This window comes from Spinacia oleracea, chromosome 3 (genome assembly GCF_020520425.1).
Source record: "Spinacia oleracea cultivar Varoflay chromosome 3, BTI_SOV_V1, whole genome shotgun sequence".
NCBI lineage: Eukaryota > Viridiplantae > Streptophyta > Magnoliopsida > Caryophyllales > Amaranthaceae > Spinacia > Spinacia oleracea.
Window position 1 is genome coordinate 138,376,270 of NC_079489.1, and position 60,948 is coordinate 138,437,217.

Genomic DNA, 60,948 nt, shown 5'->3' on the forward strand with positions numbered 1-60,948 from the left:
TCGTTGAGTTTCACCAAAACTAACATGTACTCACAATTATTTGTGTACCTTGCCCCTTTAGGACCAATAAGTAACACCTCGCTGAGCGAAAACTATTACTAGATTGATGTAAAGGATATCCAAGCAAGTGTATATTTTGGCATGGCACCTTTTAACTCAATTTTTTTAAGTTTGGAACTTAAGGCTCTTACTATGTTGGTTAGATTTTAAGTGAACTAAAATCCTTAATCATGCAACATAATCAAGCTTTTGATCTCATGCATTTTAAGACATATTTAAAACAATAAATAACTTAAAACATGCATAAGATATTTGTGATCTAGTATGGTCCGACTTCATCTTGAAGCTTTGACTTCAAAGTCCGTCTTGAAAATCTCCGTGGGAGGCACCATTTTCTTCAAATAGGATAAGCTATAACTAATTACAACTATTTGATGGTTCGCAGACCATATTTGAATTGAAAAATAACTTTGGTACTTTAGACCAATTACATTCAAATTAATGGTACGCAGACCATATTTTCTATCCTATTTGGGCCATACTAGTCACTTCATAACCTGCAAAACAGTACATATACAATATATACCATTCACCCATTCATTATCATGAATGGCCCACATAGCTGGTTAGTAAAACACATTATGCATCACGTAAACATTTGCAGCAATTAATCAAGGGCACCAATAATCTACCAATTATTCAGTCCTTATTAATTCTAATCAAGTTGTTTTAACCTTAAGGATTTGTAGACCTAATCAAGAGTTTATGACTAAAAAGCGCTCCCACTTAAACCAATAAATTCATATGCTTTACCAATTTTAAACATAAAAATGTATTTCTAGTCTAACCGGAAACATAAAAATTTAATTAAAATTTAAAGCTCATATAAATTTATAATTGAATCCAAAAAGTTTAATTTAATTTCAGTCGCATTTAAATTAATTCATGATTTTAATTTTAGTAAAATAATTAGAATAAATAACATTTATTATAATTATAATATTCAAAATTAAAATCCAAGAAAATAATTTAAATTATTAATTTTAAAATTAATTAAAATTACGTGAACTGAAATTTTCAAATTAAACATTCAAAACGATCTAATCGTAACGCAAACACCCTACGCGTTGCACGCCCATGGGCCGCACGCACACAGCCATTGCAGGCCATGCGCGCGCAGCCCATGCGCTCGTCGCATAGCTGCTGCATCCCTATCGCAAGCCTCCGCACGCATTGGTGCTCGCTGCGCGCGCCAGCGCTCATCGCACGCGAGCTATCGCTCGCAGTGCGCGCGCGACATCGCTCGCTGGGCGCGCGACATCGCTCGCTGGGCGCGCGACATCGCTCGCTGGGCGCGCGACATCGCTCGCTGGGCGCGCGAGCCATCGCTCGCTGGGCGCGCGACATCGCTCGCTGGGCGGGCGACATCGCTCGCTGTGCGCGCGAGCAATGCTAGGCGCAGCGCTCGTGGCACGCGAGCTTGCGCTCGCTGCGCGCGTTGTGGCGCAGCTCGCTTGCTGCCCACACGCGACTGCCTTGGCTCGCCCTACGCCCATGCCCATTCGTCCATTGGTCGTGGCACACGACACAAGGCAGGGCTGCTGCCTTGTGCTCGTGCACTACGCCCTTGCTCATTGCATTCGTGCCGCACGGGCGACGAGCTCCCTTGCTCGTCGTCGCATGCCCGCATTATACAACACCCCTTAAGGGTAACACGAAGCGTCCATTGCTTCGTGCGTGCAAGTTATATGAACGAATCGCATAAAAATTTAAAATTTATATTTAAAATTAATGACAAATTAATAAATAATATTAATTTCATAATTTTAGGGCGAAAAAATCGAAAATTTATTATCCAATTGATTTCCGATTGTTATGGATTCAAGTCTAGGTCATAAAAATTTAAAATTTATCGTAAATTTACAATTTTTATGGTGGTTTTTAATCATAGGTTTCTAATTAAATTACAATTAATTATGAAAATCAAATTAATTCTAAATTATTCTAATTTTCAACAAATTAATCATAATTACAAATTAGATTGCATAATTAACAAGACTAGGCATTCAAACTTGTTAAACATATGCAGTAGGTCAATCAAAAATTCAAGATTTATCAACAAGAATCGCAAATATTTAATTTAACATCTTAAATTTACGAAATTTTGCATTCGAAAAACTAAAACCTTCGAAAAGTCATAGTTAGGCTTCGAATTTGAGAATTCTGGGTTCGACAGAAAAAAAGTATTTTTGTCAAAATTTTAGAATGCCTTTTACATGCGGAATTGACACAAAAATCACTCAATTCGGATGAGTAACGAAGAAACTGCCGAAAAACTGCGTACGTATAATTAAATAAACGCAATTTGCAATTAATTAACAATTACGAAAATTAATCACCCCTTTTAATTCTTGCAAATTTGTAATATTTAACCATGTTCATGCAATTTAGATTATGAAAATAATAAGGGGCTCGTGATACCACTGTTAGGTTATGATACATATGACAATTCATAAATCATGCGGAAAAACCATAAACCCAGGAAAACATATTATTTACACATAATCATTTAGCATAGATTAGATGCATACTCTTTGTTGCGTGCCTTCCCTAGCTGCGCCCGAACCGAACAAGAACAAGTCTTTAGGACTCCAAGTGTCGTCCCTCCGTAGATAGTCCACAGCACGTCCGGATCCGCCTTAAGATTGACCAACTAGAATCGCCCTTAAGGTACTATTATTTTCGGCACTTTATAGGCAAATGTGTGACTGAATTTTTCTCTCAAAAACTCACTTTGAATACTTTGAAACTTGTGTTATAAATTGTGAGCCCTAGCCTCATATTTATAGCGGTATGGAAAGGGAATCGAAATCCTATTCAGATACAAATTAATTAAACCTAGAATCCTACAAGAACTCTAATTTAATTAATTTATCAAATAGAATTAGGAATTTAATCATTAACCGAACTCTGCATGTTTTAGGAAACGTGCACGAACACAAACACTTGCACACACACGCACGGCAGCCACGATGGGCTCCATGCGTGCGCGCGAGCAGCAGCCCACTCAGCGCCCGCGTGCGCTGCGCGCTGCGCGTGCTGTGCGCGCTGTGCGCGCTGCGCGCTGCGCGTGCTGTGCGCGCTGTGCGCGCTGCGCGCTGCGCGTGCTGTGCGCGCTGTGCGCGCTGCGCGCTGCGCGCAGCCTGCTGGGCCTGGCCTTGCGCTGGGCCTGGCGTTGCTGTTTGTGCGGCGCGCTTGGCTTGCTGGGCGATGGCCTGGCTTCGTGCTGGGCCTCGTCCGGCAGGCCTCGTCCGATGCTTATTCGTACGATGCGCTTCCGATTAAATTTTCCGATTCCGGAATTCATTTCCGATACGAACAATATTTAATATTTCCGATTCCGGAATTAATTTCGGTTTCGAACAAATATTTAATATTTCCGTTTCCGGAATTATTTTCCGATTCCGGTAATATTTCCGATTCTGACAATATTTCCGTTTCCGGCAATATTTCCGATTTTCTGGCAATATTTCCATTTCCGATAATATTTTCCGACATGTACCATGTTTCCGTTTCCGGCAACATCTACGACTTGGATAATATTTATATTTCCGATACGATCCATATTTCCGTTTCCGGCAATATCATCGTTTCCGGAGTATTCATTCCTTGCCTGTGACGATCTTAGCTCCCACTGAAACCAAGATCCGTCGGTTCCGAATATTCATAGATGGAGTATTTAATGCTATTAAATACTTGATCCGTTTACGTACTATTTGTGTGACCCTACGGGTTCAGTCAAGAGTAAGCTGTGGATTAATATCATTAATTCCACTTGAACTGAAGCGGCCTCTAGCTAGGCATTCAGCTCACTTGATCTCACTGAATTATTAACTTGTTAATTAATACTGAACCGCATTTATTAGACTTAACATAGAATGCATACTTGGACCAAGGGCATTATTTCCTTCATGCATTACATCATGTTTTTGTAAGAAAATATTATATGTCAACGTGAGTTTGACTTGGTGCCATGTCACTTGATATCTAATGGTGGAGGCATATGGCGGGATGGCATGAAATGTCATTGAGTTTTAATAATAGTATAGATACGCAAATCAATTCCAAGAATATGCCTCAACCAAATAAGGGTAGAATTAGGGGTGGCTTGCGGGGACATAACCTCTCCAATGATATGGTTAAAAATTATATATGCATATAAATACATATGTCTACTATACTTCATGTGGTAATTGTGCCTAGGAAGTTCGATTCCTATAGGAAATATAAAGTTCAAATCTTATTAAACATGGTTCTTTTAACTTCATTTTTCTTTGGCAAATTTGTCAAAAATGACGTTTTATAACCTAAAATTTGAGAGAAATGACTTTGTATAACTTTTTTTTTGAAAACACACCTTAATAACCTGTTTTGCGAAAGACACAACCTAAGGGAAATTTTTAGCGTTGAATGAGCTTTTGCGGCCATTGACTTGTACGTGAGCAGCACGTGTGACTTCATTTTGCTACGTTTTCAATAAAACGTAGCATGTAAAATGAAGTCACACGTGTTGCTCACGTGCAATTCAATGGCGGGAAAAGCTCAACCAATGCCGAAAACTTCCATTTGTTTGGCTTTCTCATTAAAGATTACATTAAAGTGTGATTTAAAAAAAATATACTCACTTCTCACAAAATTTGAACTATAAAAGGTCATTTTGACAAATCTGCCTTTTTGTTTGACATTTAAAATTATACGTTATGCTTTAATTTGAACTATAAAAGGTCCTTTTGACAAATCTGCCTTTTTGTTTGACATTTAAAATTATACGTTATGCTTTTTATGAATAATGACTGTGAAGCTTTCTATGAAGATAAGGCTTAGTTCCCTCTTCCTATTCTCTACCGCGAAAAATCACCGATCTACAACGGCTGCAACACCAAAAGGTCGTTGTGGCTGGAGCAGGCTCATCACCCACCTTAGTGAGGGTCACCACTCACCAGCGAACCTGTAAAGCGGAGACAGAGGAAGGGTATAGGTTGGAAGAGCTTTTTGAGAGGGAGAGTAGCTGTCTGGCACGATAAGAAGATTATTAAAATTTAAAAGCTTCATTTGAAGTCCATAGTTCTGTAAATAACACAAACATACAAGAGAGTAGCTCTGCATATTACAGTGGGCAATGTCCATTATACTGAGTATAGCACAACAAACAAGAAGCTTCAGCACCCACCTATAAAACATGGGTTGCTGTTTCAACATCAAAATTCACGAGGAATCGGAACAAGAAGCTTCAACCATTTCGATATAAAAAACATATATTACAAACCTGAAAGAACAGAGGAAATCAACACTAAGTTGGAGGGCACAATGCCATAATCGCCTATTAACCCCAGCAGTACCTCACCCTCTACTACCCTCTCTATGGCTACATGTATCAACTACAACAACAGAAGAGAGGAGCTGAAACATTTCAATCATGATTGAAAAGCAAAATAATAGCTTTAGAGTAGTAATGAGAATAATGCTAGAACCTCCATCAAACAGGAACCTAACACTTGGACAATCACATTGCATAAACTATCTCTCCACTACTATCAATATCAATCTCAGAATCTGAAAAGTCATCAATATCTTCATCCATATCGAGTGTGTCTGAGAGAAAATTGAGCGCTGATGATCCAGCAGCAGGGATAGTGGCCTCTGAGATGATTTGCATGATTGCATCAATGCTTTGCATGGGTTGCTCCAGTTCTTGAAATTGGTTGCTCACTGAGTTCTCATCCGTAAGATCAGTGGGTAAGTTTTTGATAAACCAATCATGTCTCTTGATCTCAGGAATTGTGATCCTCTGTGATGCACACTAACGAGTGTAAGCTAAATCTAACTAACAACGATAATGAACCAGCTAAGTAAGAAAATCACTCTTCCCAACATACAAACAAGGAAAATATGCCATCCAATAATCATTTGACAATAACAACAAAAAAGCTAATTATGTCAAAACGAATTGCTTACCGACTCAGGTTCTTGAACAAAGATCCTGGAGATAAGGTGGCGGCACTCTGGTGATATAAATATACCGTCAGGAATTGCATACTGAACACTCAATATTCTCTGCAGAAAAATGAAACACAGGTTAAAAATACAAAAATGTGATTGTCAATCAAAAATTTGTCAAGCCACTGTCACTTATGATCAAAATTAAAGTACATACTTGAATCATCTTCCTGAAGTCCTTTGGTTCCTCAGGATCCTCGAAAGGATATCTACCCACCAACATTACATACAAAGTCACCCCACATGACCACACATCTGCTATCTGCGATGCCCAACATACATCCATGTCAGTAACAACAGCATACAAGTCTGATATGGACACACGTTGCAGCGTGGGTCTTAGATGTGCAAATACAGAGCAAATTATACTCCTAGAAAGAAAACAATACGCAAAATACCGGCAAAATTACCAGGTATAGTATTTGAACTTTAATTATCTTTATCGAGTATTCAAGCTCAAATTCTAAGATGGTTAACAACGTAAATCAGGAAGTGGTAGAGCGGTGCATTTTCCATATTTTTATCATCTCTGGGTTTTGAATTTAACTCTTTTCTGTAGGATGTAATATACAAACAAGACATATAAAAGCCTTACTGTGCCCACAGATGCAGCCTCGCAAATGTAAGAAAAGACTGATTTTCCTTCCTTGTTTTGTACGAAGTAATTGTTATTGCATGAGTGATCTTCACCCTACTGATAGCTACCAAGAAACATAATCTGATGCACATGAACGTGAAACTAGGTGGACATTCTTACAGAAATATTCTGCATTTCGGAACACCCAAAAAAGGGAAGTGAGTTTCCCTTTCTGACGCCCCACCCCCTCCTTTCTGCGATTCAACCTTGACCCCATATCAAGACCAAGGGACCATCTCTAGCCACCACCAAATTGCTAACAATTCCACGATGAATCTGTCTATAAATTGATGGTGACCAGATAAATATTGTGTTATTCAAGTTCAGTATCGGTGAGTTTTACCATTAGAAAGAAGTTAAGACTGCAAAATATCGCTTGTAGAGACCAAGAAAAAACAGAAGGAATATGTTATTCTGAAATGCTCAGTTGTCTTGGAATGCACAATAGGCAACAGCAGACAGTTGTGCTTCATGAAGTCTCTTTGAGCCCAGCTGTTGCGGTTGTGCAGCTAGTTGCTTTATGGGATGAGAAAGGGCACTACAACCGAACAAAAGAAATGAAGGTTCGTCAATACTAAATTCCTATCCACCTACAAAGAGAGGAATATAATCATTTCTTCTACTACCATTTTAGCAAGCCTTTACTTAAAATCAAAGTCCAAAAATCTTCTCCTGAGGCTCCTTTGTCTTTCAGATCCAAATCATGCAGAGCATCACGACTTTGAATATCCCTTTCCAGTATGTATTTAGACTTTAGAGCAAACTTTACTTGAATGTCAAGTATTAGCCATGATCAGAGAAACACAAGGGAATTCAGTTACATGCTTAAGTCTTAACATCGAGGACCCCAAACCATGTGAGCGAAGGCCAACTAACTAAACGAAATCCCACTGATTCAAGTTTAAGACAATTCTTGATTTCTCTTGCTCGACATCAATTTCCAAGTTATATGGAGAAGCTTCCAAATCCAATGTAATGGACGGATATTCTGGGTCCTTGAAAAGGATTGTACAATATCTTAGAAGTGAACAAATATAAGAAAATAAGATACATGGAGTGCGGGCCAGAGACAATTAGAGAGGGGATACTATTAAAAACCACTTCAATAAGCAACAATTACTTCTAGTCGCAGGATGTAAAGAAGCAGTTGATAATTCCTGATCATCAACATAAGCATTACGGATTTACGGGTTGGCACTTGGCAGTAGCAGGTCTTTCTAAAAGCTGAGTCAAAAACTTCTCCATAAGTTGTTCAGGTACAAGGTCACCAATCAAAGCTATATGCAGGCAATATAATGCATGGGTAACTGGATTCCACAAGAAAGTTCTAAGAGTTCTCTTAAACACAAGTTACATATCAATGACAAACTGGTTCTAAAGTACATTCATGCGAGAGTGCGCCACAAACAGGAAAGAGAAAATGGATACCTTTCCATCATATTCTTTCCTCAGTAAGACTTCAGGAGCAATGTAAGCAGGGGTCCCCACCGTGGATTTGGGCTGTGAATGATACACAGAAGACTGGAAGAAAGAAGCACACGACATATCATTAACAGTACGTGATAATCTAAAAGGGGCCTCATATAAATAAGTAAAAGTGTCTTCTAGGACAACTAGCTCAAACTAATACATGAAAAGAATATGATCTGAATCCTCCATAACACAGGTGAAAAAAATACAAAAGCAGAAAATCTATTCAATTGTGAAAACATGAATCTCTATGAATTGAAATGTGAAAAAATGACGCGGGCCAAATGTAGAGTCAGTGTAGTACCTTCGAGTATCCGAAATCGCATATCTTCAGTCGAGGAGCAGGACTTCCATCCAATAAAGTGTTCTCCAACTTTAGGTCTCGATGACACACTTGCTTCATAACAAATAAGATATATAAGACAATCAAATTATCCTGTTTGAGACTACACGGAATTTTTTTTTATTGACGTGAGTATCTATATATGAAGTTAAAAGATAGTTACAGAGAAATTGCATTACAGACCATTGCATGACAATAGCTAACTCCCGAAATAAGTTGTTGGAAAAAGAAGCGAGCCTGCAGCCAAGCCAGCATCAGTAGAAATTAAATAAACAATAGAAAACCAGCAAAGAAAACAGCTGAATCAAGAACCTCGTCCTCACTAAACCGGCCCGCATTACATATTCTCTCAAAGAGCTCTCCTCCAGATGCATACTCCATCACAATTGCCAGATGAGTAGGTGTTAAAATGACCTATTCAGTATTCAGATAAATGGAAACTGCAATAAGAATCTCTATGTGCAAAATTTAAGTTAGAGAAAAAAAAGGTTCTGAACAAACCTCTTTAAATCTAACAATATTTGGGTGCCTCAGTGACCTGTGGTTGATGATCTCTCTTTGAACATTCTCATCTATCTGCAATAAAATATAGCCAAAAGAAAGACTGAAAACCCTTGTCAGGTTTTTTAAAAAAAGGAGAAAAAAAAACTACCTATAAATCAGTTCATGTTCGAAATACTTGTCAGTTGTCAATTGCTCCTTCAAAGTTCAAACCATACGATACCAGCATAGTTCCAACTGTTTCCTAACGAAGGGATATAAAAATACTAACACTAAACCATAAATATCTAGATCCATAATACCGAAGTAAATGAATTTAATATACCTCTTAGCTATATCTACTATCCTAACTTTAAATGGTTTTGTATCTCTTCATGACCATCTCAAAGGTGTTATTCCAAATCCATTTCCAATAGAACGGAAAGATTCACTTGGAATTATGTAATTTCAGATGGCTCATTAAACTGTTTATATGCTCTGATTCAGGAATTTAACGAGAACAACCTCTGTCTGTTATAATATTCATTCATCTAGGTTAAGGCCGCATAAATCCAACTCATCCGGGATCCATGTCAGCCTAAATCAGTCAACAGGACCAACTTCTGAACCCTTTGCATGTGTGCCTTCTCCTAAACTTAAGACAACCAGGTGAATAATACACTTACAAGTTACATCATTCCCAGCATACCACTTACTAAATCCCTGTATTAATGTGCAATTTGCTGGAGTCGAACCAGGTAGTTTCTAAGTAACAAGCCCCTACAGTCCTACACCATATCACCAGACATGGACTCGTGAATCAAGGGGAAAGACAACCATAAAGGCAATATATATCAACTTTTAGTGAAGGGTTTAGACCAAATTCCTATCACTAGCATTTCACACATTAACCTGAAAGAATCTTAAATTTGTGTGTCCCCGCCACTCCAAAATGTTTGCCTACAAGTCTACAACTATATGTCCTTACCTACCCCTAGGGAAAAAATAACAATCTTCCACGTTCAATAAAGTATATCAGTAAAATCTAATATCCCATAAAAAACGAATCCCTCATGAGATTCATATCGTGTATGCTTACTACACTAAGCACTCAAATATACCTCAAACCCGTCATCATGTTCAAAATTCAAACAAACATATAAGTGTTCAAAATGCTCAAGACAATCTCCACCGTCAGCATTCAGCACTCAAATAACACCTCAAACCTATCACGTCATGTTCAAAATTGAAACAAACATATAAATACATATCACCTCCATTAATAAAACCCGAAAACCACCTACAACGGTACAGCCCCCTATTAATGCATCCCTAAAAGTTTATCAAATATAACCCCAAAACCTGTTTATTTAATACTCCGTACATACTTCTAGGGGAAATCCCCTTTCTCCTTAAAATAGCTTTCTAATTTTAACAGCTCCCAATGTCAAACAAATCAGAGCAAATCATTACAAATACACAACAAAATTCATACACGGGTAACAAAAAGAAAAAGAGCATTTAACATCACAAAAGAAGAAAAATTGCGTGAAGGAACCAAAGACTCTGGTCAAATTTGTTCCCAACAAAAAATATACGAAGTATTCGAAAAGGATAAACATCACGGGAATTAGAGGATAAAGATAAACTCCTAAATTTCAAAACCCACTAAAAACACTATTCACGTGAGTTCCCCAGAAAAGAAAGGAAATTAAAAAATCCTAATCAGCTCCAACAAATATAGTCCGTCTGCCATTTTTTTCCCGAATTAGGAACTCCTCCAAATTTAGAAAAACGCCACAAAAAATAACAACAATAAATAACACAACAACAACTGATGTGAATTCAAAAGTACTCCAAAAACTAAATCGCAGAAAAATAATTAAACCTTATCGCCTCGTTCGATATACTTGACAGCAACAAGCTCTTTAGTATGCTTATCCCTCATCAAACGAGCAACGCCGAAGTTTCCAGAACCAATATCTCGGACAAAATCATACCGGTCACTATCGTGCATAATCGGCATATCCATGGCAGGGTTTACCGACGCCTGAGATCGACTAATGCCGTCCATTTTGATTCCAATACCGCCTCAATCGAAGGTCACAACTTCTTCTTCAATCTAACACCGTGAGATCTTCCGATCATCCGATGACATTTACAGCAGAAAACCAAAAACGGTGACGTATTTTCGATTACGGTAGAGCTAATTCGAAACCCTGGATCGTCGATCAAACTCCGATTAATCGGTCAAAGTTTCCGATGAGTGGGAAAAAGGAGAGAGAGATATAGGTAAGAGAAGAGAGTGATGTATGAGCAGAGAGAAAGGAGAAAGGGGAGGATTTTTGTTGAAGGTAAAAAGGAAAAGGACAAATGAGTGAGGTGATGAATGAAACGGCGTCGTTTATGATACGGTTGCGTTACTGGGGACAATTATTTTGGTATTTTCCGTATATAAAAAGTAAAATATTACAATAAGGTTTACGTTGTTTATTGGATTTAATTTAATTAACCGAGTAAACTTGTTTGGTAAAGTGATGCAGAAGATATTTTGGGATATAAAAATAATAAAAATGACGGGTGTCGGAAGGTGTTTGGATAAAGTTATGGGTAAACCCATGTGAAACTGTGGAGAATCTGCAGTTGGGCGGTAAAGCCGTAAAGTCGGTTACCCAGATTGTTCAACAAGGCCCAATTATTTGCGCTCTTGGATGCATGTTACGGAGTACTCCACCACTTACCGGTTACCGACTTACCACTATATTCTAAAAATATTGAAATATTGGTTTATACATTCAGATGCACAACATTTATCGATTTATTGTACGTCCCATTATTAAATCAATATCCCTTCCGTACAACTTTAAATGCTTTGTAACATATACTCCCTCTTAGGGGTGTCAATCAAACAAACGGATCTGATTTGGGCTGGTTCATCGATTCGATTGAAACAGATTCATTTGAATAACAGATCGGATCGGGTCGAGTTGAAAAATTAACGGGTCGGTTCGGTTAGAGTTGGTAGATATGGGTTAATATCGAGTCGGGTTCATAAGTATCGACTAATATTGTGCATTGTTCACAAGCCCTAAAGGATTCTAAAAGAAGCATTGTTTGGACGTTCGTTTATTAAATGTTTTATTTGATTGTGTGCTGAGCCGACTTTTCATAAAATATAAATAAACGTAAAGTGAAACCGAATAAGCTTCAAAACTCTTAAAACGTATGCACCTTGAGTATGACCAGTGGGGGAAGTACGAGACCGTAGGGCAGTTACTTCTAATTGGTGATACAAGACAATTGCTTCTTTAAGCGCAGGAAATCCCGTCACAGAGGTGACACGGGGTTACTATTACTTCTTTTAGTGTTTGTTGGGCTCCCAACACTCGTCCACTGGACATTTCTTCTTCAGGAACCCGTTCGATGCTTATTCTAATTAATTTATAAAGTCAAGATTCTTGTCTTGAGTCGAGTCTTGTCTTTATGATTAAATGTTTATTAGATATTTTTTGCATGTGGTTTTAATTAGCGAATTGTGGAAATTTAGCATGTTAGTTATAGGCTTTGTTTTAGCTTGTAGTACTCAGCTTTTGTTGATTGCGTGCTTTATGTCTTTTAGTCATGGCATAATGACCCTGAAGGAAATGTGTCCTTCACCCAAGGTTCATATTAATTAGGAATAATTAATTCAGTAAGATCAAGTGATCGGAACAACTAGTTGGAGCAGTGTTTCCGATCAGTGAGTTCTAATAGGCTCACAACTTACTCTTGACTGAACCTACAAGGTCACACCAATGACATAAAACAGATCGTCGGATTAAATGAATCGGAAATTCATTTAATGGCTATTCGGGAATTTAGTTCGGAAAACGTAAATATACGATAAGACGTTGGATCGTAATCGTATATCGTATTGCGTATTGCGTATATTCGTAAGCTAGGAAAGATAAATAATCGTATTGTACGACATTGGATCGTCAAGTACTATACGATAAATAATGTTTGTAAGGCATTAGACGCAAACACGAGGAGGGACAAGCAACGCTGCGGCCCACGAGCCAAGCGAGCATGCGCGCAAGGCCCGCTGGCGCACAACGCTGCAAATGCGCGAGCTACTGGCCATGGGCTGGGCGCACACAAAGAAAATAGCAGCAGCCGCATAGTGCGCGACCTAAGGCCCAACGCTTGTGAGCTTGTCCATTGTTATGTGCATGCGGCGAGATGAGGGAAGCAGCAGCAGGCGAGCACGTGGGCAAGCGTTTGGACGCGCGGGCATGTTTCCTTGCCATGTGCTGAATGATGTGAGTGTGTGTAGTGTGGTGCGTTGGGTTGGGCGAATCCGTGTAGGCGAGCACGCGTAGCACTGCTGTTAGGTTATGATTCATATGACAAAACATAAATCATGCGGAAAAACCATAAAGCCAGGAAAGCATATTATTTACACATAATCATTTAGCATAGTTTAGATGCATACACTTTGTTGCGTGCCCTCTCTAGCTGCGCCCGAACCGAACAAGAACAAGTCTTTAGGACTCCAAGTATCGTCCCTCCGTAGATAGTCCACAGCACGTCCGGATCCGCCTTAAGCTTGACCAACCAGAATCCCCTTAAGGTACTTAGAATTTTCGGCTATTGTAGGCAATTATATGACTGAATTTTTGCTCTCAAAAATCACTTTGAATACTTGAATACTCGATATAAATTATGAGCCCTTCACTCATATTTATAGACCATGGAATAAGTAATCGAATCCTACTAGGATATGAATTAATTAAATTAGAATCCTAGTAAAATTCTTATTTATTTAATTTATCTTTTAGGATTAGGAATTTTAATCATTAAACAAATCCTATACTCTTTAGGTTTCGTATGTGAACACAAACTCTACACGAGCATGACCCGCAAGCGTGCAGGCCATGCCCGCGCACAGCCCACACGGCCGCTCGGCCCACGCGAGCTACAAGCCCACGCGAGCTGCAGCAATGCTCGCAGCCCACTGCTCGCAGCTGCGCGCGCTGCCACGGCCAGCTGGGCCTGGCCTTGCGCTGGGTCTGGCGTGGCCTTGGCTGTTCGTGTGGCGCGCTTGGCTTGCTGGGCGATGGCCCGGCTTCGTGCTGGGCCTTCGTCTGCCAGGCCTCGTCCGATGCTAATTCGTACGATACGCTTCCGATTAAACTCCCGATTCCGGAATTTATTTCCGATACGAACAATATTTAATATTTTCGATTCCGGAATTAATATCCGTTTCGAACAAATATTTAATATTTCCGTTTCCGGAATTATTTTCCGATTCCGATAATATTTCCGATTCTGACAATATTTCCATTTCCGGCAATATTTTCGATTCCGGCAATATTTCCATTTCCGATAATATTTTCCGATACGTACCATGTTTCCGTTTCCGGCAACATCTACGACTTGGATAATATTTATATTTCCGATACGATCCATATTTCCGTTTCCGGCAATATCATCGTTTCCGGAGTATTCATTTCTTGCCTGTGATGATCTCAGCTCCCACTGAAACCAAGATCCGTCGATTCCGAATATCCATAGATGGAGTATTTAATGCCATTAAATACTTGATCCGTTTACGTACTATTTGTGTGACCCTACGGGTTCAGTGAAGAGTAAGCTGTGGATTAATATAGTTAATTCCACTTGAACTGAAGCGGCCTCTAGTCAGGCATTCAGCTCACTTGATCTCACTGAATTATTAACTTGTTAATTAATACTGAACCGCATTTATTAGACTTAACATAGAATGCATACTTGGACCAAGGGCATTATTTCCTTCAGTCTCCCACTTGTCCTTAGGGACAAGTGTGCATTTTGTTAGGTTATGATACATATGACAATTCATAAATCATGCAGAAAAACCATAAAGCCAGGAAAGCATATTATTTACACATAATCATTTAGCATAGTTTAAATGCATACACTTTGTTGCGTGCCTTCCCTAGCTACGCCCGAACCGAACAAGAACAAGTCTTTAGGACTCCAAGTGTCGTCCCTCCGTAGATAGTCCACAGCACGTCCGGATCCGCCTTAAGCTTGACCAACTAGGATCGCCCTTAAGGTACTTAGAATTTTCGGCACATATAGGCAATTGTATGACTGAATTTTTGCTCTCAAAAATCACTTTGAATACTTGAATACTCGATGTAAATTGTGAGCATTGATCACCTATTTATAGGGCATGGGTATCGGATATTAGAATCCTACAAGGAAACGATTTAGTGAATCTGAATTAATCTAAAATTCAATCACTTAATTTATCTAGTAGACTTAGGAAATCAATCTTATACGAATCCTAACCGATCAAGGTTTCGTACGCAAGCACAAACACACACGCAGGCGCAGCAGCCCACGAGGGGCGCCATGCGCGCGCGCGCTGAGCCCAGGCCCAGCAAGTGCTCGCAGCCCACGAGGGGCGCGCGCCTGCTGGCCTTGCTCTCGCATTTGGGCTTTGCTTGCTTTGGTCGCGCGTGGGCTTTGCTAGGCGTTGGGCCTAGCTTCGTGCTAGGCCTTGCGTCTAGCAAGCTCGTCCGATGTTTATTCGTACGATACGCTTCGATTAAATTCCCGGTTCCGGAATTCATTTCCGATACGAACAATATTTAATATTTCCGATTCCGGAATCAATTTCCGTTTCGAACAAATATTTAATATTTCCGTTTCCGAAATTATTTTCCGATTCCGATAATATTTCCGAATCTGACAATATTTCCGTTTCCGGCAATATTTCCGATTCCGGCAATATTTCCATTTCCGATAATATTTTCCGATACGTACCATGTTTCCGTTTCCAGCAACATCTACGACTTGGATAATATTTATATTTCCGATACGATCCATATTTCCGTTTCCGGCAATATCATCGTTTCCGGAGTATTCATTTCTTGCCTGTGAGGATCTCAGCTCCCACTGAAACCAAGATCCGTCGATTCCGAATATCCATAGATGGAGTATTTAATGCCATTAAATACTTGATCCGTTTACGTACTATTTGTGTGACCCTATGGGTTCAGTCAAGAGTAAGTTGTGGATTAATATAATTAATTCCACTTGAACAGAAGCGGCCTCTAGTCAGGCATTCAGCTCACTTGATCTCACTGAATTATTAACTTGTTAATTAATACTGAACCGCATTTATTAGACTTAACATTGAATGCATACTTGGACCAAGGGCATTATTTCCTTCAGTCTCCCACTTGTCCTTAGGGACAAGTGTGCATTTCCTAATTCCTTTGTCGCTCAATGCTTGCTCTTGAACATAAGGTAAGAGTTGTCATCCTTATTATGTCCAGAGTTGTTCCTCGGTTTCAGAGTTCAACTGATCAAATAAATAGATAATCATAGCCTATGATTTATCCGAGCACGGCCATGCATTTCACAGTTTCTAGCTCTCCGAGTGGCCTTGTACAACTTTTAAGCATCTCATCCCGATTTATGGGAGGACAATCCCAATCTTGCGATCTTGAGATTAGACTTCGTTTGATAGGTGATTGCCTGAGCGTTGCCTTTATAGCCTCCTTTTACGGTGCGACGGTTGGTCAACGTCAAAGCAACCAGTTCTCAAACAAGTAATCTCAAATCACTCAGGTATTGAGGATTTAGTGTCTAATAATTTTAATGAAATTTACTTATGACAGATTTTCATCTCTTACAGTAAAGTTTCATAGGTCTTGTCCGATACTAGTCTTCCCAAAGTAAGTATCTATGCAAATGATTATGACATTGCCATGTCCACATAGTTCAAGAAACAGAACTACTAGTCATCTTGCATTCTAATCGTCTAACGTTTTCTATGCGTCCAATTTTATAGAAAACTCCGACTAGGGACCATTTTCAACCTTTGACATTCAAGTTCACTTGATAGACATTTCTTAGTCACAGGACTGGTCCTGACAGTCTATCTTGAATACATCGTCAAATTGAAGGGACTCATCATTTAATAAACCACAAATTAAATGGAAAAAATGAATTCTTTTCATTTATTGTGAATGATTAACCAATAATGTTTTACAAAGATTTAAACTCTAAAACTTTAAAACATTAAACAGGGATATCAAAGCCATTCTCCAATATGCTTGATTCCCATAGCTGCAGTGTGCGAGTTGTGCTTCGCCTGCGGCAGAGGTTTAGTCAATGGATCTGATATGTTGTCATCAGTTCCAATCTTGTTTATCTCGACTTCTTTTTTTCAACGAACTCTCGTAGAAGGTGAAATCTACGAAGTACATGCTTGACTCTCTGGTGGTGTCTAGGCTCCTTTGCCTGTGCAATAGCTCCGTTATTATCACAATACAGGGCTATTGGTCCTTTAATGGAGGGGACTACACCAAGTTCACCTATGAACTTCCTTAGCCATATAGCTTCCTTTGCTGCTTCATGTGCAGCAATGTACTCCGCTTCAGTTGTAGAATCCGCAATGGTGCTTTGCTTAGCACTTTTCCAGCTTACTGCACCCCCGTTGAGGCAAAAGACAAACCCAGACTGTGATCTGAAATCATCTTTGTCGGTTTGGAAACTTGCGTCCGTATAGCCTTTAACAATTAATTCATCATCTCCACCATAGACCAGGAAGTCATCTTTGTGCCTTTTCAGGTACTTCAGAATATTCTTGGCAGCAGTCCAATGCGCCTCTCCTGGGTCTGACTGGTATCTGCTCGTAGCACTGAGTGCGTACGCAACATCCGGGCGTGTACATATCATAGCATACATTATTGAACCAATCAATGATGCATATGGAATCCCATTCATTCGTCTACGCTCATCAAGTGTTTTTGAGCACTGAGTCTTGCTTAGAGTTATTCCATGAGACATGGGTAGGTAGCCTCGCTTGGAGTCCGCCATCTTGAACCTATCAAGCACCTTATTGATATAAGTGCTTTGACTAAGTCCAATCATCTTTTTAGATCTATCTCTGTAAATCTTGATGCTCAATATGTACTGTGCTTCTCCTAGATCTTTCATCGAAAAACATTTCCCAAGCCAAATCTTGACAGAGTTCAACATAGGAATGTCATTTCCGATAAGTAATATGTCGTCGACATATAATACTAGGAAAACAATTTTTCTCCCACTGACCTTCTTGTATACACAAGATTCGTCTGCGTTTTTGATGAAACCAAAGTCACTTACTGCTTCATCAAAACGTATATTCCAGCTCCTGGATGCCTGCTTCAATCCGTAGATTGACTTCTTTAGCTTGCATACCTTTTTAGCATTCTTTGGATCCTTAAAACCTTCAGGCTGTGTCATAAACACAGTTTCTGTTAAAACGCCGTTTAAGAAAGCAGTTTTGACATCCATCTGCCATATTTCGTAATCGTAATATGCAGCGATTGCTAACATTATCCGAATAGAATTTAGCATTGCAACTGGTGAAAAGGTTTCATCGTAATCCACACCGTGGACTTGCCTGTAACCTTTTGCAACCAATCTAGCTTTGAAAACTTCAAGTTTCCCATCCTTGTCTTTCTTCAGTTTGAAAACCCATTTGCTTCCAATGGCTTGGTAGCCATCTGGCAAATCGACCAAATCCCATACTTGGTTTTCAGACATGGAGTCTAATTCAGATTGCATGGCTTCTTGCCATTGCTTGGAGCTAGGGCTCGTCATAGCTTGTTTGTAAGTCGCAGGTTCATCACTTTCAAGTAATAGAACGTCATAGCTCTCGTTCGTCAAAATACCTAAGTACCTTTCCGGTTGAGATCTATATCTTTGCGATCTACGCGGGGTAACATTTCTAGATTGACCATGATTCTCACCAGATTCTTCTAAAGATCTCTGAGTTTCATCCTGAATGTCATCTTGAGCATTCTCTAGAGTTTGTTGTTCGACTTGAATTTCTTCGAGGTCTACTTTTCTCCCCCTTGTCATTTTGGAAATGTGATTTTTCTCCAAAAAGACACCATCTCGAGCAACAAACACCTTGTTCTCAGATGTATTGTAGAAGTAATACCCCTTTGTTTCCTTTGGATAGCCCACAAGGATACATTTGTCAGATTTTGGATGAAGTTTGTCTGAAATTAATCGTTTGACGTATACTTCACATCCCCAAATCTTAAGAAAAGACACATTTGGAGGCTTTCCAAACCACAATTCATATGGAGTCTTTTCGACAGCTTTAGACGGAGCTCTATTTATAGTGAGTGCAGCTGTATTTAGTGCATGTCCCCAAAATTCTAATGGAAGTTTGGCCTGACCCATCATTGACCTGACCATGTCTAGCAAGGTTCTGTTCCTCCGTTCCGACACACCGTTCCATTGTGGTGTCCCAGGAGGAGTCAATTCTGATAGAATTCCACATTCTTTCAGATGGTCATCAAATTCAAAGCTCAGATATTCACCGCCTCTATCAGACCGCAGTGCCTTAATCTTCTTGCCTAATTGATTCTCTACTTCACTCTGAAATTCCTTGAATTTGTCAAAGGATTCAGACTTATGCTTCATTAGGTAGACATAACCATATCTACTGAAGTCATCAGTGAAAGTGATAAAGTAGCTGAAACCACCTCTAGCATTTGTACTCATTGGTCCACATACATCTGTATGGATTAAACCCAATAGTTCATTTGCTCTTTCTCCAACTTTAGAGAAAGGTTGCTTTGTCATTTTGCCAAGTAAACATGATTCGCATTTACCATAATCCTCTAAGTCAAATGGTTCTAGAATTCCTTCCTTTTGAAGTCTTTCTAAGCGTTTCAAGTTTATATGGCCTAATCGACAATGCCACAGATAGGTGAGATCTGAATCATCCTTTTTGGCCTTTTTGGTATTTATGTTATATACTTGTTTGTCGTGATCTAATAAATAAAGTCCATTGACTAATCTAGCAGATCCATAAAACATCTCTTTAAAATAAAACGAACAACTATTGTCTTTTATTAAAAAGGAAAATCCCTTAGCATCTAAGCAAGAAACTGAAATGATGTTTTTAGTAAGACTTGGAACATGGAAACATTCTTCCAGTTCCAAAACTAGCCCGGAGGGCAACGACAAATAATAAGTTCCTACAGCTAATGCAGCAATCCGTGCTCCATTTCCCCCTCGTAGGTCGACTTCATTCTTGCTTAACTTTCTACTTCTTCTTAGTCCCTGTGGATTGGAACATAAGTGTGAGCCACAACCTGTATCTAATACCCAAGAAGTTGAATTAGCAAGTATACAGTCTATAACGAAAATACCTGAAGATGGAACGACTGTTCCGTTCTTCTGATCTTCCTTTAGCTTCAAGCAATCTCTCTTCCAATGCCCCTTCTTCTTGCAGTAGAAGCATTCGGATTCAGAAGTGGGTTGACTGACCTTCCTCTTTACAGATTTGGCGCCAGTTTGCTTAGTTGGGCTGGCCTTGTTGCCACCTTTCTTAGCATTCCTCTTCTTTCCAGATTTCTTGAACTTGCCCCCACGCACCATAAGCACATCCTGCTTATCACTTTTGAGCGTCTTTTCAGCGGTCTTCAGCATACCGTGAAGCTCAGTGAGCGTTTTGTCCAGACTATTCATACTGTAGTTCAGTTTGAACTGATCATACCCGCTATGAAGAGAATGGAGGATGGTGTCTATAGCCATTTCCTAAGAAAATTGCTGATCCAGCCGACTCATATTCTCAATGAGTCCAATCATTTTGAGAACATGTGGACTTACGGGCTCGCCTTTCTTAAGCTTGGTCTCAAGAATTTAGCTATGAGTCTCGAATCTTTCGACTCGAGCCAGATCTTGGAACATGTTCTTCAACTCACTGATGATTGTGAAAGCATCTGAGTTGATGAACGTTTTCTGTAGATCTGCACTCATGGTGGCGAGCATTAGACATTTCACATCCTTGTTGGCATCAATCCAACGATTGAGGGCTGCCTGAGTGACCCCGTCGCCTGCGGCTTCGGGCATCGCCTCTTCTAGGACATACTACTTTTCTTCCTGCATAAGAACTATTTGCAAGTTCCTTTGCCAGTCAAGGAAGTTTTTCCCGTTCAACTTCTCCTTTTCGAGAATTGATCGAATGTTGAATGAATTGTTGTTTGCCATATTTAAAACTACAATTGAAAAGAATAAACAAATAAATAACCATTCACAGTTTCTCTTAATAAACTTAAATTCTAGCATACATGCATAATTCAATGTTCATTAAGCATTTTATTCAAGTTATGTGTTCCGGCAGGTGTGAATAAAATGATTCCAAGATCCTAAAATCATTGAAGAACTAAGCACAGTTTGTCGACTTAATCCTAAAACATCTTAGGTAAACAAAAGCCTTTTGCTAATAGTCTAGAAACTATTCTTGGTTGATAGGTATGTCTAAGAACTTATTAGGTAAACCTATCGATTTTGCCACGACATAAAAGGACTCCTTACTTATATCGTTGAGTTTCACCAAAACTAACATGTACTCACAATTATTTGTGTACCTTGCCCCTTTAGGACCAATAAGTAACACCTCGCTGAGCGAAAACTATTACTAGATTGATGTAAAGGATATCCAAGCAAGTGTATATTTTGGCATGGCACCTTTTAACTCAATTTTTAAGTTTGGAACTTAAGGCTCTTACTATGTTGGTTAGATTTTAAGTGAACTAAAATCCTTAATCATGCAACATAATCAAGCTTTTGATCTCATGCATTTTAAGACATATTTAAAAGCAATAAATAACTTAAAACATGCATAAGATAAATGTGATTTAGTATGGCCCGACTTCATCTTGAAGCTTTAACTTCAAAGTCCGTCTTGAAAATCTCCGTGGGAGGCACCATTTTCTTCAAATAGAATAAGCTATAATTAAAAGGAATTTTTGTGTTTTACCACCTAAAAAAAATCTGAATTTGTGTTTTACCACCTAAAATTCTCAAACTTTTAGATTACCACCTAAAAATATAAATAAAAATTCATTTTACCACCTTTTAACGGTAAGTTAACAGGCAAAGCTAACGACAATGTTCGTGATGCCCACAAATTAAGCTTCTCTTTACCCAAATTATGTGATTATCTTTTTTACTCTTTCTCATTCAATTTTTCACCTTATTTACTGTTCTTAAATTCTCACCACCCATTTTTGCACTTCAAATCTCCAAATTAATCAAATTACAAACTTATATTATACAACATGCTTAAAACATTGTGGAATTTTATAAGGGATATGCTATACTAACCGTTGAAGTGGGTTCAATAACAATTTCGTTAACTTTACTATTAAAAGGTGGTAAAACGAATTTTTTTCACTTTTTTTAGGTGGTAAAATAAAAGTTTGAGATTTTTAGGTGGTAAAACACAAATTTGGATTTTTTATAGGTGGTAAATGACAAAAAATCCTAATTAAAACTACGGATTTTTCACCAAATGCCCTCGAGGTTTACTTTAATGCACCAAGTACCCCTAAACTTTCCAAAATGCACCAAATACCCCTGACATTTAAAACAATATCATCAAATACCCTTATTGACCATTTTCCGTCTATTCCGTTAACTTTTCCGTTAACATTTCTTTTCCTCATTTTTCTTTATTCTTTCCCCTTCCCATGGAAATCTTTATCCTCTTCCTCAACTTGAATCCAAATCATCAATTATCCACCAATTTCTTCAAATGTCGCAGCCATCCACTACTATTGTTTGTTGCTAGCCAGAAATCTCCACCCACTATCCTCTTTCTTCCGATCTGCATTTTCGGTCTCCTCTCTTCTTTTCTCTTCCACCCATCCTTGTAGTGAAGCCCAAACCCAAAATTCGTCGGGATTTTTTGAGCAAATCCAAAGCAATTTCGCACAAAAAAAACTGAATTGTATATCGAATTATATACTTAATGAGCTTTAATTTTCATCTGGGTATCTCGAATTTTCTCTTGAAATTTCAACAATGGTGATGCAGATTTCTGAGATTCAAAAGGAAAGAAACCAGATTAAAATTTGTGATATGATGCAAGTTGTGGTGCTTGGAAAACCCGAGGTAGCCGACTGTGAGCACCCAAAAAAATCTCCGAACATTGTAGCTTAAACCTAGCAAAAAATCAATTTGATTCAATTGGGATTTTCGTCAATTTCACTTTTTTTTGTTGATCTGAAAAATTGATAAATTTTGACTTGGATATGAGAAAACTAGGTACGATTGAAGTAATGATCGGTGGTTGAGGGATGGTGTTCAAATGTCGGAAGCGGCGGAGCCGTGGTGGTTGGATTTGGTGGTTTGGGGAAATTGGTTTCAACTAATAGAAATTAGCATTGGTCTAAGGGATGCAGTTGGCCGACGTATGTAGCAAGCAAAAAGGGGGAGGGGTTGGTCTGGATGTGGAGGTTCGAGTTTTGACAATGGTGGATAAGAAGAGGATGATGATGATGGCGTTTAGCAGAGGACAGAAGTGAAGAGGAAGCCCAACAGATGTTTTGGGTTTTTTTTTTTTTTTTTTTAAGATAATAGTTAATTAATTATTTTAGGGGTTTAATTCATTTAATTAAGGTTTAATATTAGGATTAATAGAGAAATGGGTTGAGTAAGGGCAAAAAAGTAAACACACGCTAACGGAGACTTAACGTCTGTCAGCCTCAAGGGTATTTGATGATATTGTTTTAAACGTCAGGGGTATTTGGTGCATTCTGGAAAGTTTAGGGGTACTTGGTGCATTAAAGTAAACCTCGAGGGCATTTGGTGAAAAATCCGTTAAAACTAATTACAACTATTTGATGGTACGCAGACCATATTTGAATCAAAAAAAACAACTTTGGTACTTTAGACCAATTACATTCAAATTAATGGTACGCAGACCATATTTTCTATCCTATTTGGGCCATACTAGTCACTTCATAACCTGCAAAACAGTACATATACTATATATACCATTCACCCATTCATTATCATGAATGGCCCACATAGCTGGTTAGTAAAACACATTATGCATCACATAAACATTTGCAGCAATTAATCAAGGGCACCAATAATCTACAAATTATTCAGTCCTTATTAATTCTAATCAAGTTGTTTTAACCTTAAGGATTTGTAGACCTAATCAAGAGTTTATGACTAAAAGGGGCTCCCACTTAAACCAATAAATTCATATGCTTTACTAATTTTAAACATAAAAATGTATTTCTAGTCTAACCGGAAACATACAAATTTAATTAAAATTTAAAGCTCATATAAATTTATAATTGAATCCAGAAGTTTAATTTAATTTCAGTCGTATTTAATTAATTCATGATTTTAATTTTAGTAAAATAATTAGAATAAATAAAATTTATTATAATTACAATATTCAAAATTAAAATCCAAGAAAATAATTTAAATTATCAATTTTAAAATTAAATAAAATTACGTAAACTGAAAATTTCAAATTAAAAATTTCAAAACGATCTAATCGCAATGCAACAACCCCACGCATCGCACGCCCATGGGCCACACGCACACATCCATCGCTGGCCATGTGCGCGCAGCCCATGCGCTGCGTCGCATCGCTGCTGCTCACCATCGCAAGTCCTTAAAGAATACGTGTTCGGATTTTCTAAAGAACTTCGAAAATCCTCCGGAATGTCCGTCTATGTTTGTTGTTCGCCTCGAAGACTTTCGAGGTCTATTTTCTCCCACTTGTCATTTTGGAAACGAATCTCCAAAAGGACATCATTTCGAGCAAACAAACATTATGTTCTCAAAAATTCGTGGTAGAAACAATACCCTTGTGTCTCATTTGAATAAATCACAATGAAACATATATCTATACTTGGGGCCTTAGTTTGTTGAATAACAAACACTAAGCTCCCACTGAGTTTAGGAACTCTTTAGATATATTATGAAAAGATATTTTGAAATTACTTTTCAATAGCTTTGACGAATTTGGTTTAGTTTGGTGGTAGTTGAGCATTTTGTTTTAGAAATTATAGGAAAAGTCTTTATGATCCATCATTGATCGAATCAAGTACTAATTGACTTCGATTATTCCAACTAAGATATGCCATATCTTATGGACCTAGATTGTGAAATTACAACACACAATCATTGATGATCATATTTGGTCTCAAATAATCATCAACTTGATCTAACCTAGATCTTTATGATTTCTTGCCAAGTGGATTTTATACTTCTGAATCTTTGAACTAGCCAAACAGATTCAACTTATATCACATTGGAGTAAATAAACCTATATTCACTCAAATCCATGTGAAATAAAGTCATAAAATCTTTCTTTAGCTTTGAACTCTATTGTCTAGGCGTTCTAACAATAGTTCATATCTTTTGTTACTTTCAACAAGTAAGACTAGTCGTCTTAAATTGATCTAGAAGTCAATGAACTTTCAAAAGTCCATCAAAATAGAGCTTTTGAATGTTAACTTGTTGATATGGTCTAAGTAACAATGCCAAAGATTAGTGGAACTCAAATCAAGGGGTTGATTTGAGCCTAGTAAAGTTCTTTAAAGAGTTGTTTGTTTTAATCAAGCATATTGACTCAACCTGTAATTGACCATTTCATTCAAATAAACAAACAAACATTGTTTTTGTTTTCTGAATGTGAGTCTTTCTGTGTTTGAAAACATAAATTTACGTATGTTGATTATGGAACAAAATAGCCATTAAGTTCCAGCCTTTGAAAGGACTTAAAACAAACTAGATGACCCTACAACTAATGTAGCATTGCCATGCTTCATTTCCCACTTGTAGGTCATTAGTGTATCCTAGCTTCCATTGTTTGAGTTATTACCGAAGTAAGAACCTCAAGCGGTATATGATACCAAGGAAGTTTGATTGCTAGGTCACTTCTCTTTAAACATTAACTTTTAGGTAGAAACGGAATTATAAATTCCTTTCATTTGTTCCTTTGTTTTCCTATTTCTTATAGTCTTAAGAATTGAATTCTTTAGTGTTGACTTTTATATTTTGTTAGACATGTCCAATGTCACTTCAACAAGGTTCTTACCATTTTATTTATGTTGAATATTCTGTTTCAACTAGATGATCTTACCAGAAGCTTGTAAAGTTCTCTAAGCATCAATCTATTCGAATGTCTAGGGACTAGACTCATTCGAGAAATAAATGGACAAAGATATTAGGTTGTTAACCATTGGTAAGGCTGAGCGTTTAAACTCAATGCTTTATGATCTCAAAACTACATTGTATTTAGAATTCACAAGCACCAATTGGTTTGCCATTCGATTTTGATATTCGAAAACAACCATAAAAGTCGATATAAGAAACGTACATTTTAAATTGCTCATTTTATCTCATTTCCGTGAATCGTTCTTGGATTCATTACCAATCGAGGAAATTTACTGTTACCTTTCTAAAAGGATTTACCGCAGTGCAAGATATTTAATTATAAACAATAATTAAAACATACATTGAAGCATGCAAAGTCTAAACATTTATCATGAATAATAACTTGAAAATTAAAGCAATCATGCAATTCAAACAAGTTATTACATTTTATTCGAATTTATTGTTCCGGCAGGTGTGAATAAAATGATTCCAAGATCCTAAAACCATTCAAGAATTAAGCACAGTTTGTCGACTCAATCCTAAAACATTCTAGGTAAGCAAAAACCTTTTGCTAATAGTCTAGAAACTATTCTTGGTTGATAGGTACGTCTAAGAACTTATTAGGTAAACCTATCGATTTTACCACGACATAAAAGGACTCCTTACTTATATCGTTGAGTTTCACCAAAACTAACATGTACTCACAATTATTTGTGTACCTTGCCCCTTTAGGACCAATAAGTAACACCTCGCTGAGCGAAAACTATTACTAGATTGATGTAAAGGATATCCAAGCAAGTGTATATTTTGGCATGGCACCTTTTAACTCAATTTTTAAGTTTGGAACTTAAGGCTCTTACTATGTTGGTTAGATTTTAAGTGAACTAAAATCCTTAATCATGCAACATAATCAAGCTTCGATCTCATGCATTTTAAGACATATTTAAAAGCAATAAATAACTTAAAACATGCATAAGATAAATGTGATCTAGTATGGCCCGACTTCATCTTGAAGCTTTAACTTTAAAGTCCGTCTTGAAAATCTCTGTGGGAGGCACCATTTTCTTCAAATAGGATAAGCTATAATTAAAACTAATTACAACTATTTGATGGTACGCATACCATATTTGAATTGAAAAACAACTTTGGTACTTTAGACCAATTACATTCAAATAAATGGTACGCAGACCATATTTTCTATCCTATTTGGGCCATACTAGTCACTTCATAACCTGCAAAACAGTACATATACAATATATACCATTCACCCATTCATTATCATGAATGGCCCACATAGCTGGTTAGTAAAACACATTATGCATCACATAAACATTTGCAGCAATTAATCAAGGGCACCAATAATCTACAAATTATTCAGTCCTTATTAATTCTAATCAAGTTGTTTTAACCTTAAGGATTTTTAGACCTAATCAAGAGTATATGACTAAAAGGGCTCCCACTTAAACCAATAAATTCATATGCTTTACTAATTTTAAACATAAAAATGTATTTCTAGTCTAACAATTAATTAAAATTACGTAAACTGAAAATCTCAAATTAAAATTTCAAAACGATCTAATCGCAACGCAACAACCCCACGCAACGCACGCCCATGGGCCACACGCACACAGCCATCGCTGGCCATGTGCGCGCAGCCCATGCGCTGCGTCGCATCGCTGCTGCTCCCCATCGCAAGGCATCAATCGAACACGCGAGCTGGTGCTCGCTGCGCGCGCCAGCGCTCGATGCACGCGAGCCATCGCTCGCTGCGCTCGCTTGCCAGCGCTCGATCCATGCAAGCCATCGCTCGCTGCGCGCCTGCCTTTCCCGCACACGAGCTTGCGCTCATCGCACGAGGCAGTAGTATGCGAGCTGGCGCTCGCTGCGCGCGAGCCATCGACGCTGTGCGTAGCGCTCGTGGCACGCGAGCTTGCGCTCGCTGCGCGCGAGGCTCCGCATGCTTGCGCGAGGCAGTGCGCGCTGTGGCGCAGCACGCTTGCTGCCCACACGCGACTGCTCGTGCCTTGCTCTCGCCCCTGCCAACACGCCCATTGCTCACAGCCCACGACACAAGGCAGGGCTGCTGCCTTGTGCTCGTGCACCATGCCCTTGCTCGCTGCATTCGTACCGCATGGGCGACGAGCTCCCTTGCTCGTCGTCGCATGCCCGCACTATACAACCCCCTTAAGGGTAACACGTAGCGTCCATTGCTTTGTGCGTGCAAGTTATATGAGCGAGTCGCATAAAAATTAAAAATTTATTCAAAATTAATGACAAATTAATAAATAATATTAATTTCATAATTTTAGGGCGAAAAATCGAAAATTTATTATTTAATTGATTTCCGATTAACATGGATTCAAGTCTAGGTCATAAAAATTTAAAATTTAACATAAATTTACAATTTTTATGGTGGTTTTTAATCATAGGTATCTAATTAAATTATAACTAATTATGAAAATCAAATTAATTCTAAATTATTCCAATTTTCAACAAATTAATCATAATTACAAATTAGATTGCATAATTAACAAGGCTAGGCATTCAAACTTGTTAAACATATACAGTAGGTCAATCAAAAATTCAAGATTTATCAACAAGAATCGCAAATATTTAATTTAACATCTTAAATTTACGAAATTTTGCATTCGAAAAACTAAAACCTCCGAAAAGTCATAGTTAGGCTTCGAATTTGAGAATTCTGGGTTCGGCCGAAAAATACTAGTTTTGTCAAAATTTTAGAATGCCTTTTACATGCGGAATTGACACAAAAATCACACGATTTGGATGAGTAACGAAGAAGCTGCCGAAAAACTGCATACGTATAATTAAATAAACGCAATTTGCAATTAATTAACAATTACGAAAATTAATCACCCCTTTTTAATTCTTGCAAATTTGTAATATTTAACCATGTTTATGCAATTTAGATTATGAAAATAATAAGAGGCTCGTGATACCACTGTTAGGTTATGATTCATATGACAAAACATAAATCATGCGGAAAAACCATAAAGCCAGGAAAGCATATTATTTACACATAATCATTTAGCATAGTTTAGATGCATACACTTTGTTGCGTGCCCTCCCTAGCTGCGCCCGAACCGAACAAGAACAAGTCTTTAGGACTCCAAGTGTCGTCCCTCCGTAGATAGTCCACAGCACGTCCGGATCCGCCTTAAGCTTGACCAACTAGAATCGCCCTTAAGGTACTTAGAATTTTCGGCTATTGTAGGCAATTATATGACTGAATTTTTGCTCTCAAAAATCACTTTGAATACTTGAATACTCGATATAAATTATGAGCCCTTAACTCATATTTATAGACCATGGAATAAGTAATCGAATCCTACTAGGATACGAATTAATTAAATTAGAATCCTAGTAAAATTCTTATTTAATTAATTTATCTTTTAGGATTAGGAATTTTAATCATTAAACAAATCCTATACTCTTTAGGTTTCGTATGTGAACACAAACTCTACACGAGCATGACCCACAAGCGTGCAGGCCATGCCCGCGCACAGCCCACACGGCCGCTCGGCCCACGCGAGCTACAAGCCCACGCGAGCTGCAGCAATGCTCGCAGCCCACTGCTCGCAGCTGCGCGCGCTGCCACGGCCAGCTGGGCCTGGCCTTGCGCTGGGTCTGGCGTGGCCTTGGCTGTTCGTGTGGCGCGCTTGGCTTGCTGGGCGATGGCCCGGCTTCGTGCTGGGCCTTCGTCTGGCAGGCCTCGTCCGATGCTAATTCGTACGATACGCTTCCGATTAAATTCCCGATTCCGGAATTTATTTCCGATATGAACAATATTTAATATTTTCGATTCCGGAATTAATTTCCGTTTCGAACAAATATTTAATATTTCCGTTTCCGGAATTATTTTCCGATTCCGATAATATTTCCGATTCTGACAATATTTCCGTTTCCGGCAATATTTTCGATTCCGGCAATATTTCCATTTCCGATAATATTTTCCGATACGTACCATGTTTCCGTTTCCGGCAACATCTACGACTTGGATAATATTTATATTTCCGATACGATCCATATTTCCGTTTCCGGCAATATCATCGTTTCCGGAGTATTCATTTCTTGCCTGTGACGATCTCAGCTCCCACTGAAACCAAGATCCGTCGATTCCGAATATCCATAGATGGAGTATTTAATGCCATTAAATACTTGATCCGTTTACGTACTATTTGTGTGACCCTACGGGTTCAGTCAAGAGTAAGCTGTGGATTAATATAGTTAATTCCACTTGAACTGAAGCGGTCTCTAGTCAGTCATTCAGCTCACTTGATCTCACTGAATTATTAACTTGTTAATTAATACTGAACCGCATTTATTAGACTTAACATAGAATGCATACTTGGACCAAGGGCATTATTTCCTTCAACTGCTTCCTTGCAGCACGTTGGGCGAAGCCAACAATGGCGAGTGTGCATGGGCATGGGCAGGAGCGACGAGTAGCGGTCGTTAGCTCGTGCATGGGCCGCGGCAATGCGTGCCTATGCGCTGATGCATGAGCCATGGGCCTTGCGGCCATGCGCTTGTGCGGCAGGGGCTGCTGCACAACACAACGATGGGCTAGGCGTAAGCCAAGCCCGCATTACATCGTTTTGTGCATTTTCGCTTCGGTTTTAATTAAAGGCCTAATTTTGGGCTTTGAGCTTCTTTTTGCACGTTGGGTCTAACATTGGACTTTTTGGATATATTTTTTTTATTTAACTTGGGTTGGGCCGTACTGAGTTTAAATATTTAAAATTAAAAGTTCAAACGGCATTGGCTTAAGTGGGAGTCTTTTAAATGAAATTACTGAAATTAATTATTTTAATTTATTTTTCGTAGGAAGACCACTTTTAATTAAATAAATATTTGATTAGAATATAATTAAGGATTAATAATTTGGAATTGATTAATGTTTTAGAACGCGTGTACATGAACATGATTTTAATTAATCATGTAATTATGTGTAATATTGCTCGGGCCAATCATTTTAGGATACGAATTGGTGAATGCATATTATATTATTATATTATTATATATATTGCAAGTTATGCAGGTGACTAGTATGACCCAACTAGGATAGTTAAACACGGTCTGAACCGTTTTATCTTTGATGTAAAGTTTTAAAATATGGTCTGCGTACCGTGAAGTTTTGTTGTAATAATTAGATTATTAATTCAAGTACTTATAGGTAGCTTATTTAAAAATTGCAAGTTAGATTTTTGAATGGTTTTCAAGGCGGTGCCAAGTTGGTAAGGTGGAGTTTAAAGATTGGATGCTTCAAGACCAAGTAAATGGGGGTCATACTAGTTCACCAAATTTTACATATGCTTTTATATATTGGTGTATGTATATTATGCATGTGTATGTTGTTTGTATGTTTGATTAAGGATTCAGTTCACTAAATAATCAAACCATCATAGAAACAACTACGTCCAAAGAATATTGAGTTTCAAATTGCCTTCCAATTCAAGCACTTACATAAATCTTCTAACCTAAGATAGTAGGTTTTCGCCAAAGCGAGGTGCTATTTTAGTATTCCTAGATAGTAAGACATCCCTAAGGAGCACGTTGATTGTGGTTGTAACTCAAACAACATTGGTACATGTTGTGGCAAAAGGAATAAGTTATGGCATTAACTTGTTAACAAAGAGTAGTTTGAAATTACTAAAAATTGATTTTTTCTTACCTAAAATCTTCAAAAGATTAAGACAAGCCAAAGCATGATTAAGACTTAGACACTTTTGGGGTCTTGGATTCGTTTCATTCATTTTGGACTATGTATTTATTGCATGAATGAAATGTTTTAATAGCTTTAATGATTGCATGTATGTTTTTATTTCAAGTTATTAAAGTATGATAAATGTTTATTCTTTTCTACTTAATTTTGTAGAATATGAAATATAGTGCATATTATTATTCATCTTCAATTTCATTGCGTTTCAGATTATAGAACTGCAATATTTCTTTGATCGATTGGTAACTAATTTTGAGAGAAATTCTCAAAAGGAAGGAAAAATAGAGCGTATCTTGGATGCCACTTTTCCTTATAGTGATTTTCATGGTTGTTTTAAACTAAAATGTAGAATGGTAGACCAATTGGACCTCATATATTCAAAATACTAGGTAGTTGTGGAATAATGAAGTATTGAGTTAAAGGCTAATGTATTACCAATGGTTAACAATAAATTGTTTTTTGATTCAATAATGAACTAGACTCATTGGATGTGGTCATTCAAAACGAATAAAAGGAAAGGGACTTTGTAAGCATAACAAAGTAAGAATATTAAGCAAAGAGTAAAACCTTTTGGACTATAAGAAAAGGTGCTAGAAAGGATATGAAACGAGAACAAAGAAAATGAATTCAATATTCTATTTTTGCCTTGAAGTTTGTGTTAAAGAGAAACTTCTTAGCAATTGAACTCCTATGGTATTGGATTACCGCTTGAGGTTCTGACTTTTGTTAAGAACTCAAATTCTGGAAACTAAGTTTGGTTATTGACCTACAAGTAGGAAATGAAGCAAAGTTGTGCTACATTAGCTGTAGGGTAATATTATTTGTTTCAAAGTCCTTCTAAAGCTCGAACTTAATGACATTATGTTCCATTAATCATCATAAAAAAATTTCTGTTTGGACACAGAAAGACTCACATTCAAAGTAAAAAAAATAATCGTTGAACGTTTATTTGAATGAAATGGTCATTTATGGGTTGAGTCATATGATTGATTAATAAACAAACAAATCCCTTCACATTCAAACTCCAGAAGGTTCAAATCAAATATCTTGATTTGTGTTCTGCGTATCTTTGGCAATCTCATATGACCATATCAACAAGACAACATTCTAAAATTCCATGGCTTGGATTTTTGGAAGTTGATTAATTTAAAACACATGAGTTTCACTTTTTGAGCATGACATGGAAATGGACTATTGTTAGAAGGTTCAAGAAAATTTTGTTCACAGGACAAAGATGGATTTTATGACTTGTCTATTTCACAAGAACTTCAGAAAATATGGCTATATTTATTCAAAGTGAAATACATGAATGCTTCAATGCGATTCACAAAAGGACATATAATCAACTTGGAAAGATATTTAGAACATCTAGACTAGATCAAGGTGATGTTTTCATGAGCCAAGAATGATTATCAAGATTGTTTATATGGAATTATTACGATCAAAGCTGCACAAGAATATGGTATGTCTAATTGGAGAAATCAAAATTTTATTCGATTAATGATAATCACGACTATTTTCCTATATAGTTTCTAAATGATACTCTCAAATTAATGACTATCACACTAAACAAAATTTTCAAAGCTAAAGATAAGGTGTCATAAGGAAAGAGCTTCGTTTCAGTACATCTTTTCATAAATATATATAGGGTTGTCAAACCCTGTGGGAGTTGGTGTTTAAATCAAACAAACTCAAGAATAGATATATGTTTCTTTATGAGAAACTCATATAGACAAAAGGTAGAGTCTTTTAGGGAACCATCATATTTCCAAAAAGGCAAGTGGGAGAAAAAAGACCTCGAAGTGACCTCAAAAGAACTTCGTGTCAAGCAACAAATAAATGTAGGATACTTAGGAGGAAGAACTTTGTACTTAGAAGTCTTTGGAAGAACTTTGTACTTAGAAATCTTTGGAAGAGCTTCAAGAAAACTTTGGAAGTGCTTCAAGAAAATCCTAATACTCAAAGGACTTGAGTAATGTCTTTATAGACACTGACGTTTCATGTTCAATACCTAGGTAAATCGAATAAAATTAAACCAAGATAGATACATAAATATCTTAAGGAATGAAACCTATAGGAGGAAATAATGGCCTTGGTTCAAGTTTGCATTTAATGCTAAGTCTAATAAATGTGGTTCAGTATTTATTAACAAGTTAATAATTCAGTGAGATCAAGTGGAATTGATAATATTAATCCACAGCTTACTCTTGACTGAACCCGTAAGATCACACAAATAATACGTAAACGGATCAAGTATTTAAGTGAATATAATATTCATTAAGTACTCTATTTATGGTCACTCAAAAATGATGGATCTTGGTTCCAGTGGGAGTTAAAATCATCACAACGCAAAGAAAGGGTATTACCGGAAACGAAAATATGGTTCATGACGGAAACATAAATATTATCCAAGTCGAAGATATTGCCGGAAACGGAAATATGGTTCGAATCGGAAAATATTATTGGAAATAGAAATATTGTCGGAATCAGAAATAGTGCCGGAAACGGAAATATTACCGGAATCGGAAATATTGTCGAAATCAGAAATATTATCCGAATCGGAAATATTAATGGAAACATAAATATTGTTCGAATCGGAAAACGAATCGGAGGCACGACGAGCGATTGCTCGACGAGCAAGCCTGCGAGACGCAAGGCCCAGCGCCTAGCAGACCTGCGCGCGCGGAGCTGCAGCCATGGGCTAGCAGCCACAGCGTGGCCTGCAAGGCAGCATTGTCGGCAAGCACACACAGCCGTGGGCCTGCAGTGCGCGCCAAGGCTCCATGGGCCTGCAAGGTTTCGTGGGCGGCAAGCAAGCCTTGCGCGCCAAGGCCCCATGCCCCACACGGTTTACTTAGGCGCCAAGTTACTTGGGCCGTAAGTAAGATTGTTTTCCTAATCCTACAACAATTAGACTTCTAGGTATTTAATTAATACTAGAATTCTAATAAAAATAGGTAACTAGAATCCTAATAGGTTTAGCTATTTGATTCTGGTAGGATTACAATTCTCTATTTCCCACCCTATAAATATGTGGTTCATGATCAAAATTTATACATCACATTAAATACATTATATTCAAGGGATAATTTAATATTTTCCTATCGCATTTGTGAGTTTCCCGAGTGCACATAAAACCTTAGAGAATATTTGATCTAGTCGGTTGAATCTAAGGCGGATCTGGACGTGTTGTGGACTTGCTACGGAGGGACGACACTTGGAGTCCTTTACTTGTCCTTGTTCGGTTCGAGAGCATCTAGGGAAGGCACGCATCACACAGTATGTACACTGAATTATGCTAATTGACTATGTGGCAATTAATTTGGATTCCTGGCTTTTATGGTTTTTCCGCATGAATCATATTGTTCATAACCTTACAGTGGTATCAGAGCCTCTAATTAATTTCATAATCAATTATAGTTAACATCGATTAAATTTTATGAATTTGCAATTAATTAAAGGGTGTTTAGTGTAATTAATTGCAAATTCATGCGATTATTTGATTATATGTTCGCAGGATTTTCGGCAGTTTTGTCAATAATTGTCGAAATTTTATGTTTCTATAGTGAATTTCGCATGTAAACGACGTTTAAAATTTTGACAAGAATCATAGATTTGATTCCGAACCCAGAATTCCTAAATTTCGAAGCCTAACTATGACTTTTCGGAGGTTTTAGTTTTTTGAATGGAAAATTTGTAATTTGTATGATGTTAAATTAAATATTTGTGAATCTTGTATGTAAATCTTGAATTTATAATTGACCTACTGTATGTTTAACAATTTAAGGTCTAAATTTGTTAGTTATATAACCTAATTTGTAATTATAATTAACTTTTTGAATTTCAAATAATTTAGAATTTGTTTTGATTTTCATAATTAATTAATAATTTAATTGGGATCCTATGATTAAAAAACCACCATAAAATTTGTTAAAGTTTGGAAATTTTAAAATTGTATGACCTAGATTTTAATCTCTAGAAATCATGTAATCGGAAATTGATTTGATTAATAAATTTTTTATTTTTCGCCTAAATTTATGAAATTAATATGGATTATTAATTTGTCGTTAAATTTAATTATAAAAGTTTCAATTTTTATATAAATCGTTCACAATCTTGCACGCACGAAGCAATGGAAATATAAGTGTTACCCTTAAGGGGTGTTGCAATGGTGCGAGCATGCGACGACGAGCAAGGGAGCTCGTCGCCCATGCGGTGTTAAGGCAGCGAGCAAGGCAAGAGCGCGCGCGCGAGGGCCATGGGCCTGAGCAGTGTCTGCTGTGTGTGAGTGAGCGAGGGCGACGAGCATCAAGCGCAAGGCAAGAGGCTGGGCGAGCAACACGCTGAGCAAGGGCGCTCCCTTGCCACTGCGCCTAGCCCCACTTCCCACCGCACACGGGAGCAAGCACATCGCGTTGGCAGTTGCGTTGCTTGCTGCGATGCACCACACAACCAACGAACAAGCATGTCGTGGGCGCTGCACTCGTGCACGCAGCCCATGAGCGTTTGTTGTGCGAGGTTTTGGTGAGGCATGGGCTTAAGCCTATGGCCTTGCCTTAGCCTGTTGGTTCGTTTTAATTTTCTGTTGAGCAAGGATTTTAATTAATTTTAATTTTTTACTTATATTTTTTCTCGGAATTTAATTTTGTAAGTTTAATTATTATAATTAATTTTATACTAATTATTTAATAAAATTAAAACCTTGGTAAACTTATAATTAATTAATTTTGCTCAACAAAAATTAATAAAGGGATTTAAAATTGCTTTATGTGAGCTTTAAATTTTAATTAAATTTGCAGTTTCCGGTTGGACTAGGAAATACATTTTATGCTTAAAATTAGTAAAGCATGTAAATTCTTGGTTTAAGTGGGAGTTTTATTCATAATTTCTAAACTCTTGATTAGGTCTTTATTCCTTTAAGGTTAAAACAACTCGATTAGAACTAATAAGGTTGAATAATTTGTAGATTGTTGGAACCTTGATTAGTTGCTGCAAATGTTTATGTGATGCATATTTTTCTGCTAACTTGCTAAGTGGGCCATTAATTGATAAATGAATGGTATTGTAAATGTACTGTTTTGCAGGTTGCGGAAAGTGACTAGTATGGCCCAAATAGGATAGAAAATATGGTATGCGTACCATTAATTTGAATGTAAAAATGGTCTTATGCACCATAGTTTTTATTTAAATATGGTATGTGTACCATCAATTTGGTGTAATCAGTTTAATTATTGCAAAGTCCTATTTGAAGAAAATGGCGTCTTCCATGGTGAAATTCAAGACGGAGTTTCCAATCCATTTTCAGAGACGGAGTTTGAAGTTGAAGCTTCAAGATGAAGTCGGGCCATACTAGATCACATTTAAATCTTATGTATGTTTTAAGATATTTATTGCTTTAAATATGTCTTGATATTATGCATGAGATTGTGGCTTGATTATGTTGCATTATTAAGGATTTTAGTTCACTTAAAATCTAACCAACATAGTAAGAGCCCTAAGTTCCAAACTTTAAAATTGAGTTAAAAAGTGTCATTCAGAAATAACACTTACTTGGATAACCTTTACATCAATCTAGTAATAGTTTTCCACCATAGAGAGGTTTTGCTTGTTGATTCTAAAGGGGTAAGGTACACATTAGTTGTGAGTACATATTGATTTTGGTTGAACTCAACGATATAAGTAAGGAGTCCTTTTATGGCGTGGCAAATGGGATAGGTTTACCTAATAAGTTATTAGACGTACCTATCAACCAAGAGTAGTTTCTAGACTATTAGCAAAGGATTTTCTTACCTAAAATATTTTAGGATTAAGTCAAATACATAATGTGCTTAATTCTTCAATGATTTTGAGGATCTTGAAATCATTTTATTCACACCTGACGGAACACAAAAACTCGAATAAAATGTTTAATAACTTTTGAATTATGCATGTATGCTAGAATTTAAGTTTATTAATAGCATGTATGAATTGTTATTTATTTGTTTATTATTTTCAGTTGTAGTTTTAGCAATGGAAAACAACAATCAAAACATCATCCAGGGTTCTGAACTTATGATCAAGTTGAACCTAATACATTTTCTTGAATGGGAAGGGAGCCTAATAGAAGTGGTCAAACTCAATGGAATTGAGTATGAATTGTTCTATCCCATGAGCTACAAGAGACATGACTCCTGAAAGACATGCCGCTTGGAAAGCGGATCTCAAAAAGGTCATGAGTCTCATGCTGAGCAACATCCCTGACGATTGGCATAGAAGGTTTGTGGCTTATAACATGTTAGCGTGGATGATTGATGCAAGCATGTCGGTGGGGAACTTTATATTATTTCTTATATATTGGTTTAGATCGATTGACCGCTGTTCCCTTTTAGCATTTCACTACTTTATGAGGGCCGAGGACCTTGTTTCGTAAGTTGATACTTTACAACTATATAAAGGTGGTTAACCATTGATAAAGGAATGATTGAAATAGTTGGAATTAATTCTTGATCGAAACTTTGTGATCACTTATTTAATTCAAAGATAAAAGAAGTTGTGATTACTTGTTGAGTATTTACTTATATGATTGGCGAGTCGTAACCAAGTATTAAAAATTAAATAATGTAAAGTGAAACTGAGTAGTAATAGCTTTAAACTGTGCACGTTTGAAGTGACGGACAATCATGAGTTGGGGTCATGGGTCGCCTATGGCTTTTTTTGGGACCGTATTGATCACCAGTTCTATTTTATTCAAAAGATCCTCGATATCGCAGGTCATTGGGGTTACGGAGTCGCGCCCGTACCTCGTTTTCCTTAGTGAAGGCTTCTAGTAGACAACTCAGTCCATTGACTATTTCAATTAAAATAATATTAATGTTATAAAAGTTTAGTTTAGTCAAGTCAAGTGTGGTCTTCAAGTTAATATGTTTTGGTTGTCCTTACTTATGTTTTATTAGTATCATGTTAGGATTGTTAGTTTAATAGAATCATGTTAGGATTATTATTGATTTAGTATGTAGTACTCAGCTTTGTTGATTACGTTCTTTGTTTGTGTGTGTTGATCATGGCTATGCCTTATTGATCTTGTGATGACCCATTTTGGTTAGCACTCTCTAAGGATCAATAAGCATTGTCCATCTGCAGGTTTGAAGATGATGCATCATTGGGATCGGGATTGGAGAGCTTGTAGTTTAATTTGATTTTTAAGTTGGATTTGGTTTGTTTAAGTGGACTTTAAAATTTTTGAATTAGTAACGTCGACTTTGCTTTTTCGCGTTTTGGTTTTGGAGCTAGTCCCGTAGTTGACCATTTATAAACTTAAAGTTAGTTATTATGTTTTCCGCTGCAAAATTCTGAATAAGCCATTACGTTTTCACACGGGCGATAATGCCTTGATAATTCTCTATGTTTTATATTAATAGGTTATTTTAGAAAGAGAGAATTTTCGGGGTGTTACAGCTCTTGCCGCCTTATTGACGGGCGCAAGGTGGTGGATGGATTCACTCGCGAAACTGGTCGGGCAATTTGTTCTCGCCGAGCTGGAGGGGCTCGATTTCCACGGTCCCCGACTGGACGTTCTGCCAAAGGACAAGCTCCTCTGCTAGCTATATATTGGACGAGAACTTTCTCCTGCTCTCCGAACATTAGACCTGAGCGGCATTCTGCTTATCCGGTTGACGCCAAGGCTGAAAGGTCCTTGTGGGGCCATCCAATCAGTATTGTAGATCAACATATTCCTTCGTAATTCATCTGGCAGTGTGGTGCTCATATGTTGTTGAAAGGTCTGATTCATCTGCTGCTGGAATCCGGCTATGATTTCTCGCAGCTCCTACTGAAACCGGCAGATCTAGATTTTCATCCAGTACCATGTCCTTTATGCTGGGGCTTAGATGTCCACCAGGAGGGGGTGCCTCGACGTCCGGCTCTTCCTCAATGATCACTTCGGCTTCCTGGACGCGGCGAGGAGTGTTCCCGGCATTGGCAATCCGATTAGCCTCTTTAATATGGTGTTGGCTCCTCTCATGCGGACGCCTTTCTCCTGAGTTGTCATTATGCCCTCACCGTCAGATTGCAGCTCCGCCAAATATTGTGGGATCTTTGTTGGTGGTGATGTGTCACTCTTTCCTCTGAGGTATCAAGTATGCACTGACACGATCTTCCTGCAACCGGCAAAACAAGAATATTCCCGTAGGAATATTCCCTTCGATGCCTAAGTAAGTATTGGCTACAAAGAGAAGTAATTTGTAGAGAGAAGGCATAGAAAAATAGTTTAAGGTAGGTAACACTGAATTGATTGCCCTTTTCCCTTTGCATTTGAACTATATATAGGGCTAGGGTTTTTGGGAAGTGTTCCAAAAAACCCTAGTCATATGATTGGCTGATCTCATAGACGAGGACATTTGTCCTTATCAGGTATTTCACAAGAAAGGGTTTAAGGTGCCTTTGTAGTACTTAGGCCTCTATAGGGCTTTTGGGATTTTATGCTGTACGCTTTAGAGATGATTTGTTGAGTCATATGCTTATGTCCAGCAAGCATAAGCCATGTGTTTCCCCTTGCTAGGTACAGGGAGAGCCTGCCACATATAAGGCTACATCAGATATGTCCAGATTATAATTGGTCTAGATATCGACTTAGTATAGATTATGTTCAGATCAGAATTGATATGCTAAGATCATGTCCATATCATAATTGATTTGTACAGATCATGACCAGACCAGAACTAGACTGTAAAGATCATGAACAGATCAGAACTGGCATGTAAAGATCATGACCAGATCAGAACTGATCTATACAGATCATGCCTAGATCATAACAGATCTGTACATATCATGTCCAGATCAGAACTAATCTATACGGATCATGTCCAGATCAGAACTGATTTGTAGATCATGTCCATATCAAAACTGATCTGTACAGATCGTGTCCAGATAAGTATTGATCTATGTAGATCATGTCTAGATCATAATGATATACACAGATCATGTCCAGATGAAAATTGATCTGTCTAGATCAGAACCCATATATTCAGATCAATCTATCTAGATCATGTCTAAATCTGTACTGATTTGTCAAGAACATGCATGTCCGTATCAAAACCCATATGTCCAGATCATGTCCAAATTTGAATCGATCTATTTCGATCAAAACTGATCTGTCCAGATCATGTCAAAATCAGAACTTGTTTGTACAAATCATGTCCAGATCAAAACTGTTCTGTATAGATCATGTCCAGATCTGTACTGATCATGCCCATATAAGAACCGATCTGTCTAGATCATATCCAGATCAGAACCAAATTTGTACATATCATCCCCAAATCAAAACCGATATGTACACATCATACCCAGATCACAACTGATATGTCTAAATCATGTCTAGGTCTATCTACTATAAGGAATAGTTAAATCATGAGCAAGGTCAAATAAATAATAACAATATTATAAATTTGTGTAACATTTATTTTACACGTAAGTCGTTTAATATGAATAAATGTAGATTTTTGTTTAAACTTAATTCTGAAAAATCATATCAGATCAGAAAAAATAAATTTAGATCAGATCAGATAAAAAAAAATCAGATCAGATCAGGAGAAATAAGGTGAACTAAACGAGGCCTTAGTTTGTTATTTTGATTCATATAAGTTGTGTAGCTTTGTATTGAGTGGAATACACAATCAACGTTATTATTTTCTCTTCTTACTACGTTTGTTCATAATTAGCCTTTGGTATTATCACGACTTTGGTGGATCAAGAAAGCATTGTGCGAAACGAAAAGGTTCTTACCTCCCACTAAACAAAATTTGTCTGAGACTCTTACATATCTTGACTCACAGGGTGTGGATGATGATTTTGAAAGAAAATTCATGACAAAAATGATATGAAGTCAACAAAATAATGTCTAAGCTACAATAAACAGTCAGAAAAGGGGTATTGATAAGCAAACAATAAGCAACAGCTAATTTTCAAACACAAAACCTAGCCGTTGAGCATCAAAATTGGTAGTTTTAAGTTATGGGTATTTGGTGAATTATGTTTCAGAATAAGGATATTTGGTGAAATAAGTATTAAAATAGGGGTATTTGGTGAATTATGAAACTAGGCTAACGGAGGACAAACGACGCGTCACTAGTAAGGGTATCTTGGGTATTAAGTCATTTGTGAGGGGCATTTTATGTATTTCTGAAACTTGATGTGCGTTTGGTAAATTAAGCCAAGACTCGGTATTTAATGAAAAATCCGTAAAATATTTATGATATTAATTTTTTTCAAGAGTTTAGTCCTTGGTACCCAGTACCGGAACCAGTCTCAACGGTTACCCAATACCGAAACCGATCCCACCGGGTACCCACCGAGTAACGAATCCTAATTTTTTTGGAACCGGACCGGTGCTGACGGGACCGGTTTCAGTTCCAGAACCGTCGGATCCATTGCGGTTCCGGGTCCGGTACCGAGTACCCGATTTTTCTGCTCATCCCTAGGTCAAACGGCTGGGCTAAAGTAGCTAAGTGGCTAACCAGACTTGACGCCAAGTTACGCACTTAAAACGCTTTTGCAGTCTTTCTCTTTACAGCAGTTCATAACCCCTTTGACCTCTATTCTACAGCAAACCCCCCTTCGAAATTGAAAACCAAACCCAAGAGAAACACGAGCAGTGAAATGCAATGGTTTCAGATTCCGAACTCGCAGAGAAGGTGCTTGAGTTTTTGAGTGGTTCTGATTTAAAGAAGACGACTAACAACATTGTTATTCATAAGTTGGAGTCCGATTTTGGGGTTGATTTGTCTCATAGAAAACCCTTCGTCCGACACCAAGTTGACCGTTTTCTTCAAACCCAGTACAATTTCTCTGAGGAACAAGATGAACATGAAGATGAGCATGGTGTTGCCTTCGATAGAAACGACGACGTTTCAGACTCTGATGACGAGTATTATGAGGATGAGGATGAGGTTGATTTTTCTGTACGAGGAGTTGATGCTGATAGTGGGACCACCAGTTTCAACGGTATCACTAAATGCAAGCGGTAATTCTCTTCTTCTCTTCAGTCACTCTGAATTTTTAATTTCTGGGTTTGATTCTTTGTTGCTCATTTTGTAGTGTCCTTGGATTGTTTTTTCTTTTAATTAGTGAATTTATGTATGATTGATGTATTAATCCGTATTCGTACATTTCATGCATGATTCATTTGGTTCATTTTATACATTAATGGGGTAAAATAGATGACTTTTATTAGGATATTTTCTACAGAAATGTTTCTGGACAGCGGTTTTATGGCCAATTAAACAAATGAAATCCTACATTACAATTTACAATGTACGGAGTACTTAATATGATTTTTTTATTTTTATTTTTTTTTAATTTTTTTTGTGGGTGGTAGGAAAGGAAGAATTATGTTGATCAATCATTCAATCGGAAAACCAAATTTACAGGAATTTGAGTAGAAACAACCCTTCTAGGAAGGCTTCCTTCAAACTCGAACTCCTAAAACCAACACAAGACAAACTGCCTTAGAAAACAAACCGAATGATAACAGCCTAATTACAAAGTGCAGCCAATTTGCTGGTATATAATGTCAGTGCAGTGATATGGTTTAAATTTAAAGCAAAATGCAGAACTAAAACCAACTTGATGTAATTATTAATTACGGAAATTTCATGAAATGCCCCCGAGTTTTGCAGTAATTCACCAAACGCCCATCAAGTTTCAACAATTCATAAAATACCCCTCACAATCCGTACAAATACCCACCATACCCTTACTAATAACGTGCCGTTAGTCCGCCGTTAGCCAAGTTTCCAATTCACCAAATACCCCTATTCTTAAACTTAATGCACCAAATGCCCCTATTTTTAAACCTAATTTCCCAAATGCCATATAAATAACTGCCAACAATACAACCTTTAAACGAGCATTATCTTCTCCAAATTTTCAGTATGCACTTTATATAAACGGCGGTAACAACTATTATGAGATTTTATAAGAGCAATAGTTGCACTAGTTTGATTAAAAGTATAACTGAGTATAATCCGAAAATTTTAAAATAAATAAAATTTAATAAAAAATGATGGGAAAGGATGATTATCACACGGTCAAATTTTATGGCAATGCAATATGATACAAGCAGGAATTTCTTATCATTGACAGCTTCCCGAAGGTAGCATTGAAGCTGCTCCTTGTTCAGTTGGTGGCAATCACTTCGATTTACGGATTTCAGAATTTTTCTTGCTATCTCTTCTAAGCTGAGACTTTAGAAATGCAAGTCCAAACTTTAAGCTCAAAATGCTTTTAAATACGGAGTACTACGGAGTATCATCATAAATAAAGACAAGTTGAGCAGAGTTGTTTTTCCTAACCCACCAATCCCAACAATCGGGATAACTGAGATACTTCCTCCTTCATTATCACAAAATTGTCTAAAACCATTGTTGTAATTTCCTTTTTATCAGCATCTCTCCCAATTATCTCTTCCCCCAACATGAAAGAGTGTGTTTCTCTCCTACTCACCAGACTAACATAAGGTTGTACATCAACAGATGCACTCTACAAGCTCATCAAACTACTCCATAACAATTGATAGTTGTCCATACTACAACATCCTTCCCATCAAGCTCATCAAACTACTCCATAACAGCCTCCATCGCCCCACCCTTAGCATACGCAACAATGAGTGAAGTCCTAGATATAACATCTCTCACAGGCATTTCATCAAACACTTTGCGCGCACTTTCCATAACCCCACATTTCACATACAAATCAATCAAAGTATTCCCAGCCTGCAAAAAAAAAAAAACCCGACCCACCAATTCTCTTTAGCACAAAATTGTATTTCCTGCCGCAAAGTCGATTACTCCAAGATCAACCTTCTTCGACGACTTCTTATTACTCCCACCACCCCTGCATTCCCATCAATCGGTGTCGATTTCATGGCGGATTGTGAATCTAAATCTAACAAAAGTATTTGGCAGTAGAAGTATTTGGGTTTTTGTTATCTTAAGAGATTGATTCAGAAGAAACATCTTCAGACTCTAAAGTTTCGAACTTTGTCAACAATTAACGGTGGTGGAGGTTGTTGGTCTTTTTCCGGCGAACAAAAACGAAGAAGCAAAAGCCGTGTGAGGAGAGATACGGGCGGTGGTGGAGGTTGCTAGTTTTTTCCGGCGAGAAACAATTAAGCAGGCAGCCATGGAGGAAAGGTCGGTGAAGGAGGAATGCGTTGATCTGAGTAAGGATGGGCAGTGGAAGGAGTAAAGACAATAATAAGGGCATAATGGTAATCTTACACTAACGGCAAGTTAACGTCTGTTAAGTCTGAGGGCATTTAATGATATTGTATGGTTTGTGGAGGGTATTTTATGAATTGTTGAAACTTGATGGGCGTTTGGTGAATTACTGTAAAACTCGGGGGCATTTCATGAAATTTCCGTATTAATTAAGCAAAAGATGCTATAACTCGGTTTATCTTTCTAATCGAAGAAATACATACTCCATAAAATCCCTATTAGTATGTGTTTCGAGTCTTGAGAATCCTATGCCGATGTTTGTGCTACGTTCTAAGTTCAGGATTGGATTTGTTAAAAAAAGGAGTTTTATTTGATTAAGGGTTTTCATCATAGTGTCCGAGGGCTTGTGGTAGGCTAAGCTTTTTACTTGTCTCTTGCTCCGTCGATACCTTTAAGGCCCGTTTGGTAGCCGGTCATAAATGGTGTCAATAGGAATGAGTTTGTGTAAATTTGTAAGGAAAATCAATATCTAATCTCATGGTCATGCTAGTTCACTCAAAATTATTTCTTTTTCTTTATAAATTTTCATTTTCATACATTAACATTTGGGGAGTGATAATTGGTGAGAATACAAGTTTATGAAGAAAAACACCAAGTATGAGATAAAATTTTATTACCATGGTCATCACGATGTTATTTTCTTGCCAAATAACACTTAGACTTATTCTCATTCCCACCATTTGTATTACCGGCTATCAAACAGGGGGTTAGCTCTTTTTCGAGAATCCTTTGTGTTTGTACCCCTTGGGTGGAATGGTTGTCCTATAAAGAGGATTACATTTTATCAGGAACAATGACACCAATGGCGCACAACTTCCATAATGAATTCCTTGTACAAGTCATTGACTAATTTTGTAAAACTAGTTGCACTTTTGGAACCATTTAAGACCTTGCCATGGCCAACCTCACTTTGTCATAGACATTGTCATGATTCATGGCATGCCCTTGTCAACAGCTTTTCACACTCTACCAGACTGTAATGTTGTAGACAAGGGAAGTCTAGATAAAGTCATGCAAAGAGGTATGTATGTTTATGGACTTTTCCTTGGACATGTTTGGATTTTCTCTGGACATGCCCATAAGCTTGTCCTTGGTTACTCCGATGTTTGCAGGCATGTCTTTCTCCTTGTTGGTTGTATGTTTTCCTTATCATAATTTTACACATACGTCAAAGAGAAACTACTTTGTATGGCTGGGTAGTGTGATATGATGCAACCTTCGTTCAGCTCCTTCCTTTCTCCACTTTTTTTCCTCCCCCCCCCCTCTCCTGCATTGTTATGTAGAGAGGCAGAGAATAGGTAGAGATGCGGAGACAGAGAGATATGATACGAAGGAAGTTAATGAAGGGGGAGTTAAGGAGGTACAACCAAATAAGGGGAACGTGGGGGTGGGGGGGGGGGGGGGGGTACTCAAAATCACATAACATTTAAGTGAAGGAAAATTGGGAAAATTCATTTCATTTTCTTTTTGCTGGGTTATGCTGAAGTTAGTGTCGTAAAACAAAATTGACATAAAAGGTAGCTTCCCACCCCAATAATTAAATAAATGACCTATTTAAAAGGCATTATAGTACAAATTTTCCAAGTTATTGATAATTCATCTTTATTTCCAGGTCTCGCGTAGAAAACAAATTGAAAAATAAAAGAGTGTGCGAGTCTGGCAAGTTCTGTACGTTGTCTCCTGCACTTCAGAAGTTTCTTGGAGTGCCTCACCTGACACGAACAGAGGTATTTGTGGAACATTCTCCGTGTCTTTATTGATTCAAACATTCTCCATATGCTGTACAATACACTTCAAGGGCTGTAATTTTGGAGATGTTTGCTGATTGCAGGTTGTCAAAAGGCTATGGAGCTATGTGAGAGAAAAAAGCCTGCAAGATCCTCAGGATGGAAAGACTATCATTTGTGATGAAACATTACGTGAACTTTTCGATGTTGATTCCATCAACATTCTCCAGATTCATAAAGCCTTAACAAATCACATTTGGCCGTCAGGTTATAGAAATATAGATTGATTCTTCTGCTTCCTCTTGCAGCGTGTTCAGGCTTAACTTGGTGTAATGTATGAATTCAACTAGGGGCATAACAGCTTCACATGATCAATTAGTTACCACTACCTATAGAAACTCTGCTTTAGATCAATAGTTCTGCACCCTCATCTTCAACTACCTGGACAAGAAAATAACGCTTGAATCAATTCCCTCTCCGCTCATCAAAATTTTTTGATCTTGGCTTCATCTTTTCACCTCGATTTCCCTAATCTGATCTTATCTAAACTAAATAACTCATCTGCACTTATCTCAGTTGTAAAATAAATTTGGTGCCCATTTATCTGAACTTATATTAGCTGTCAAATGAACTTTGTATCCTGTTATCTGAACTGATTGGCAGTTTCTGAACTAATTTTTCCTGAAACGTCTTTTCTATTAGATGAGGAAAACAAGGTCGACGTATCTCTGCCTCGACTGACTAGAATGGACTTTGTCTGAACTTTAGGACATCTTGCAGTCGGTTTGCTTCTGCTTTGTTGAAGTTCGTGAGTGAAAAATCGAGCAATAATAGAAAAGTCATTTCAGTAGGTGTTTCAATTAGGTTATCTATTATGACACCACATATGCATTTCTTTTGTTCTGACATTCTCTGATCAGTGATGGTGATTAATTAGTGGCACCTCCTTATGGACATTCATAAGTGCTGAACTGTTGTAAAATTCTTTAATGATAGCTGAACCACTGTTTATGGTTGCAATTTCAGTGAAGATGAAGAGAGAGAAGCCACGGAAGCAAGCGAGAGGAGAAGGTGAGGACAACAATGTGCTTATTGTTTGACTTTGTAAGGTTCTTGCTCATGGGTTACTTGTAAGAAATTTGCCTGGCACTTGATGCGCTAATTTCACATGCATTAATATGATAATTCTTCTCTCAATACATGATGTTCATTTAGAATTTCTTTCTCCATTCCCCTCGTGGTTTGTAAAATCTGAATAATATTGGTGGAAGTTTAGAGTTTGACTCAGTGTTACATAATACCCTAATCTCCCTGCGAATTGCGATCCGAAAAGAGCGAATTATGGTCGGTTTTGCCTATTTTTGTCCCATTTTGGGCGAACCGCGAATTGAAAAAGAGAATTATATTGCGAATTATGTTACACTGGTTTGACTCATTCTGAATCCCATGTAGTTGGTGGAATCCAGGTTTCTAACCTTGTCCTTAGTTCCTTACCGTTGTGCTCTCCATTTCAGATTCATGTGACGCAGAATTTAACGCAAAGCCTCCTAGGAAAGTATATTCGGGTTTTCTTGCTCCTCTACCGCTCTCAGACACTCTTATAAAGTTTCTGGGTACTGGAGAAACTGCGTTGACTCGTGCTGATGTTATAAAGAGAGTATGGGAATACATAAAAGACCACAATCTGCAGGTATTTTGTCAAATTCTTCGTTGATCTCATTATATAATGCATCATTTTTGTATTTACCACCTTACAAAATGTAATTTCATATTTACTACCTTAATTTTGTAAAACGTTTGTATTTACCACTTTTTTCCATTCAATTTTCCGTTCATGTTGGGTCCCACTTAACTATATTTTTTCTATTTTCCTCCTCTTCCATTAGGTTTCCAATTAAAAATGTTAGGTAAATATAGTCCTCATCCACGGAAATTTGGATGAAATTCATCAAGAGGTGGTAAATATAAAACGTTTCATAAAATAAGATGGTAAATATGAAATTACATTTTATAAGATGGTAAATACAAAAACCTTAAATTTAAAAGGTGGTAAATATCAAAATATCCTTATATAATGCATTATTTTTTCTTTTGTCGAATTTGTGTATCTTTATCTATGTCAATGGATCACGCTATAGCTAAGAATTGTTAATGGTAACATTGGCTCAGCGTTACGACCTGAAAAGCATCGAAGCTGTGATAGGTTCTTTATTTGAAGCAACAAAATGAAAGGATACCTTTCTAGTATTTCCTTGATATTTCAAGCCACCAACTCCTTTAACAGTTTTTTAAACAATGTTTTGAATTTTCTTGAAGGATCCATATGCGAAGAAAACGGTAATATGTGATGAGAAGCTAAAGGAGCTCTTTAATGTCGATTCGTTCCTTGGATTCACGGTCTCAAAACTCCTCTCTGCACATTTTGTGAAATTGTGACCGTCTGCTTCTGCCAAAACCAACCTTTCAAGCTGTCATTTGATGGAAATTTTCAGTTTTATATGATTGTACTTTTAACAGTTTAGCTTGTATCATCATGTAATTTTAGTCATTCAACCATTACCAGTAAAAAATAATTTAATTAATTGCTTTGTAGGTTGTACCTATGTTTCCTGCAGGCAGCCCAAGTCACAACTATGCAAGGGCCAGAGTCCAGAGGTAGGTGGCCTTTGCCTTAGTAAGCCAGCCTTTAAATATTAGAGGCTCATTGGGCCCTTGTAATGAGTTATATATCAATTAGTTGTCAAATCGAGTCCTTGGTCGTTACTGATCGGCTATAATGTTTTGTGCGGGATCATTATGCTCATGCGGATTGAATGTGTGAATATTTTCTGGTTCACTTGGGTTTTTGTCAAATGTCGATCGGATTGGGTCAGGTTTAACAACCCTACCTATCATACAACTACGAATATCCACATCTTACAAGTATATGGCTATGTTATTCCGACTCTCCATTTTACCTCAAGTACCCGTGTCGGATCCTTGACACTCCTACATGGGTACGGACGACACTTCATTTTCGACTTAAATCCTGAAAATTTTCACAATTTCGCCGAGTCGGACACTTGGATATGTGTAGTGTTAGACACAATAATATGTTAATATTATTGTTTACATAATTAGCATTGTAAATATAGTAAAGTGTAACCCTAATTATCTCTGTACACTATATATATGTGAATATCAATGCATAGCCTCCTAAGGGAGAATTCATCTCAGTTTACATGGTATCAGGCTAATCCTAGGCCTAATATTCTTCTTCCGCTGCTTTTCTCTTCTCTCTTTCTCGTCTTTCTTTTCTTCTCTCAATGGGTGACTCTCACGGCGATGACCCTCCCCACACTACTCTTCTCAACGCCTATCACCCTGCTCTTAATGCTACTAATGTGAAAGCTCTAATTCCTCTTATTCTGGATGTTGATAATGTTCAATACACATCGTGGGCAACGTTGTTTCGAAACACGGCTAAGGTGTATACAGTCTTGGATCACATCGACCCTAAAGTTTCGAAACCACGTGACATGGACTCTGACTTATGGGAACGGTTGGATGCAATTGTTCTTCAATGGTTGTATGGAACAATCTCCAAGGATCTTCTTCTTAAAGTCCTTGATGATAATGCAACTGCATTGGATATTTGGAATCGGCTTCGCAAGATTTTCCAAGACAATCGGGGCACCCGTGTGGTTCTTCTGGAAAACCAATTTGGCACTGTAAAGATGTCAAATTTTGCTTCTTTGGATGAGTATTGTCAGGCTCTCAGAAACATCTCCGATCAACTTGCGGCTCTTGATCACCCGGTGTCCGAAGAGCGGCTCGTCCTTCAATTGTTAGGTAAACTTGACCCCGAATATCATATCGTACCATCGCCACCATTATCCGTCAAACAAATCCCTTGCCTTCTTTTGAGGAGGCTTGTTCGACGCTCGACGTGGACCGGATGGGTCGTTTGAATGAAAAGGAGGAAGACACATCCTCTGCTGTGTTGCTTGTGTCGGCACCTTCTCCACATCCGTCGTCTGGGTCTCAGCAGGCGGCGTCTTCTGGTGGTGGTGGAGGCGGCCGAAATGGTGGTAAGAATGGAAAGGGGTACAAAGGCAAGAAAAAGGGGGGTTCTTATTCTGGTGGAGGCTCAAATGGAGGTTCGAACTCGGGGTCTGCTGCAAATCGTGGCAATTCAAATCAGAATGGAGGTTCACAAGCCCAACCTATGTTCTTTCCACCTTGGGCTTATCCTTGGGCCCAGCAATGGATTTGTCCCCCATGTCCTATTCCCTCTCAACCTTGGAGGGGTTCTGCTAACACACAACAGGGAGTGTTAGGCCCAGGTCCACGCCCACAGCAGCCCATTCTCAATAATGGGGCTTTTCTCATTCCAGGCAGTGGGTACAGTGGTGGGTATCAGCCCACGGATCTTCCGGCTTTCTTCAATACTATGTCAATGCAACCTCCGGACTCCAATTGGTACATGGATACCGGGGCTACTTCCCATCTTATGAATGGTTCAGGTATTACTTCTTCTATGGTCAATTGGCGTAATTTAAATTCTCATATTATGGTTGGTGATGGCACTAAAATACCAGTTAGAGGTTCCGGCACCACTTTCCTCCCACCACCCTTCCCTTCTCTTGCTCTCAAAAATATTCTTTATGCTCCTAACATCATTAAGAATCTAGTTTCCGTCCGTCAATTCACTTCTGATAATTGTGTCTCTGTTGAATTTGACCCTTTTGGTTTTTCTGTGAAGGACCTACGGACGGGGAAAATCTTGACGAGGTGCAATAGTGTTGGGAATCTATATCCACTCTCCCCCACCAATTTCAATCCAAATCCACCTTCTGCTTTTGCTGCTTTGTCTTCTGAAGTTTGGCACAATCGTTTGGATCACCCGGGCGATGATGTTCTTAGTTATCTTCAAAAACAGAATTTTATTACTTGTAATAAGAGGCAAAACCTCAAACTTTGTCACGGCTGCCAATTAGGCAAGCATTACCGTCTCCCATTTTCAAATTAATTCTCTTACTAAGATTTGTGCACCGTTTGATATTATTCATACGGATTTGTTTACTTTTCCGATTAATAGTCATACGGGGTTTCGCTACTATTTATTATTCCTGGATGATTATTCTCATTTTTTGTCGGTGTTTCCTTTGAAATCTAAATCGGATGTATTTCAAGTTTTTGTCCGTTTTCATACTTATGTTAAGACTCAATTTGGAATTTCCATAAAGGCTTTGCAATCTGATAATGGTCGAGAATTTAATAACAACGATTTTTCAATGTTTTCCCACACCCATGGTATGGTTTGGCGCCATTCTTGCCCACATACTTTCCCACTAAATGGTAAAGCTGAGCGCATGATCCGGACTATTAATAATATTAGTCGTTCTCTTCTTTTTCATGCCTCTCTCCCCCCCTCTTTTTGGGTTGAGTCACTTCACATGGCCACGTATTTACTAAATATCCGGCCGACTCGTCTTCTACATAACCTTACTCCTATGCACATTCTGTATCATAGAGCACCCTCGTACGATCACCTACGTACTTTTGGGTGTCTTTATTATCCCAATATCTCGGCCACTGCCCCACATAAATTGAGTCCGAGATCTACTCCGTGCATTTTTCTTGGTTATCCATCCTCTCATCGTGGTTATCGTTGCCTTAATATGGACACAAACAAGGTCATAATCTCCCATCACGTAGTGTTTGATGAGTTCACATTCCCACACTCGTCACATTATACTCCTAACGGTACTGATTATGCCTCCTTTGTTCCTGGAAATGATAATATGTGCTCCCCTCCAATTCTTAGCACATATAATTCACGTACACCTCCATCACCTAGGCCCACTGTGTCGCCCCAAGCTGGCAGCCCATCTCCCTTGCTTTCCCAGTCCACGCGGGTCAGGTCCGCTTCTTCTTTTGGGCTCTCCTCAGCTACTGGGCCGAGTTTCCCTCTCCCTTTGTCCACTCCTCCTACACGGCAGATTGATGGGCAGAATGGACAACTGCTGGATCGTGGGCCTGTTCAATCAGCCACGGTCCACCAGTTGTCTACCCACTCTCCTAGTGTGGAGCCTTCCTCTCCAACCCATTTCCCCACGCCAACTCTTGAACCACCTACCCATACTTATGACCCACTCTCACCGGCCCATAACACTCACTCCATGCGCACTCGGGCTAAGGATGGGATATTTAAGCCCAACTCGAAATATGCTAGTCTAGCTTTACTCACTTCCTCCCCGGCTCAAATTTCTCCAATTCCTAAATCCCCTTTGCTTGCTTTAAAGAACCCTAACTGGTATAGTGCCATGCGTGATGAATATAATGCCATGATTGACACTCACACATGGGACTTGGTTCCGCGTCCGTCGGATGCAAATGTGATTCGGTGCTTGTGGGTGTTTACCCACAAGGAGAAATCTAATGGGGATTTCGAGCGTTATAAAGCCAGGTTGGTGGCTAATGGTAAGGGTCAGGAGGTTGGTGTTGATTGCGGTGAGACTTTTAGTCCAGTCGTGAAGCCTACTACAATCCGGGTAGTTCTCAGTTTGGCTGTCTCACGGAAATGGTCCATTCATCAGCTAGATGTGAAAAATGCTTTTCTTCATGGTCACTTACAGGAGACCGTTTATATGCACCAGCCACCAGGGTTTGTTTGGTCAGACAAACCTAAGCATGTATGCCTTCTACGTAAGTCTATTTATGGGTTGAAACAAGCTCCTCGGGCTTGGTATCAGCGTTTTGCGACTTACATCATCTCCTTGGGATTTGTTAACAGTAAGAGTGATACTTCTTTATTCATCTACTGGCGAGGTACAGACACTGCTTATCTGCTTTTGTATGTTGATGATATCATTCTTGCTTGTTCTTCTGACATTCTCAGGACACGTGTTATCTCCCTCCTCAGTTCTGAGTTTGCTATGAAGGATCTTGGTCCTCTATCTTATTTTCTTGGTATTTCTGTCTCCCGTACCAAGGAGAATATGTTTCTTTGCCAGAGAAAGTATGCACAGGAGATCCTTGCTCGTGCTGACATGTCTTCTTGTAAGTCGGCTGCCACACCAGTTGACACTAAATCCAAGCTCAGTGCTACTAGTGGAAAGCCGTTAGCTGACCCTTCCCTCTATCGTCAGCTTGCGGGTGCTTTGCAGTACCTTACATTCACTCGCCCTGATATTTCTTATGCGGTCCAACATGTGTGTTTGTTTATGCACGATCCCCGGGAACCTCATTTTCATGCTTTAAAGCGTGTGCTCCGATATATCAAGGGTACTCTCGAATATGGTATGCATTTCTCTGCAACTCCCACTACTGGTTTAGTCTCGTATTCTGATGCAGATTGGGGTGATTGCGCAGATACTCGACGATCTACATCTGGCTATTGTGTGTTTCTTGGTGATAATCTTGTCTCCTGGTCTTCAAAACGCCAGGCCACTTTGTCACGTTCGAGTGCCGAGGCTGAGTATCGAGGTGTCGCCAATGTTGTAGCCGAATCAGCTTGGGTTCGGAATCTATTGCTTGAGCTTTATTGCCCTTTGAAACGGGCAACGGTTGTTTATTGTGATAATATTAGTGCGGTATACATGTCTCATAATCCGGTACATCACCAGCTAGCGCACTAAACATGTGGAGATGGATATCCATTTTGTTCGAGAAAAAGTGGCCTTGGGCCACGTCCGTGTCCTCCACGTCCCTTCCTCGATCCAATATGCGGACATTTTCACCAAGGGACTTCCATCCCCGTTGTTTGTTGATTTTCGCTCCAGTCTTAGCGTCCGTCCATCTCCCGCTCCGACTGAGGGGGTGTGTTAGACACAATAATATGTTAATATTATTGTTTACATAATTAGCATTGTAAATATAGTAAGGTGTAACCCTAATTATCTCTATACACTATATATATATGTGAATATCAATGCATAGCCTCCTAAGGGAGAATTCATCTCAGTTTACATGTAGTCTATAATTAGTGTTTTATTTAACTTCATGCCGTTGTGAACTGATGATATTCTTATATACTTTCGTGTGCATGAAATAATTTGCTATCGACGGCGACTTAATAAGTGTGCCATTGGTGTGATACTTTGATAAGATGGGCCCTCAAAAAATACGAGTAGTGGCGTAAATTTTGGGGGCGAAATCTTGCTTTATTCATTCATAATATATTGCAACTGTGTAACTCAACATCGATTCAGATACGACGAAAGTGTGGGATAGTTAAGTGGGGGATTGTAACCACTATCAACGGATAGTATGTATTTCACTTTGCAACCAAAGGTTTACAATTATAGATTTATAGCTGCTGACGAGCTCAAACATGGAAAATATTCTCCCACATCATACCATTCGGCCTTATTGTCTTATACTCCGCCTAATCAATCCTCTTATCAAACTGTTAAATACTTACTTATAAGACCATGCTAGATTATGTATTGGGTAGGGTAGGGTGACGTGGCATCAGACACAATTGTTATTGTCAGACAATGATTTACAAGAATTTGTGTTAAACTGGTACATAGTTATACATTTTATAAGGTACGTATTGTAGAGTCTAAGATGATTTTAACTCCATCAAAAACTTGGTCATTGCTCCACAAATTTAATGTTGGTACTACTTGTATGTGTAACAAGTGCAGGGTATCATTTAGACTTGTATATTGACAGGGAAATGAGATGGGGTAACTAGTTTGTGGTTAAGAAACGATTAATGATAACGCCGAAACTAAGCAAACTAATCATGAAATTGAGACAGAGAATTTAACTATGGTAACTCGAACACTGAGAGAAAACTCACCATTCCACTATCAGTAATGATGTATTTTTACAAAGAAATTGTCAAGTTTCATCTTACAAGTCTCCCTGACTTAAACCCCAAGTGTATAAGCTATTGAGCTATTTAATGAGGTTTATTTCTCTCCTAAATCAACAACCGCGCTCCTAATTGTACTTGGTATTCCTGTTGAATGGAATTCGGTAATCCTCAACTAGTAACAGTACAAAACAAAATACGACTTCTTTCAATTTAACTTATACATTTTTACACCAAGTATGGTGTAACAACATATGGAATACTTTTTTTGAAGGGAACATACGCAGTAATGTTTCGTTTGAAACAAACTGTGTGTTCGATCACGTTACCAGGATGGGCCGGGTTAGTTTTGTCAAGTATGCATACAACAATATTGAAATAACACAAATTATTATTTAAAGGTGGTGTACAATAAATAATGTACATTGAAATAACGGTTTTTTCATGAAATGCCCTCGAGGTTTGAAGAAATTCACCAAATACCCCTGCACCTTTCATAATACACCAAATGCCCCTAATTCAAAACTTAATACACCAAATACCCTTGATGACGTCATCAACTCCTAATCAACCTAATTAGTACTCTAATTAACCCATTAAATCCTAATTAGCCCATGTCTTTTTCCTGTTTCTCTTCCTCTTCTCTTTTCTTTCTTGCCCCCTTGCTTCTTCCACCTCTGTATCTTCTCTCTCCTTCCCACATTACCCCAAATCCACCATAGCAACCACCGACAAAGAACACCAGACACCACTGCTCGTCTGCTGCTGCCCGCAGACCTCGCTCCAACCACCATCCTGTGAGGGGGTCGAAAAAGCGTGAGGCTAATGCGTGACCTTGTCCCTCGTGGGTGTGACGATTCTTTTTATTCAATCAAGTGTAATTGGATTTCCTGTGAGTATACACCCAATTGACTAGTAATATAGGAGTCGCCATTCAGTTTTTAACGACAATGAGAAAAACTGACAAAACCCGGTTATCGTGACATAAAGGGAGTGCAATTATGTTTGACCACGACGGCCGTAGGTTCCCTTGTGATCCCTGGTGTGGGGATCTCTCAATATACACCCGCAAGGTAGAGATTGAGGGTTCGGGGGACTGTAACTACCGAGAGGAGTACTTCGCTCGTCGATAACTCCAGAGGCAGGATATCCTTACTAGCTCAGCATAAATAATTGAAGGGACATGCATTAACTATTAAACTAATCTGAGTTGATTTTAGCAATATGCAACATATAACACTAATTCGATCGTGATTATCTGATTTAAGTAGCATTAAGGGACCTAGCATGATAATCCGATTTCCCAAAAATATTATATTTGTTAGGCTTGATAGAACAATCAGATTAGGTTAGTTTAACAGTTCATAAAAAGGGCGAGGAAAGCAGTTAAATCATCGAAAAGAGACACATTACGACGCACCCTTGAGAGGTGCGTCACGGTTCTCAGAAAACTAACCACTTTGAGTTTGCTATTTCTCCTTTTTATTTAACGAATCTCAATTATGGGACAGGATACGTTCTGTTCGATTTATGGATCGATTGCGACAGAACGCGTGAACAATTTCGCAGCGAGAGGCTTAGGCTAAGGGTTGGAGTCAATACTCAGAATATAATTATGTGTTGTGTGTTCTTTCACGTCGAAACTAGGGGCCTATTTATAGGGAAGAGTTCGTGGAAAGATAGAATTGCAGAGTTCTAATCCACAAAGAATTAGGAAAAGAGACGTACCCAGGTTTTTTCAGCGCCTAGGCCTGGGCGCCGAAGATTTCGGCGCCCAGAGCCAGGCGTTGAAAATAGGGTCTGGGCAGTTTTGTTTAGTCTGATTCGGATTCCTAAAATCCGTAGAGTTTGAGATTAATTCGAGTCTTTTAGCGCGTATCAATTTTATGACGGAATGCGTCTGGGCCCGTTACGAACTCTAGGCTCGTTAGGATTTTAATTAATACGTAACTCTTATTTCCGAATCCTATTAGGAATAGGATTCTCGCGGTTTTCTATCTCATTTAGGATTTATGTTGGAGTGCAACACCTAATTTTGACAGGTTTCTATCTTTTATGACTTGCCACTTTCAGAAGCTACCTTTTACGGCAGTTACTATTTTTAGCAGGTTTCCATAAATAGCAGGTTTCGGGTGAAATGAAATGGGGAATCGAGATTCATTTATTTTATAGGAGATGCGTCGTCAAGTGGAGTTTTTATGCTTTCATCATCGAACCTTTCCCTTGCGGGAACGGGGACAAAAGTAGGTGTCTACAGTTAGCCCCCACTTTGACTGAGTCTTGGAGTAAGACGATGGTCAAAGTATTAGACGGAGTGCGTCACACAAGCCATGGTGTATGTGACCTGTTTTGCGAGGGTCTCACGAGCCCCCGAGTGATAACATTTGACTTAAGGGTCATCACTTGAAGTGTCGACATATCCCTCACGTGTCATTGGGATTTGTCAACTGATAGCATAGAAACTTCCTCACTTTGTCATTGGAAGAATCTAAAGGTGCGTAGAAACTCCCTCACTTTGTCATTGGGAGTAGCTACAGATGTTTTCGAAATTAAAGCTGTAAAGTGTAATTGGGCCTGGCCAAGCCCAATCACGAGGTAAAACATTTTTAAAGATTCTCATTTTCAGGGCTAGTTAAACGAGAAAACCCCCTTTGTTTTTATAGGATGTAAAACGAAGGAAAATCCAGCACATCGTTCTTTTTTGGAAAAACGGAAAACCAATACTTTCATTTTTGGAAAAAGAAAAAATCGATCCTTTAATTTTTGGAAAAAGGGAAAACCGATCCTTTAATTTTTGGAAAAAGGGAAAACCGATCCTTTAATTTTTGGAAAAAGGGAAAACCGATCCTTTAATTTTTGGAAAAAGGGAAAATCGATCCTTTAATTTTTGGAAAAAGGGAAAACCGATCCTTTAATTTTTGGAAAAAGGGAAAACCGATCCTTTAATTTTTGGAAAAAGGGAAAACCGATCCTTTAATTTTTGGAAAAAGGGAAAACCGATACTTTAATTTTTGGAAAAAGGGAAAACCGAAAAAAGTTATCGCTGCAGCGACTAAGGACCTGCGCTGTTAGTGACGCAGACCCCGCCCGCTGAAGGTGGGCGAGCCTGTCCGCTGAGGGTGGACGCCCCGTCCGATAGAAGTGGACGAATCTGTTTTGATGTTTTGAAAATAAGGACCTACGCGGTTTGTGACGTAGACCCCGCCGGCTGAAGATGGCGAACCTGTCCGCTGAGGGTGGACGCCCCGTCCGATAGAAGTGGACGAATCTGTTTTGAAATTTATTTTGTTTTTTTTTTGAAAATAAGGACCTACGTGGTTTGCGCCGTAGACCCCGCCGGCTGAAGATGGCGAGCCTATTTTAAATTTGAAGATTTTATTTCTTTCGAAAATTGAGGACCTGCGCGGCTAGTGACGCAGACCCCGCCCGCTGAAGGTGGGCGAGCCCTGTCCGCTAAGGGTGGACGCCCCGCTCGCTGGAGGTGAGCGAACCTGAATTCGTCTTTTCGATTTGGGATTCGTGTGCCGCGATCTTGCCCGATTGAGGTGGGCAAGTCCCTATTTTTCTTGTGATTTCTTTTGAGAATTTCTTTTTATTTATTCTTATAGGAGCGAATTCTTCTGAGGGATGCTCGGATTTAGTTGCAACCTGAATGTGGGTTGACAATGTGTTTAGACGGATCATTGTCTTGTGGTCATCATCTTTCATGGTTTGAGCTAGTCTTTATGGCTCAATCTTGCCACTACCTGGGTCCTTGATTAGGGGACTATGTATAAGTATCAACGGCGACCTTTGTCTTGAGGTCGTAACCCGGTTTTATCTTTTGAGGTTATCCAAACACGGGACTTCGTACAGTGTAGTTTGGGAATACCGTTTTAACTTTGCACACTTTCTTTTGAAATATATATTTTCTTTCGAGCCCCCAAGCACTCGTGCTTGACGGTCATTTTTTGTCAAAGAGGTTCCTACGCATTTTGTAATGTCTTTGATCGTGTTTGGGATCGTGCTCGTAAGTGCGAGCGATCTTTGTAGTGGTGTGCTACTTTGACAAAGTCGTGAGGTGCGACTTTCGGCAATTTTCAAGTCGAATGAGTATGGCAGGGCCCAATAGAAGTTAGGGCCTTTTTTGAGCCTGGGTTCATTTTCGGCGCCCAGGCCTGGGCGCTGAAATAATTCACGCCCAGGTGGGGCGTTGAAAGTGTTGTTTGGGCTGGTCTTTTGATGACACAGTTGGCCTCTTGTTCATTCGTTTATTTCACTTGGAAGTTCTATGTATTCTCTTTTCTTTTGTTTTTTTCTTTGTTTTTAGAACGTGATGATTTTCTTGAGAAGCCGTAGCCGATTGGTGGACTACGGTGCTTGTCGCTTTGGGGCGATTATTTTAAGGAACTGTTGCTCTTAAGGCGTACAGTTATTGTGATAGTTGGGCGAGTCTATATGGCCCGAGGAACATACCTTGAGGCGTAAGACTTTGACCGCTCTTGTTGTTGTATATTTTTCCTTTTGAACGCGTTCGTGAATGTTCGATACTTAGAATGATTATATGTATGTACGAACGAGCGTTCATAGAATGGCCGTTGTGTGCGGTCCATTAATCAGTTTGCTTGAATCAATTTTTTTTGAGCAATGACTGATTTTGAATAATTTGCTTAGAAGCTTGATAAGGTTCAGACCCGTTCATGAAGTGGGCTCAAACATCGTGCCCTTTCGATTGTTCAAACATTTGCTTCGAGATTTTTTTTATTTTGCTATGGTTGTTTCGTGGCTTGGAGCTCCCGAGTATGCATGTTGGGATGCTTCCTTTTGGCGTACGATTTTTGTAGGTTCTTTCGAAAAAGATGCCTTGGGGTTCCGCTCGTGTAGGTGCGAGCTATCCCTTTCGTGGTAGGTAATATTTTGCTACCTTTAATCCTTAATATAGAAGTCGTGTGGCTTGCATTTGGGCGATAAGTAATCTTTGCCTCTTTTACACATACTCTCTTTTTTAGACTTGTACCGTGGGATAGCTGAATTTATGGTGCGACGTAGGCTTGTGTGGCCTACCAACATGTTTTAGAACATTTCTCCAGGTGTTGGGGATATCATTATTATTTTTGCATTGGGGTACTTCATCACGCCTAGTTCACGTGCTCGAACAAGGGTAGCCCATTCTGTGTGGCAGTGCACGGCTTATTACTTCGTTCGATGCGAGGATTCATAGGTGTTTCTTCTTTGTTTTTATATCAGGGCAAGATTTAGCAAGCAGAGATATTCAGCGCCCAGGCTGATGTGTTAAAGATATCGGCGCCCAGCTCTGGGCGTTGAAAATGTTTTCTGGGTATATTTTGACAGTTCTTATCCTTGATTTTTTTTCTTTCGCTTTTGCTTTGGAACGAGGTAGACCGTGTAACGGGCGCTTGTAGGGCGAGCGTTATGTGCAGTAGTTTGATCGGAGTTTTGGTGACTCGCGATTTTCAGTTACCCTTGTTAGTGG

The 60,948-nt window shown here is 38.5% G+C and overlaps 2 protein-coding genes across 3 annotated transcripts; one reads left to right on the top strand and one right to left on the bottom strand.

The window, feature by feature from the left end:
• Positions 1 to 5,278: 5,278 nt before the first annotated feature.
• Positions 5,279 to 11,361, bottom strand: LOC110797136 (serine/threonine-protein kinase SRK2I). Of its 2 annotated transcripts, XM_022002230.2 has the most exons (9): positions 10,876 to 11,361; positions 9,009 to 9,083; positions 8,820 to 8,921; positions 8,691 to 8,744; positions 8,469 to 8,561; positions 8,123 to 8,215; positions 6,215 to 6,319; positions 6,016 to 6,114; positions 5,279 to 5,848 (listed from the first exon to the last, which is right to left on the bottom strand). In XM_022002230.2, exons 1-9 carry the CDS (start codon positions 11,059 to 11,061, stop codon positions 5,564 to 5,566), a joined length of 1,092 nt encoding a protein of 363 aa, XP_021857922.1. In that variant the 5' UTR covers positions 11,062 to 11,361; the 3' UTR covers positions 5,279 to 5,563. The 2 variants fall into 2 exon arrangements, with proteins under 2 accessions (XP_021857922.1, XP_021857923.1); XM_022002231.2 differs by lacking the exon at positions 6,215 to 6,319 and having other exon boundaries at positions 10,876 to 11,353.
• A 30,850-nt stretch (positions 11,362 to 42,211) lies between these two features.
• On the top strand, positions 42,212 to 49,429 carry LOC110797135 (upstream activation factor subunit UAF30). The gene is made up of 6 exons (XM_022002228.2): positions 42,212 to 42,682; positions 46,552 to 46,666; positions 46,771 to 46,933; positions 47,693 to 47,737; positions 48,181 to 48,356; positions 48,983 to 49,429. Exons 1-6 carry the CDS (start codon positions 42,324 to 42,326, stop codon positions 49,100 to 49,102), a joined length of 978 nt encoding a protein of 325 aa, XP_021857920.1. The 5' UTR covers positions 42,212 to 42,323; the 3' UTR covers positions 49,103 to 49,429.
• The last annotated feature ends 11,519 nt before the right edge of the window (positions 49,430 to 60,948 follow it).

Bases quoted from the DNA above. Each gene is read 5' to 3' on its own strand.
- LOC110797136 (XM_022002230.2), bottom strand. From the start codon at position 11,061: ATGGACGGCATTAGTCGATCTCAGGCGTCGGTAAACCCTGCCATGGAT. The intron at 8,922-9,008 runs GTTTGTTCAGAA...AATACTGAATAG, and splicing joins ATATTGTTAGATTTAAAGAG to GTCATTTTAACACCTACTCA. The intron at 8,745-8,819 runs GTTCTTGATTCA...GCTTGGCTGCAG, and splicing joins GCCGGTTTAGTGAGGACGAG to GCTCGCTTCTTTTTCCAACA.
- LOC110797135 (XM_022002228.2), top strand. From the start codon at position 42,324: ATGGTTTCAGATTCCGAACTCGCAGAGAAGGTGCTTGAGTTTTTGAGT. The intron at 42,683-46,551 runs GTAATTCTCTTC...CTTTATTTCCAG, and splicing joins GGTATCACTAAATGCAAGCG to GTCTCGCGTAGAAAACAAAT. The intron at 46,667-46,770 runs GTATTTGTGGAA...TGCTGATTGCAG, and splicing joins CTCACCTGACACGAACAGAG to GTTGTCAAAAGGCTATGGAG.